At 40.1% G+C, this 72,089-nt stretch overlaps 1 protein-coding gene and 1 pseudogene across 2 annotated transcripts; both read left to right on the forward strand.

The window, feature by feature from the left end:
• Positions 1–18,155: 18,155 nt before the first annotated feature.
• LOC107764972 (uncharacterized) lies at positions 18,156–23,148 on the forward strand. 2 transcript variants are annotated; one of them, XM_016583549.2, is made up of 6 exons: positions 18,156–18,330; positions 19,872–21,027; positions 21,112–21,162; positions 21,244–21,342; positions 21,789–21,953; positions 22,753–23,148. In XM_016583549.2, the coding sequence occupies exons 2-6, from the start codon at positions 19,897–19,899 to the stop codon at positions 22,903–22,905; spliced, it is 1,599 nt and encodes a 532-aa protein (XP_016439035.2). In that variant the 5' UTR covers positions 18,156–18,330; positions 19,872–19,896; the 3' UTR covers positions 22,906–23,148. The 2 variants fall into 2 exon arrangements, with proteins under 2 accessions (XP_016439035.2, XP_016439033.2); XM_016583547.2 differs by lacking the exon at positions 18,156–18,330 and adding an exon at positions 19,087–19,196.
• Positions 23,149–43,721: 20,573 nt separating this feature from the next.
• On the forward strand, positions 43,722–54,045 carry LOC107785018 (beta-1,3-galactosyltransferase 7-like; annotated as a pseudogene).
• The last annotated feature ends 18,044 nt before the right edge of the window (positions 54,046–72,089 follow it).

The following is a 72,089-nucleotide window of genomic DNA, read 5'->3' on the forward strand; positions in this document are numbered from 1 at the left end:
CAAGGCATAGAACTTTATAACCTTTGGGACTGATAGGGTTATCTTGCATCGGATCAATTTCCCTTTCCTGTGGAGTCCGACCACTTTGGACTTGGGTCCGTGATTTATCGACGTTCTGCGGGGAGACCTTCTCGGAACTTGGTCCACGAGTCCTTCACTCGTCATTTTCCACTTTCTTTACGTCACCCTTCCTTCGATGCAATTCGTCCTTTGGTTTTGCGACCGACGCCTTTTGTCTTATTCTCGGTTTTTGGCCTATCCCTTTCGTACTTTGCTTTTGGACCCCTTCAGTCTCTGGTAGTAAACTTTGAAAGATCCTTTTCAAAACAAATTTTTAGAAAGAAAACGAAAACGGTAGGAAAGGAGAAAAATCTTCCTGAACCAAAAAACTTATCTGGATGACATGACTGGTCCTTATGATCAAGGCGTGCACTGTAGATTCCTGACCCAGTCTAGTTGTATCAATCAACTTGCCTGATGACCTTACTTGCTGGGGATAAATGGGTGTCCATTTCTTTGCGAACGCGGACCCTTCCGTTGATCTGTCTTGTCGCCTCATAGTGCCCTTCGAGGGGTTTTCACTAATGAGACTCTCTCTTTTCTCTCGGCTCCCGGCGCCTTATGGTGCATGTAAAGGTTTTCACCGATAAGACTCTCTCATTTATATATCTCATCTTTCGTTGCCTTGTGGTGCCTGCGAAGGTTTTCACCGCCAAGACTCTCTCATTTTATTTCTTCACCGAAGAATTGGAGTGCTGTCGATATGACCCTCTCTTCTGGAGATTCCTTTGGACTATCAATTCACTTCCAGTTTTATGATCCTCCTCTTTGTCGGGAATCAGTGTATCATTCTTGACTTTATTTGCCTGACTTGGCACCTCTTGGAGGTTGATCAGGAGGTCTTTTTTGGACATCGATGTTGGTTTTGGTGTGGGGCTAAAAAGAAAGGCTAAATGAAATAACTTTGATGGGTGATCCGCTACAACTTTTGGAATCAACTTTTGTTGGAATTTTAAAACATAACATCTGCCCCAGTTTTCTTGCTTGGGGGATTTATTTTTTTACTCTATGTTGAGCTATGTGCATTACGCACATTGTGCCTATTATGCACACTTATGGACATTATGCACACTATGACCGAGCCGTGAGGCGCCTACGTATCCTCTTTGAGGAATCAGGTCAAACGTAGTTCCCACCATTTTGTTTTTCTTGTGATTTTATCTTCTTCTTTTTCATTTTCTTTTACAATTTTCTTTTTCCTTCTCTTTTTTTCTTTTTATATTTTTTTTCTTTTTTTTTTCATTAGTGATTCCAAAAGAGGGATATGAAAGAATAACTTAAGGCTCAAAAGGGGGGAAACAAGGGTAAAAAGTGTTTGGATAGAAGAAAGAATTGCCTCCGTCATTTCATTATCCAATAAGTACCAAGTACAAACAAACGAACCAATAATTGCCACAATCAAAGAAATTACGCATAATATCTTTTGACTGCATCCGAATTGATAGACATGTCAACACATCTTCCCTCGATATCCGTCAGACACAAAGCATCGTTGGACAATACTCTGGTCACGATATAAGGCCCTTGCCAATTTGGGGTGAACTTGCCTTTTGCCTCGACCTGATGTGGGAGGAACTTCTTCAATACCTGCTGCCCTATTTCAAACTTCCTGGGGCATACCTTCTTATTATATGTTCTTGCCATTCTCTTCTGATACAGCTGACCATGGCACACCGCTGGCAATCTTTTCTCGTCTATCAAGCTCAACTGTTCCAATCGAGCTTTGACCCATTCATCATCATCAATCTTGGCTTCAGCGACAATCCGGAGGGACGAAATTTCGACCTCCGCCGGTATTACGGCCTCAGTTCCGTACACCAACAAATAAGGAGTTGTACCTATAGAAGTCCGGACGGTAGTGCGGTAACCCAACAAAGCAAAGGGTAATCTCTCGTGCCATTGTCTGGACCCCTCCACCATCTTTCGCAGTATCTTCTTGATGTTCTTATTGGCTGCTTCGACCGCTCCATTCGCCTTGGGACGGTATGGGGTGGAATTGCGGTGTGTAATCTTGAATTGTTGGCATACCTCTCTCATCAGGCTGCTGTTAAGATTCGCACCGTTATCCGTGATGATTACTTTTGGGATCCCAAATCTGCAGATGATATGGGAGTGCAAAAAATCCACCACTGCCTTTTTAGTTACCGACTTGAAGGTTTTAGCCTCAACCCATTTGGTGAAGTAGTCTATGGTTACTAGAATGAACCTATGACTGTTGGATGCTGCCGGCTCGATAGGCCCAATGACATCCATGCCCCATGCAACAAACGGTCAGGGTGCTGACATCGTATGTAACTCTGTTGGCGGAGAATGAATCAGATCTCCATGTATCTGACACTGATGGCATTTCCTCACGAAGGTGATACAGTCATGTTCCATGGTGAGCCAATAATACCCTGCCCTAAGGATCTTCCTTGCCAACACGTATCCGCTCATATGTGGCCCACAAACTCCAGCATGTACCTCTGCCATAACCGTCGTGGCCTGACCGGCATCTATACATCTCAACAATCCCAAATCCGGGGTTCTCTTGTACAACACTCCTCAGCTGAAGAAGAAACCATTTGACAGGCGTCGAAGGGCTCTTTTTTGGTCTCTAGTGGCCTGTTCCGGATATATCCCCATTTTGAGGTACTCCTTGATATCATGAAACCAGGGCTCGCCATCCGCTTCTTCTTCCACCGCGTTGCAATAAGCGTGCTGATCACGAACCTGGACGTGCAGAGGGTCAACATACATTTTGTCAGGGTGGTGCAACATTGATGCTAAGGTGGCCAATGCATCCGCAACCTCGTTATGAACTCTTGGGATATGTTTGAACTTCACCGATCGAAATCACTTGCTCATATCGTGCAAGCATTGTCGATATGGTATGAGTTTCAAATCCCGTGTTTCCCATTCACCCTGAATCTGATGTACCAAGAGGTCCGAGTCTCCCAAGACCAAAACGTCTTGGACATCCATGTCCGCAGCCAATCACAGACCCAAAATGCAAGCTTCGTACTCGGCCATATTATTGGTGCAATAGAAGCATAGTTGAGTCGTAACAGGATAATGGCGCCCTATTTCCAAAATGAGTACCGCTCATATTCCAACCCCTTTCGCGTTCGCAGCTCCATCGAAGAAAAGCTTCCAACCCGGTTCCTCGGGTAACTCCAGCTCGTTTGTATGCATCACCTCTTTGTCGGGAAAATACGTTCTTAACGGCTCGTATTTTTCATCAACGAGATTCTCTGCCAAATGGTCGGCCAACGCCTGGGCTTTCATGGCTGTCTTCGTCACATAGACGATATCAAACTCTGTGAGCAGAATTTGCCATTTGGCCAACCTTCTTGTGGGCATAGGTTTCTGAAAGATATACTTCAATGGGTCCAAACGGGATATGAGATAAGTAGTATACGAGGACAGGTAGTGTTTCAACTTCTGATCTACCCAAGTTAGGGTGCAGCATGTTTTCTCGAGTTGAGTGTATTTGATCTCATATACTGTGAATTTCTTGCTAAGATAGTAGATGGCCTGCTCCTTCCTTCCTATGTCATCGTGTTGCCCCAGTACACAACCAAACGAATTTTCCAGGACCGTCAGATAAAGAATTAAGGGCTTCCCTGGCTTAGGCGGGACCAACACGGGTGGATTAGACAAATACCCTTTGATTTGGTCGAAAGCCTCTTGACATTCTGCCGTCCAACTTACAGCAGCATCCTTTTTCAGCAATCGAAATATGGGCTCACAAATCGCCGTGAGTTGAGCGATAAACCTGCTGATGTAATTGAGTCTACCCAACAAACTCATTACCTCTGTTTTGTTCTTTGGCGGTGGCAAATCTCGGATGGATTCGATCTTGGATGGGTCTAACTCAATCCCCCGCCGACTGACGATGAATCCTAACAGATTTCTTGATGAAACCCCGAATGCGAATTTGGCCGGATTGAGCTTGATATCATACCTTCGGAGTCTTTGGAAAAATCTCCTTAGGTCTGCTACATGGTCTTCTTGACGCCAGGACTTTATGATCACATCATCTACGTACACCTCAATTTCTTTGTGCATCATGTCATGAAACACAGTAGTCATTGCTCGCATGTACGTTGCCCCGACGTTCTTCAATCCGAACGGCATTACCCGATAGCAGTAAGTTCCCCATGGCATAATAAAAGCTGTTTTTTCCGCATCTTCCTCGTCCATTAGGATCTGATGATAACCTGCATAGCAATCCACGATGGATCCAATCTCGCGCTCGGCGCAATTATCGATCAAGATATGGATGTTGGGCAAGGGAAAATTGTCCTTGGGACTTGCTTTGTTGAGGTTGCGGTAGTCGACGCACACCCTGATTTTCCCATCCTTCTTTGGAACTGGTACCACATTGGCCAACCACTCAGGATATCGAGTGACCCGAATGACCTTCGCCTGCAACTGCTTAATCACCTCTTCTTTGATCTTTACACTCATTTCTGTTTTAAATTTCCTTAACTTTTGCTTGATCGGAGGGTATGCCGGGTCAGTGGGCAATTTGTGAACCACTAAATTGGTGCTTAATCCCGGCATATCGTCATATGACCATGCAAAAACATCTTTGAATTCCATGAGGGTTTTGATCAATTCTTCCCTGACACTCGGTTCAATATGGATGCTGATCTTGGTTTCTCGGACATTATCAGCGTCTCCTAGATTCACAACCTCAGTGTCATTTAGGTTAGGTTTGGGTTTTTCTTCAAATTGGCACAGTTCTCAGTTTATCTCTTCGAAGGCTTCATCTTCGTCATATTCAGAGTCATCGTCACAAACGACCTCTTGTATCATTAAGTCGGATTCAAATTGATTGATTAGACTAGGTCGAAGATCCGCTGTGCATGCCATGTCATTAGAACCAGTAAAAAGAGAACTGTCCAGAAAGAAAAGGAACAAAACAAAATTAAAATAAGACAAAAGAAGAGAACTTTATTAAACTTGCGGGATAAAAGGGTTCACACTTTTACAAAACAAAAGTAAAATTTGGATTACACCCTGGAATAATCCGAACAAAATAAAACAAACGAAAGCATAAATCAAAGCCTACTACCAAGACTCCCCTCGGACAGGAAGAGGAGTAACTGTCCAATTGTTGGTTTTGGCCTCAGGCCCCACAAACTGTATCTCTGCTCTGCTGGAACCTTCTCCAGCTTCTACCATACTGACATCAGCGAATAGCCTCTTGAAACTGTGATTCAGGTCCCCATCCATACCAATTAATGGTCCTAGAATCTTTGGGACTGGCGGCCCCTTGGCACTTGCTCTGACGAAAGATCTTGAAAGACGTGGCACGGGTTTGGGAAGATACCAGACTTTCTTTTTCATTTTCCGCGCTTGCCTTACATCTGCTGCGGTTGGTTTGAACCCCAATCCGAAAGTTTCCAGATTTTTAGGCAAGGAGACAGGTTGGACAATCCCCTGAAGATCAACTCCCAGGCCTTTTCCCGGCGCAAACCCGTTGCCCAGCATTTCCGAGACCATCATGATTGTTGCGGAAGCTACCCTAGGGTACTGAAGGATCTTACCCTCAGAAATCTTGTTTGCCGACATTGTATCGAAAATCTGGTAGACCCAAGGACCTTTGTCATCATCGGTCTCTATGAATGGCACAATGGCGCCACCCATGGTGCACGCCGTGTCCTCGCCGTGTAGCACGACCTCTTGTCTTTCCCACTCGAACTTCACCATCTGATGTAAGGTGGAGGGCACTGCTTTGGCTGTATGAATCCATGGTCGTCCTAATAGAAGGTTGTAGGATACTGTGGCATCTAAAACCTGGAACTCCATGGTGAACAGGACTAGACCGATGGTCAATTCAAGTACAACATCCCCTACAGTGGCTGTTCCATTTCCGTCAAATCCTCGGACACAGATGCTATTCTTGTGGATTCTTCCGTGGTCGATCTTTAACTGGTGCAGAGTGGATAATGGGCAGATATTGGCACTTGAACCATTGTCCACCAATACACGAGTGACTACCGAGTTTTCATATTTGACAGTTAGGTAGAGATCTTTATTATGCTCTGTACCTTCCATCGGCAGGTCATCATCTGAGAATGTTACCCTGTTCACCTCGAAAATCTTGTTGGCAATGGTTTCCAGAAATCTCGTTGGGCACATGAGCCTCGTTCAATATCTTCATCAAGGCCCGACGATGCTCCTCAGAATGGATTAGTAATGACAGCAGCGAGATCTGGGCCGGTGTTTTCCTCAGCTGTTCGACCACGGAGTAGTCCTGCACTTTCATCTTTCTCAGGAACTCCTCAGCCTCTTCTTCGGATACAGGTTTCTTGGTTACAGCTGGGTTGGTTCTTCTCAGTTCTACCAGAGCGAAACACCGTCCTGATCGAGTCAGCCCTTGCGCTTCACAACTAACCTCTTCCACTTGTTTTCCTTTGTACATCACCACCGCCTTTTCGTATTTCCAAGGCACATCCTTGATATCAATCATCGGCAGCTGGACTACAGGCTTTATGGTGACCAGCTCTCTGTATACCCCCTTCAACACAACTGTAGGTGTGGGCGGAATCCCTGATATTACCAACTTGTTTGGCTCGGGTTTGCTTGTTATGGCGGAAGGGCTCTTTCCCAATATCACTACTGGCTTGACGCCTTCTTCCTGCGACTGTACCCTCGTTCCCCCACTGGTTGATCCTTCTTTTGGTGTGGCCTGGATCATCATCACTGTCTGTGAAGGTTTTCTCAACTCTCCTCCCTCATACACCAACTCGATCATGTGAGTCTCATGGTGCGCTGGCAGTGAGTTCTGGTTGATGTTAGGAGCATCTGGTGTCTGGACCTCGATCTTATTGGTGTCAATAAGATCCTGTATGGCATGCCTCAATTTCCAACACTTTTCGGTATCATGCCCCAGCATCCCTGAGCAGTATTCACAACTTATTGATCGATCCAAATTCTGGGGTGGGGGATTTGGTTCTCGAGTCTGGACAGGACTGACCAAACCCAGTTGCCCCAATTTGGGGAACAAAGCGGTGTAGGTTTCTCCCAACTCCGTGAAAGTTCTGTGTTTCCGCAGCCTGTCATTCCTAGCATCTGGATTTCCCCGAAAGCCTGCCCCTGGCGGGTTTCTATACACCCTCGGTGGAGGATAGGTGTTTTGTGGTGGTGCATATATGTTCTGGGGAGCCGGCGCGTGCCATTGCGGGCGAACCGGAGGCTGAGTGTATGTCTGGGCCTGGTGTACGGAGCAATGTGGCTCTCGAGGCAGATAGCAGTGCTGTGGCGGGTTGTATGGGTAGTTTGGCCTGTGAGGTCTGGGTTGGTTGTAGTGGGGTTTGCCAGACCTGGACCAGCCGCTTGCCTCAATCGTGGCAATTTCTTCTTTCTTCCTTCTTCCCAGCGCACCTCTCGCGCTGCTCTGAATAGCCTGGGTCGTGGCCTTGAGTGCCGAGTAATTCAGGATTTTGTCAGACCTCAGACCTTCTTCTATCATGACCCCTATCTTCACTACCTCGTTGAAGGATTTTCCAACCGTCGTCACCAAGTGACCAAAGTAGGTTGGATCCAATGTTTGCAAGAAGTAATTTACCATCTCTCCCTCTCTCATGGGAGGATCGACTCTGGCCACTTGCTCTCTCCAGCGGAACCCGTACTAGCGAAAACTTTCCCCGGGCTTCTTCCCGGTCCTCAATAACGTGAGACGGTCAGGGACTATCTCGAGATTGTATTGAAAATGACCTGCGAAAGCTTGCGCCAGATCATCCCAGGTGTACCATCTGCTGGAATCCTGCCTGGTATACCATTCTAGTGCAGATCCGCTCAGACTTTGGCCGAAATAAGCTATCAGCAGCTCATCTTTGCCGCCTGCCCCTCTCATTTTGCTACAGAATCCCCGCAAATGTGCCATGGGATCACCGTGCCCTTCATATAAATCGAACTTAGGCATCTTGAACCCAGCCGGGAGTTGGACGTCCGGGAAAGGGCATAGATCTTTGTAAGCCACGCTGACTTGGTTGCCCAATCCGTGCAGGTTCCTGAAGGACTGCTCCAGGATTTTGAACTTCCTCAATACCTCATCCTGTTCAGGGGCTTTAACCGGCTTTTCAATCTCTGCCGGTACCTCCAAGTGCGGGTTGTAGGTCTGTGGTTCGGGGGCATGGAATGTGGGCTCAGGGGGATAGTATTGCGTATCGTAAGCCTGAAACAATGGCTCACTGGCCGTTCTTTGTAGGGTGACTGATGTGGGTCCCACAAAAGTGGGAATATTTGGTGTTGGGAGAGGTTGATGGGGTGGTGGAGCTTAGGAATCATGTGGGCTTCTTTCCTGATGATAACGGGGATTCGGGAGGCTTGTTGAAGGGCCGAAGTGAGGGTATTCCGGCATGTGCCCCAGTGGCTCAGAGCTCTTTTGTGCTTTGGCTAGAGCCAGCTGCATTGCATTCATCTCTAGTCCCATCCTTTCAATCTTTTCCATCGCTTCTTTTAACAACTGGCTCATCGGCCTTTCTTCCTCGTTAGTATTCTCTGAAGTAGTCATGCTTGTTGCTACTGGTCCTTTGGATCTGGTTTGGTAAGAGTGTGTTGCCAGAATTCTTTAACAACTAACTGTCTGGATTCAGACAACAACAAACTTTGTTAGCGTTAGAGCTTAACAGATTTGATCATAACACATAGAGGATGCAATGCTCCTAGGCAGTTAACCGTTTCTACATGCTTTGCTTCGAACAACATGCGTCATCCCGGCTTGCTCATTTGTCCCTTTTTAAAGTACTTTGGGAAACCCTGTATTTTATTTTATTTTTGTATTTTCTTTTCTTTCTTTATTAAAAGCGGTCGGATCTTATGGGGATTGCCTACGTATCACGTTCCTGCGCGAATCAGACCAGGCGTAGTTCTGCCATAAAGTAAAGAAACACAAAATTCTTTTGGAGTCACTTAATTTCATTATCGAAACTTGCTATTAAACAAAATAGCAACAGTACAGACTCCACAGTTTTTAACTTGATTTGACTAAAAGAAAAGAAAACAACATATGGGAAAGCAACGAAGCCAAATAAACAGGACTCGACCCCAAGATTAATTTTCCAACTTAGGGGCCCACGAGGCATCATTCGGCCCTTTCGTGGCCCTAGGTGTAAGGTCTCTCTGCAAGCTTCTCAATTCATTCATGATCCGGTGGACGCAGCCCATGATGGAAATAAGGAGGGTCTTCCGTGGTATTTGCTCACATGCTAGGCATTTCATGTAGATGTAATGCCCAATTTCGTCGATCCTTCCTCGAATGTTGTCCCTTTCAATGAACAATTGCCCGATTTGTCGGTTCTTTAGTCCCAGTGCCTGAGCATTGTCGGCAAGTTGATCCTGGAACAACTCCATTTGTCTCTCCATGCAGGCCATTGCATCGTAACAACGTCTTCTGTCAGCCTGAGCGTCTCGTGCTTGTTTGATGATCCGATCATGTAGATTGGAGTTCGTTTCCCTTAATATCCCGATGCTCATTTCATAATCCCTTATGACCTGTTGCAGACGCTGCCTCCGGGCCATTGTACCTTTTGCCCATTTTACCTTCATCCTTGCTATGCAAGATTCTGATTGTTCTAATTCTTCTTGGCTTTGGATGACCTGATTTCTCAAACTCGCTATCAATCTTTCGTCGGAGCGACGCTTCTGTCGGTCAATGTTACTCTTACTGGCTTGGCGAAGGAGGGCCTTCAGGGTCTGGTTCTCTTGGGCTAGCTTGTTTCTTTCAGCCTGCTCCGAGGCAACTTGCACGTTGTTTTCAAATACAAGCCTTTCAACTTGTCGCTTTAGCTTCCCGATTTCAGCTCGATAACCTTCCTCTTTTGCGAGTCAGCCCCATTGTTCTTGTGATGACTCAACAAAATCTTGGAGGTGAGGCCATTTGGTTGGCCGCTCTACAATGTTCTTCTTATTATGCCAAGCAAGATAGGCCGGCGAGACTTCACCTCTAGATACATCACCTACCCGAGTATTTGCCGTCAGGTACTGGCATTCACCCCATATGTAACAAACTGTCTTTTCAGGAAATTGACCGTCACTGCTGACCTCGACTGCTTAAGTGCTGAGATCTTCGTCCGGGTGCACCACCTGACACCTCCCAATTGCCTCATCACCCTGTAAGGGGCATAAGGCTGAATACCTCTGAGTCCCATTAAGAGGAAGTGAGGACCAGTGGCCGGCATGTATACAATTTCTTCCACAGGAAGCCAACCCAAAGTCCAATTTATTTGTTCTGTAGTGATGGCACGGAGATAGGATATCCATTCTTCAAACCCTTCTGGTAATCGGAAACCTGAAACCCTCAGGTGATAACCTTCGATGCAGTCTTCGTTTGTAGACATGTAGCGTATACACTGAGGATGGCGACACAAGTGTTCGATCATCCACATCTGTAATAACAAGTTGCACCCTTCGAAGAAATCTGCCCCGGCCTTACAAGCCGTGAGGGCTCGGTATATTTCTGACACTATCATAGGGGCAATGATGCTTTTATCGTTGGTAATCAGGACTTTGACGATTCCTGCCACCTTAAAATCGATATTTCTATCTTTTCGGGGAAACACCACAATGCCCAAGAATGCCACCATGAAAGCGAACCGCCTATGCTTATTCCACTTTGCCAGATTTCCTCTACTGCAGACACCACTTTCCGGATCATTGAATCCTCCTATGTGCCCGTACCTCTGGTATATGAATTTCAGGGTAGAAAAACCTCTATCCAGTTCAGCGTATGGGACTCCCTTGCTTATCTTCAACAGATCCATGAATTTGTGTGAATTCACAGCTCTTGGAGCGATCAGGTATTTGTGTCTCAAACCTTCAGTGACGTCCATGTAACCTGCCACTTCTTCTAAGGTTGGGGTGAGTTCAAAATCCGAAAAGCGGAATACGTTGTGGGCGGGGTCCCAAAATGTAACCAAAGCCTTTATGATATCGCATCGGGGCCTGACATTCAACAGATTAGCCAGACCTCCCAGGTGCAGTTTAATCTTGTCTTGCTTTGACTTTTCCAAATCCTCCCACCATAATCGCACCTCCAGAGGGATTTTGCTCCTAACTGTTACGGACAAACTTGGACTTATGCTCATTCTGCATTTTTTATTGGGGGTGATTAAGCAAAGATCCGGACTTATTTGACTCAAATACCAAATTGACACACCTCTTTCCTAGAAAAACGAAATTTGGTTGTTTCTGAAAGCATGATGTCACCTTGACTATTTCAAAACTTTTGTTCTTTTGGACTGTACCTATTTTTTGAAAAAGTAAGTTGGGCCCGATGGGGGTTGCCTACGTATTTCACACCCTGCGAGAATCAAACTGACGTAGTTCGGGCGGAAAACATAAACCAAATTTTGGAAACCATATTTCTCATGACAAACTATTTTTCCTTTTCTGTTCAAAATAAAACAAAGACTCTTTTTTTTTCCTTGGCTTTTAATAAAACAAATTAATAAGACACATTTTGTTTATTTTCTCAAAATTCCGGAAGAGTTTCAACCGTTTTTTGGGTATTGGTTTTTCCGAAAATAATTAATTCCCTAACCGTTACTTCCTCTCTTTTTTTTCTTCTTTTTCAAAACATTCCCGATATTCAAAAGCCGGTCAGCATGCAAGTCTGAAACAAGTAAATGCATAAAGCAAACAGGATGTAGCAGGATGGTCTTTCATTTTAGGTTGCTAGTCCTAGACGGACCCAACCCCTGTGTTGAGTCCCCTAAGTCAAATGCACATGATGCAAATAAGCGTTCCTACTAGGGATCCGGCATGAGGCTTTGTTATGCTAAGATTAAAACCTGGGTATTTGTTCTAGACCTGGCTTACCCGAGCGGACAACTCGAGCCGAGGATAGGAGCTGTGTACCGGTAACCAAAAGGCCATCCGGTTTTGCAACTCCTCCGAATCCTCGTTCTATTTTGGTATATGACGCTAACAGAAAGAAGCCACGACCAGTGTGCACTCCTCAAGAGAGAGAAGAGAGGGGTTTCGGCACAGTTTATATATACAGTTCAGATAATATCAAAGCGGTAAAAACATCATTTTGCACATTTAGGTTAAAACATATAATAAAATCAGATAATAAATAAAGCCAAATAATAACAATTATTCTAAGCTCGAATTCTTAACCCTGAACCAGTGGTTCTGGGTTTAGAGATCCCCAGCAGAGTCGCTAGAGCTGTCACACCTCCTTTTTCCGCACCCGAGAGGGTACAAGGGAGTTTTTTTCAATTAAAGGACAATCGAAACGGGATTGGTTTATTTATTTCAGAGTCGCCACTTGGGAGATTTAGGGTGTCTCAAGTCACTAATTTTAATCCCGAATCGAGGAAAAGAATGACTCTATATTACAGTCTGCGTACCAGAAATCCGGAGAAGGAATTCTGTTAACCCGGGAGAAGGTGTTAGGCATTCCCGAGTTCCGTAGTTCTAGCACGGTCGCTCAACTGTCATATTCGGCTTGATTATCTGATTTTATACAAATATGAACTTGTGTGCAAATTTTAACTTTCACTGCTTTCATAATTATTATTATTATTTTTACAAGGAATTGCAACATCGTGAAAACATACCTCGAACCATGTTACATCAATGTACACGTGATTATTGACATATCTCGACTCAGTTGAAATTTGGATTTGGGTCACATAAATGTGCACCCGAGTTAAGGAAAATAAATTATTAAAGGCGCGCTTAAAGCAACTAGCGTATTGTTATTTTGGGGAAGGCCATGAAATTCGCTAAAACGGCCTGTCCCGAATTCTAAGTATTTTAATATATATACATTTAGAGGGCCCCGCACTCTGTACATTTTTTGTTTGTCGAGGCTCGTCTCATTCCTTATAAAAAGAATTTGCAACGTCGTGGAAATGCATCTCAGACCACGCCACAATCAATGTACCCGTGATTAGAGACACATTTCGACTCCGTTGAGATTTGGATTTGGGTCCCATAAGTGTGCACCCGAGTTTAAGAAAGTAATTTAATTAAGTCGCGTCTAAAGAGGCTAACGCGTTATTATCTTTGGGGAAGGCAGTGAAATTCACTAAACGATCCATCCCAAAATCTAAGTATTTATTATGACTAGTTATTGAGGGCCCCGCGATTTGCATTTTTATTTGGCAAGGCTCGTCTCGTTTTATTTTAAGGATAAACCTACAGCAACTTCATTTTTCTATTAAGTTCGTCTCTAAAATAAAGAAAACTCTTAATTAATTACATGCTGAAAAACGTAATTTGTTAGTTATTAGTTTATGACTAACGCAAATGAAAACTTGCAGCAGAGTTTGTACAAAATGGATTGCTTTCGTTCTATATTCTATTACTCAAGAAGGCTGAGACATGAGATTGACGCACAATAATATCGAAACAGATTATTCTTAGGCGAAGTATTCAGACGTATTCAACCTTATTCATTTGACGGACATACGTACGAAGTTCAGTTAATTATTTCTTACATGCTTGACATTAAAAAACGGGACAACTGAAACTAACCCTGTCTAACTTAAACGGTATTACCATGTGTTTAGCTATACTATTTTTCTTTTGCTATAATCCAAATTGCCTAATATACCTTCGAAATACCCATTACCTACTGGTGAATTAAGATGACACAAATGTGATCACTGCATTTATTTTAACAGACCTTATGTGAAACCCTTGTTGGCCGAGTATAACTAACTTCTTTTCTGATTTACATACAACGACAGGTTACAGACCAAACTCAATAAGGCTAAAAATTGTTTCGTTACATAGTTTGAAAGCCAAACTTTACATGTTGAACATATAAGTATTCTAAACTACAAAACAGCAGAAAAGTGGTAACTATGCTAGTGTTTGGACTGCAATACTTCTCATGCTCTTATTCAACTCCAAACTTTACCGAATTTAGAATGGGTACCTGGATGTTTGAACAATAAGAAGGAGATGAAGAAAAGTATCAGCAACAGGCAACCAAACAGCAAGCAACACAACAACAATAACCAACCTCAGTGATGAAGCTCACAAGTGGTCGAGCACCAAACAAACCAAACCCAGGAAACAGAGTAGTAAAATGCAGCCGAGAAAACCAGAATGTTCAATGCAGTAGCAGCAGAAATTCAATAACCACAAAAGCTCAGCAAACAACCAACAGCAATCAGCAAAGATAGCTTGACCAACTTCAACTCTTACACAGTTTCAGATGATACTTATTCACAGTATTCTGAAATTTCTTTCTATTTTTTTTCTTTCTCTGAAGACTAAAAGTCCAGCCCCTTTTATGTTCTGAAACAGCTTATTTATAAGCTAATCCAGGTTAGTCAGGCTGCCGGGATCCTGTAAATTGCAATCTGCCCATACCCCTTAGCTTCCCATGCCTAAGCATCTTCTTGATGCAGAACATTTTGTTCCCCACGCCTGGCCTATTGCTCTATTCAAGTGTCATGGGTTTAGTTAAGTATTAAACTCCCATACTCTTATGTTTTGTCCCCACTAATACTAGATTAATAGTATTTCTGATTAAACAATTGATAGCCCATTATTCTTGAATATTTAATCAGTCTTTGCCCCAACCAAAACTATCCCACAGACCCTTGATCATTGCTGTCTTGCCTCACCCTTTCCTTCTATTGTGTCTGCCAGTTACTAGTTCGAATCCCCCCTCCCACAGCTAACAAACCAACCTATAATCAGTCCAACACAAGCCTTCAACAAAATCAGCCAGTAACTGGCTGTGAAACTAACCTAAATCACTCAGTTAGTTCATTTGTTATTTAACACTGTGAAACTAACGTCAAACATGTGTTGAGTCGACTTTGCGAGTTATAACGTATACTAATTAGTCGCTAATCGACTAAACCTAAAACAGAAACAAACTAAGTGTCTCAGGCCTTTTCGGACAACAATGGAACTTTACAACACTTAATTATTTGACGACGTTACTCAGGTCGACTATACGAACTAATATACGTAACAATTAATCGACAAACATCACCGACTAAACAAAGCACCAATTTATTTCCAAACTCGGGGCATTTAACATAGAGTTTATGAAACTGAACTGGTCGACAACATCAGTCGAAGCGAACAAACATCTTATAACACTTAATTAACATTTAAGAAAAGAAATCGACCAAACAAAAGGGTCTTTTGAAGATGGGGGAACTGACAGAAAATAATCAAAAGATTCAAACAAATATACGAACATATGCACAAACAAAAGGAAAGAAAAAAAGATTACACCGGGAACTTACCTCAACACGAAACAGGTTTGGTTTTTTAGGGTTCTTGAACTCAGATTTGGGATTCGACAAGTTCTGCTTGCATTTGACCGGAACCAAAGCTGATTAAGGCCTGAGGGACGTTAGGGGAGTGACTAGGGTGAATATGGGGTGGTTTGGTGTAGATCTAGGTTTGGTCTTGGATCTTCGAATGAAGATTCGAGACGTTCGGGGAAGATTCGAGGTAAGCTGAGTGTAGATTTGGAGAGGGGGGGTCATGGTGGTTCAGGGGTGTAACTATGGTAGCCACCGGCATCCTAGCCGCCGGATTTATGCTGAAAGGACACCAGGGCGGCTGCTAGGGTTTCGGGGGTTTGGGGTCCCTTTTGAGAGAGACGAAGGAACGGGGGTGGGTGTTTGGATAGGGGGCGGGGTAAAAGGGTTAGGTTTATATATGCATTGAGGGTTTAGATCCTGGCCGTTGGATCAAGTGAGATCTATGGCCAGGATCTATTCACTTGGGAAGAACGATGTCGTTTTAGGCATGTGGTGGGTTGGACCGGGTAAGGAAATGGGTCGGACCAGATTAACGGGTCTAGGGGATGTGATCCTGGCCGTTGATTCGTTTGAGATCAACGGCCCAGCTTAGACGGGACAGAACGATGCCGTTTGGACCATGTCCGGGCAGCCTGTGTTTGGGATGTTTCTGGGTCCTGGTCTTGGGCCTATTTTTTGTTTCATTTTTCGGCCCAAACCGATTTTCATCACTCTTTCTTTTGTTTTTCTAGTTTTAAACTAAATGAACTAAATAAATAAATAAAAAAAAATGAAATTAAAACAACCAATATTGTAACACTTTAACACAATTATCACACACCTATAAAAATATTTAAGTAGGTTAAATCACAACCCGGAATAAACGATGTATATATATTTTGAATTTTCTTTTTATGACCGAATTATGGTTTAATTAACATGACATACATATTTTGTATTTTGTTTGATAAGATAAAAAATGAAAAAAATGGACAGAACCACAAATGACTACCAGCACATGTCACGTAAAAATTAAAAAAAATTGTACAGCGAGGTGTCAATGATTGTATTTTGGAGTGATTGTCCGTGGAGCAAAAATCACGTGCTTACAGCATTTAGTTCCCTTATAAATCGCATAAGTTTGGTTTTAAAGGGATAATTCTCATTGTTGTTACCGGATCCACTACCATTCCTCCCGACCCTATCAAAGCCGACTTTGCCCCTCGAGGTGTTGTCGTCGACCCTCTGCATCGTTTGATTAGGGGAGCACCGGGAGGAACTGGAACTCGTCCATTCGCGTTGTTGGAAGCACTCGACAACGCCTGCCTCAACTCTGTCATGACCTAGTCCTACTGTGAAAGATGACCCATAATAGCCTTTTGTTACTCTCTCAGGATCCTCACTGTTTAAGCGACGTACAGCATCATCAGGAGTTGCCTCCCCAACATGACACAAATACTGCCCGCCATGGACCGGTGTGGCCTCATCCCCCTCGTTGTGGGTATCACTGATTGAATCTTCGTGTTAAGGCTGATTTCCTTAGGTCTCAATATTATGTGTGACGTTGACATCGTTATGTACCATTTTCTATGTTTTTTGCTGAGAATAAAGAATCAAACAGGTTAGTAATAAATGTAAAGATCAACTCAATTACACAACTGTCTAAGCCCCATAGTGGGCGCCAAACTATTTACCCGCAAAACCGTATAGTTGAATTTGTACGTGGTTTATAGACAAGTAAATTAATTTGATCCCAAATTAATAAATAAATTAAACAAGAATGTTAGACTTAACATTGAAATCGAGATAAGATAGTAGATTTCTTGATTCCGGGAGCAGAGCTTTCAGAGGCAGTAGTAACAATATTAATAAGCAAGAAGATGAAATATTATTGAGCTTTTGGACAAAGTATAGTATCACCTTGTCAGAAAATTCGTGTGTCTTGCCATGGCAGTTGAGCTCTCTATTTATAATGGTGCCTAGGGAACAAGGTCCTAGGATCAAGCCCCTATTAAATGATAATTGTGAGGGCCATTGAAGAATGTGTAACGGTAGACAATAAATGTCATATTCTCTGTAACAGACTACATACTTAATGCTATAGATTATTCTCCATTAAATCTTATTGAGTGGCAGACATTTATCTCGTCTTTACGAACATCATTTCCTTCGGAGATAAATGAGATTGTCGCCTTCAGACCTGGTTACCTTCTGCCTTCGGCTGCACGTATCGCTATAATATGGGAGCATTTAATATGAACATATTTTACCCTATACAATTTTCTTATATTCCCTTATTAATTCTCTTTCGTTTGAAGCAACGCTGTCTATTTTGTATTTATATGGGAAAAGCCTAATTTTTTTAATTGTTAAGTGCTAATATATAATAATGTTTATCATTAATTAATACTTAAAATCCTGAGACTAATTATTATAGTAAGAATTGTTCCCAATTTATTTGACGGAAACATAGAGTGACGGAGTCGTACTATATATACAAGTTGTTTCTTAATTAAAATATATTTTAGTTTATTTGAAGTGTAATTAGCACTCCTAACTAGAAATTCAATATCAAAAGAGGAGTTATATTTATAATTGAATTTAAGTTATATGTACTAACAGTGTAAATAATTTTTTACACTATTAGTATATTTTGTATTTAATATGAAATTAGACTTCAAAATTCAAAATTCAAAAGTTGGAATATGAATTTTACAAGTTTTCTATATTTTTATTAGTTTGGTTGAGGGAAAATAATTATACTTATTAGTTTGGTGTTTTAGTTTAGTAGGGGACCAAAGTAAGAACAAGTCAAGCAGCTATTGAAACGTGATGTATAAATGCTGGAGAGCCGTCGATTTTTAACTTTCCAAACAAAATTAGATCCAACGACTGATAATTCTTCCCAAGACTCAATTGGCAGTACGGCAATTCAGCATTTGTTTGTTGAGTTTTCTCTCTCTATATTTGATCCTACACACTCTCATTTCTCTCATTTTCTTCTCCATTTTATTTTCCACAAGAACAACAACAGAAGAGGAGAAAGGTAGCTGATTATTATGATACTATAATTCACTTCCTTGTTAGTTTTTGTATTTGGTTTGGAAGTAGAGAGGCCAAAAAGAATTTTCAGTTGTTTTTCTCGGTATTCTTTTCGGCTGATTTTGGTGCTATAATTCAGTTTTTTCTTTTAATTGCTTCAAAAAGAAATTTGAAATGTTTTTTTGCTCAATTTTCTTTTGGCTGATTATGGTGCTATAATCACTTTCTTGAAGTTAGACTGGGAAAATTGATTTTCAACCATTTTTTTTTTTGCAATTCTTTTGATGTTATTTTATTTTTAAAATTTTTATTTGGATGTTCTCTTGCTAGCCTGGTTGACTTCCTTTAGTGACTTTTCATTTCCTTTTTTTTCCTTCCCACTTTGATTGTTTTCTTGTTGATCAGTTATATTTGGATTATATGTTTTTGTCTGTGTTTAGTATTTTTTTATTGATTGACAAACTTTACGTGTCTCTGATGATAATTTTGGTATCTACTTTGTTGTTTGAAGCTTCGTGATAGCTTTTGTTTCAAGTTATTTATGGGTTAGTGTTCAAATTTCATGAGTTAATATTGGCCGTTTTACTATGCTGCTATCTTATTTGTCCCTTCTGTATTCTTGTTAATTCTTTTGGATGATTCTTTTAGGTTATTATTTATGTTACTTTCTTGGATTTCATTAATTTCTTTCATTTTGAGCCAAGTATCCTCATATCAGATATTCTTAAAAGGAACTGGTGAACATAAGCTTCCATCACTAGTGGGCTTTAGTAAAATGATTCTTGTCATTTTTATTGTTTTAGCTATGGGGTTTTCGTTCTTGAGCCAAGGGTTTATCGGAAACAGCCTTTCTGACTTAACAAGATACGGGTAAGGTCTGCGTACACATTACCCTCCCCAGACTTGGGATTACAGTGGGTTTTTTGTTGTTGTTGTTGTTGTTGTTGTTGTTTTAGCTATGGGGTCTTCCTACAATTTAGGTCATATGTTGATATAAAGATGTGTGAATTACCAATATGATTTGCTTAAATGCAAAAAGATGTACAAAAAAAGAAAGATGAATTGGCTTTTGGTTGTGTTAGTACTATTAGTTACCCTCTTAAGAAGGTTCATAAGTTCTGAAAGAGAACTCCTAAGGAAAGGTGTTTTGATGATATTATGAGTCAGAGAGAGTGTCAGTCATCTAAATTCATAACTGCTATGAATAAAAACAAACTGCTATAATTCAGATTTATACATGCTTGAAGCATTTTCTTGTTGATCACACAGCCAGATGTCTACTTGACATCAGGTGAAGTTTCTCTTAGTTAATTCCTAACAATACTTTGAACAATTGAACTCGATCATTCGTGAAATTTTAAAGATTACTTTAGTAGTTTGTTGTGATAACTTGATCACCTAAAACCCCAGAAGTCTATTTTGTTGATCACCTGTTCTCTTGTGAGAGTTGTCGTAGCTGCAAAAGAAATGTCTTCAAGCATATATAAACTTCCTATTCTTAGGCCTTTTCGGTAATACTAATTTTAGACTATATGGTTTACACAGAAATAAATGGTGCTTCGTGTAAGACATGGATGAATATTCTGCTAAAAAAACTGCTAATGGCCTTATTGCCCGGGGAAGAGGTTTGAGGCAGACTGCTGACAACAAAGATAAAAATGTTCAGTATTGCACTCGAGTTGGATGTACTGGCCGAGTCAACTATATGAAGAGTTCCAGAGTTGGAGGCATGGAGAAAGCCAGACAGTTAAGGCCTGCTTTCGGTTCTTCAAATGGGAAGGAAGTCGTTGGCAGTTCATCTATCACATCTTCTACAATGACTAGTGCGGGAAGGTCATGCAAAGAATCTCATAGAAAATCGTTGTCCAACATTGAGAATAAGCAATCAGATACCAGTTCCTTACATGAAGAGCCAGTAGTTTTCAAACAGACGCAGTCATCAGCAAAAGATACTGGATCCAGCAAAGTTACATTAGCAGAAATTGGGTCCTCTAGTGGAACATCAAGCAGTAGACCTCGAAAAATATTTGGTCACAGGCATGGTTCTTTCAACCAAAAGAGTCCAATGGATTCCTCTGTTTCTTCATCATCTAAATCCATTAGTGCTGGGACAAGGGGCGGCAGTAGTAGTGGAGAGGGATATAGGTTGAGAAATCTGAATTGCAATTCTGTATCAGATGTCCTCCCATATAGTTGTTCACCATCAGAATCAAGTATTAGTAGAAGGGACACAGTAAAAAGGAGAAATGCTGAAGGTGAAAGCAGTTCATCATCTAAAGGGAAGAAAATGAGTGGCGCATCACCAAATGAAGGACGTGCCGTTCGTCCTGCTACTGGAATCTCCATATCTGATTCAAGGAGTAATAGAAGTTCGGATTTTGGTGCGGGTAATCGTGCTCTATCAGTTAGGACCCGCAGGTCAATGAATGTGAATACTAGGTTGCGGGGTTCTTTACAGGAGTCATTGCAGACTAAGTCTTCTGGCTTAAGCCAAAATTTACCTCAGCCTGAAACTCCAATTCTAGATAATCCTAGTTCGTCATCAAGTGAATTTAGTGCTTATAGTTTACCTAGAAACGACGATGACGATGATGATGATGAGTTACCTGGTGTAGTGCCTTTCACTTCTGCTGATGTCGGCATTAACAGATTTATGAACCGTGATGCATTGCAACGATATAACATGGATGGAGTAGCGCAGGTACTTTCCTGGAGGAATTCAGATTTAATCTACTTCCCAAAGCTTACTGATATTTATATATATTGGTCTTGCTTTACTTTGCAGGTATTGGTGGCACTTGAGAGAATTGAACAAGATGAAGAGTTATCATATGAGGTAGTCAGTGTTGATTTATTTCTCTTCACCTGGGAATTTCCTATTTGGGTTTGTGAATAGGCTCTTGTTTTCTATATACAGAGACTGCTTGCGTTGGAGACCAATTTGTTCCTCAGTGGCCTTAACTTCTATGACCAGCACAGAGGGATGAGATTAGATATCGATGACATGTCCTATGAGGTCGGTATTTTGTTTCTATTTCTTCTCACAACTTATAAGACACTATTACTATTTAAAGAGTGATACAACAGTTTCTTCGACTATGACTTCCTCAAAACACTTGATAATCTTATTAATTTCTATAGTACTCGTTAATAGTTTTTAAATATATCTTCAAAATATGAAAAATCCATATCCTAAATCAAATCAAGATTTTAGAAACTTAGTCCTCGTGAATCCCATGGAGAGAATGGAAAATAGTTTATGACTAAATGTTCAACAGTATACTTTTTGCTAGAATGATCGGGGGTTATCATCTGAAGTTTTCTTAGCTGAAAGTACCTCAATTAAAATTTTCCTTGGGCAAAGAAACAATAGCTTTCCAGGTTTTGGAGAAGATAGTTCCAACTTGTCTAGCATGATATCTTCCACATTGTCTGAAAAATGATTTATTACTTGTTTAACAGGAATTATTAGCTCTTGAGGAGAGGATTGGCTCTGTTAGTACAGCTCTGCCCGAGGAAGCACTATCAAAGTGCCTCCGGAAAAGCATTTATCAGGGTATGGATTCAAAAACAGAAACATATGAAGCTGATGGGGATGGAGATGACATCAAGTGCAGTATTTGTCAGGTCTTCTTCCTACTTTAAACATGTTTGCTATTTAGTTCATTATTCGAACTTATTCATTTTCGAGATCTATGGGATTGCATATTCTTTGCCTATGACATATCTTTTCAAGTGGAGTGAGGACGAGTTATTAGATAACACGCGTCTATCTTTTTTGGTTAGGCAGGTTTAGTCAAGTAAGATTCTATGTTACCTTATCAAATTCCTTCTAAAACAACCACAACAAACCTAGTGATCCCACAAGCGGGGTTTGGAAAATTGAGATGCTCTTGTTTTTGATCCTATCCCTAAAACTGTGCCAGTGAATTTTTTGCTTTTGATCTCTATTTAAAAAGACTAGTTGCCTATTCTAATTCTTGCTTAACTTTTCTTGTGCTTACTAGTTTATTCTTTTTTTTTTCTTGTAATAAACCGTGGTGTCCGAGCCAGCTTGCACGTTCCTCGACTAACTTACGTAGTTTATTCTTTGAGGACCTTATTAAAGCTTTAAAGCTGGTGGTTTTCTCCTGAAGAATCCTATCATTGATCTCCAAGACATGTCATAGAACTTCGTATTGGCGTTTCTCGTTTGAAAGATCGAATCTCAAACTCTTGTTAATGCTTCTGATCTTTCAATGTTGGGGTCCATTGACTTTTTGAGAGCGTAATTTAGGCAGCTCTAACCATTGTGTCGACAGTTCCAAGCTTGTAGCATCATATATCCTGTGTGAGACATAACTGATATATGAATCCTCTCACCATGTTGCTCTATTTAAGCTCATCTCAGTCCAAATGAACACTCTGACAATCATATGTTCTGCAGGAGGAGTATGTGATTGGAGATGAAATAGGGAAGTTGGGATGTGAGCACGGGTATCATTTGGAGTGCATAACACAGTGGTTTAGGCTCAAGAACTGGTGCCCGATCTGTAAGGCTACAGCAGCTCCGTCAGAGTCGTCGAAAAAGCCATCTTAGTTTCAGAATTTTAGATATCCAACCTAGATTTGGGAAGCTGAAAAACTTCCCCGTGTACAAATTCATCTGGGGTTGGTTTGTGGATTCCTGCAATTCATTTTTCCTGTTCTCTTTTTCTCTATTCTTGAACTTTTTTCTTAATTGCTCTTGCCATATGAACCAATAAACCCAGGCCATTTTCTGGCTTTGTGGTGAATGCTTTCATATTCATTTCTTTAAAGCTTTTCTAAAGTGTTTCAATAAGTAGCTTGTTCTAATCGTGTTTAGAATACCTACAAGTAAACTCTAATCGTGTTTAGAATACCTACAAGTAAACTTTTTGAATGATTGAGAAGAAGAAAAAGTTATCAACCAATGTTTGCTAGTAAGAGAGGCTGTCTAGTACATAATTTTGTACGTTTACGGATCGTTTGGTTGGCTCTACAAGAACAAATGGTCCTAAAAAACGAAATTTTGTATAACTAATACTAGTATAATGTTTAGTACTTCCATTTGCACCATAAAACTTCGCATTACTGGAAATAGTCTACCAGACATTCAGTTTGAAATTAGAAAACAAAAACTAATCAACAAAAATGTAAGAACCGGTACATAAAGAATCTCACTATTGCCAAAGTTTGCTATTAGCCAAAATACCATTATTTTAGGTGGCATAAGAAAAATACAAACTACAACCACTACCTTGATACGTTTGTTTCAGATCAAAGGAAATAATTAATATTAGTTTCATGCAACCTTAGGCGTGGAATTAAATCGAATTTGATATGTCAAAAACTGGGCAAAACTTTTTCGGTCATTCTAGTATATGTACTTTTTTTGTTTTTGGTTTCCCACCTGGGTCCGTTTTATTTATTGCAAATAAATACAAGTGGTTCTATAACCTTGATTATATATTAACATGAAATGCTGAAAATATGTAAAATTTAGAATACTTTGGGCATTTCAAATCTTTTGATCAAGGACCTTATTTAACATCACGATTTAGTAATGTTGTTTATTCTATATTGTATACGGGTAAAATCGGGGATAACGCACACCTCGATTTCCCAGTGAATAGAGCTGAATGGGGGCATGAATATACGAGATCGGAATCGAAGCTAGGAACTTTTTGTATCGAGGCCCGTGAAAAGTGAATGACGTGCTCGCCATCGGGCATGATAAAAACGACGCATTCCGGACTCGGAACGAGTTTTACGACCTCGAAAAGCACAATGAACGGCTATACACGACAGATAGAGGGTCGTGATATTCGCAACTAACTGGATATCTCAGCGGGAATCTCGCTCGATGTCGGTTACAGATTAGTAATTAGTGAGAAAGCAAGATTTTTACCTTTTTTAGGATTTGTACTAGGGATGAAACCCTCCTACTATATAAGGGGACGCTTTTCTTTGATAAAGGGAGGGTAACACGCAAATCAAGGCAATACAAATTCATTTTCTGCTTTCTAACTATTGAAAAAGTTCTTACTTAACATTTTGTTCTTCATTCGCAATTGGCTTTGAACCAAGGGTCCGATCGAGGGTAAAACTACTGTTCAATTCGGGCTCGGGCTCGGGCTCGGGCCGGGCTGTAACATTACGATTGGTTTCATCATTCATTTTGTCTTTAACTCGTTTGTCTAGTATTCCTGATTATTTGTGTTGAATAAATCTACATATCTTTAAAATCACGTATAAATTTAATTGTTATCCAATTTTAGGATAAACAGTTTGGCGTACACCGTGGGGCTAAGGATAATAGTGGTGATTTGATACAAATATCCATAACATACTCTATTTTACGCTTGCTCTTTAAAGTCTTAATTTCAGGTTAGCTTAAAAATGTCGAATACTCAGTATACCCATTTGAACGTTGACACTGAGTCTGGCCATCATGGCGAAAATAACAATTTGGTGCCTAGCAACATGGTGCCTCCTGCCAATCCCAACGGTGTTCCAGGTGTCGATCCGGTCGATGCTAACTCACAGGTGTCCATCAACGTCAATCTGCCAACAAATCCCGAAAACAGTGTTCGCGGAGGACCCCGACCAACAACTTGAGAAGTGCCCGAAGAGGAAGGTGATGGGGTAAGCTTGCGGCTAATCTTCGAAATGTTGCAGGCTCAACAGGTGGCAATCGCACAGCTATAAAATCAAGGCCACTCCCCCAACAGGGTCAAACCCGAACAATCCCGGGAAAGCTCCCGAAGAAACGAACGAGTCACCGAGAGACCGGGTGAAGTTGAGCTCAGGGTCAACCTTGAGATAATAAAAATGCTTGAAGCATTAATTAAGCGGGTGGAGTCAGGTGATAAGAAATTGAGGCTAATGACAAAAAGGTGAAAACATACAATTCTAGGGTCGATCAAGTCCCGAGAGCACCCTTGATACTGAAGGGGCCGAATTCCAAGAAGTTTATCCAGAAACCTTTTCTCCAAGGGCAAGACCAAATTTGATCCCGAAGAGGTTTCGTATGCCTAATATCCCCAAGTATAACAGAACCACGGATCCAAACGAGCATGTGACCTCCTATACATGCACGATCAAGAGGAACGACTTGGAAGATGATGAAATCGAGCCAGTGTTAAAAGAAGTTTGGGGAGACTTTATCCAAAGGAGCGATGATATAGTACCACAACTTACCCCCAAGTTCTATTGATCCATTTGCTATGCTTACAGATGCTTTCGTGAAGGCCCATGCCGGGGCCATCAAGGTCGAGACCAGAAAGTCGGACCTTTTCAAGGTTAAACAAAGAGATAATGAGATGCTCAAGGAGTTCGTATCGAGATTCCAGATGGAACGAATGGACCTGCCACCAGTTATCCTTAGGGCATGCTTAACATGCCTAACATCGATCGGATGATCGGCGCAATGGCTAGGCATGAGAGACTCAGCTTTCTCGATGCCTATTCCAGGTATAACCAAATTCGGATGGACCCAGGCGATCAGGAAAAGACTTCTTTCATCACTAAATTTGGCACCTACTGCTATAATGTGATGTCGTTTGGGTTAAAGAATGATGTTGCTACCCATCAACGCCTAGTAAACTGGATGTTCGAAGAGCATATAGAAAAATTAATGGAAGTTTATATTGACTATATATTAGTCAAATTCCTGAGCAGAGGACCATTTGAAGCATTTGCAGGAAACCTTCGATATACAGAAGAAATACAATATGAAGCTGAACCCGGATAAGTGCGCATTCAGGGTAGGATTGGGAAAATTCCTAGAGTTCATGGTATCCAATCGAGGGATCGAGATCAACCCTAACAAAATCAAAGCCATAGAAGACATCACCATGGTGGACAACATCAAGGTCGTTCAAAGACTGATCGGGCGAATAGCCACCTTGGGCCAATTATCTTGAGGTCCTCAGACAAAAGCCATCGAGTTTTCTCACTTTTAAAGAAGAAGAAGAATTTTTCCTGGACCTCGGAATGCCAACAAGCTTTGGAAGAACTCAAACAGTACCTATCTAGTCTACCCCTGTTGCACACTCCAAAGGAAGACGAACAACTGTACCTCTACTTGGTGGTTTCTGAGGTAGTGGTAAGTGGAGTCTTAGTTTGGAAAGAAGAGGGTATGCAATTCCCTATTTACTATGTCAGTATAACTCTAAGCGAGGTCGAATCAAGGTATCCTTACCTGAAAAGATTGGCACTCACTTTGCTAAGCGCCTCCAAGAAGCTAAAATCGTACTTTCAATTCCACCCCATATGTGTCGTTACCTCTTGCATGCTAAGGAACATCATGCACAAACCTGAGCTCTCGGTCCAGTTGGCCAAATGGGTCGTGGAAATTAGTAGGTACGATATCAAGTATCGACCTCGAACCACCATAAAATATTAGATTTTGGCAGACTTCGTGGCTGATTTTATATCAGATTTAATACCCGAAGTTGAAACGGAATTACTATTAACCTCGGGGACCACTTCGGGAATTTGGACGCTTTTCACGTATGGTTCCTCAAATGCGAAAGTGTCCAGGCTTGACATTGTATTGAAACCGCTTACACGAAACGTAATTAGGCAATTTATTAATACTATGAAATTGACTAACAACGAGGCTGAGTATGAGTCCTTGATTGCAGGTTTCTAGAAATGGCTAAAAGCCTTGGGACCGAGGTGATCGAAGCTAAGTGTGACTCCCTCCTTATGGTAAATCAAGTTAACGGGATATTCAAAGTAAAAAAAAAAAAGAACAAATGCGTAGGTACTTGGACGAATTGTAGGTAACCCTGTATCAATTTGGGGAATTGACCCTGCAGCATGTACCCTGAGATAAGAACAGCAAGGCCGATGCACTGGCTAACTTGGGATCGTCGATCGATGCCGATGAATTCAATTCGGGAATGGTAGAGCAGCTAATGAAGTTGGTGATAGAAGAGGGCCACGCTGAAGTAAACTCAATAAGTTTAACTTGGGATTGGAGGAACAAATACATAGACAGCTTGAAGACTGAAAAATTACCTTCACATCCTAAAGAGTCAAGAGTCTTACACACCAAGGCTACCACATTTAGCTTGGCTAAAAGGTCATTGTTCAGGAGAACCTTCGACGACCCGCTAGCTCGATGCTTGGGATTGGGAAAGACCAAATACGCCGTAAGAGATTGCCAAATGGACCAAAATGGAGAAAGATGGAAAGGACTTCATATGGAAATGCAACGATTGCCAAAGACACGCTCCAATGATCCCTCAACTAGGAGAAATGCTCCACTCGGTTTTGTCCCCGTGGCCATTTACAAGTGGGGAATGGACATCGTCGGTCCCTTTCCATGGGCACCCGGTAAAGTTTAATTCATAAAATTCATGACCGATTATTTTACCAAATGGGTTGAGAATCAAGCATTCGAAAAGTTTCGGGAGAATGAAGTCATTAACTTCATCTAAGACCACATAATATGTCGATTTGGGATACCGGCCGAGATCGTTTGCGACAATGGGAAGCAATTTATCTGCAGCAAGGTGAATAAATTTTTTGAAGATCACTAGATCAATAAGATTTTATCAACGCCTTATCACCCTAGTGGGAACGGGCAAGCAGAATCAACAAACAAGACCATACTTCAAAACCTGAAAAAGAGGTTGACCGGTGCGAAAGGGAAATGGAAAGAGATCCTGCCCGAAGTCCTGTGGGCATACCGTACGACTTCGAAATCTAGCACCGGGGCCACCCCATTTTCCTTAGTCTATGGAGTCAAAGCCTTGATACCAGTCGAGGTGGGAGTTCCGAGCCTCATGTTCCAGTATGCGACTGAAGATCCAAACGGCGAGGCCATGATCACGTGCCTGGAACTATTGGATGAAAGGCTGAGTCCGCCATGGTCTGATTGGCCGCCATAAACAACGAATAGAAAGGTATTAAAACTAAAGAACCAGCCTCCGACACTTTCAAATCGGGGACTTGGTGTTGAAGAAAGTAACATCACACACCAAGAACCCGAACGAAGGGAAGCTGGGACCAAACTGGGAAGGACCGTATCGAGTTGTCAGTATAACCAGAAAAGGTTCGTATAAACTCGAAGCAGGAAATGGTGTACAACTATCGAACAATTGGAACGTGACACACTTAAAGTGGTACTACTGATAAGGTACAAACTCAGTTAATTTTTAATCATGTTATAAATCAGACTAATATATGTAGGTAATCGAACAAGGACAGATGTGGCTATTAGGTCTGAAAGCACGTATTGCACTCTTTTTCCCTTGAACCCGTTTCGTCCCGAAGTGGATTTTTTGGCAAGGTTTTTAACGAGAAAACAGTAGCATGTGCTAACTTAGATTTGAAGGCTGTCTTCAAATCAGACTCAATGATCGTTTGCTTTAGGTCAATAGTATTCGATCCCTTACGAGTTCGACCTCGAATATTGGGGACCATTATCCTCAAATTAAGGTCTTTAGAAAGGGAAAAAGAAAACTTTATGTGCAAAGAGCTAAAACTTAGTGGTTAGGATTCATTTTAAGGGCCAAACGGTCATATGAACCGTGCCCACATAGTCCACTCTATCCATGACACAAGTTTTTATGCACTTTCGATCATGTACCTTGCATACCAAGAGATGAAATAAATTTCCACTTCCCTTACACTTTGTCACTACATGTTTTTTCTTTTTTGATCCCGAATCCTAAGAGCCCATGGGCTACCCCTATTTGGGGACTATCGAGCCTACGAGCTACCCTTAATCGGGGACTATGTCCCGATAAAAGTTCGGATGACCCGTGCTACCGAATCTTGGAGGCACCAAACCTATTAGGCGGTGCCCAAATATAAAAGGCTACGACCACCCTAAAAATAGCTCTGAGATATCCGAAGTCTTAAGCCAAAATGTAAGGCCCTTACGAAAATTTGAAACCTACTGAAAGGTTATCCTAGGCAAAAACATCATCTAAAAACACCTAAGCATCTTGAAAACTTTCAATCTCACTGAGGGTTCGAAGCCACAAGAAAACGAAATTGCACCGAAGTCAGGCTTCGTTCGAACCTCCAAAAAATGAATGCCCCATAATTACATCTGATTCTATGCTAAGGCATCAAAAATAATACACAAATAGAAATTGCAAAAAGATGCTGGAAAAATAAAGACATGTTATTGCAAGAAAGGGAAAAATTTTATATCTTCCAAAATATATTTACAAAGGTCCGATAGAACGTCCTCGAAATAAACAAAAACAAAATATACATAAGAAAAAAACATCTATGCCTAGTCTTCACCGGTGCCTGACTCATCTCCAGAACCATCGAAGCCCTCGTAACCCCCAAAACCTTCGGGACACTCAGGCTCGTAGAGTTCCTTTGCCTCAGCCGATTGGTCAAAACATCGGGCATGAATCTCTTCGAGGGTCTCTCTCTCTAGGATATCTGCTTTATGTATTAATGAATTCGTCCTTAATAAGATCTCGGCTACCTCCGCATCGGCAGTGTATTGGGCCACCATTTCCTCGGCATCAGATGAGGTTGGATCCAACTGGGACCTTAGTGCCGCATATTCTCTTTCGAGAGCATCCTGTTCCATGATGGCTGCGCTCAGTTGTGCCCGAAGATCATCATTCATCTAAGACCACTTATCAGCTTTGTCCTTCTCCACCCGAAGTTGGTTCTCCACCGATGCCAGCTCCGCCTTTGTTGCTTCCTTCTCCGAAGCCAGCAGATACATCCTGCCCTTCCACACTTTGGTCGTGGCCTTGACCTCGACCATCTCAGCCCGTAGCTGGTCGATCAGGTCTATCTTCTGTTGGACCTGCAAAGTTGTGTTACTAGTCGCCACAACTAGCTGCTCATTTTTAGCTTCAAAGACCTTTACCTTCATAACCAGGCCGGCGTGTTCCCGTTTTAGGGTTGAAGCCTCCTTATGAGCTTTCTCCAGCTCGGCCTGGAGAATCGGGAGGTCTTTTAAAAAAGCCTCATCTTGTTGCTCACTAAGAGTCATGTACATGTTCTTTTTCCGCACCTGCTCTTTGAGCTCGAACTCGAGATGGCTAATCTCCAAGCGGTACCAGAGGAAGCTTTCATGGTGAAGCACTGAAGCCTATAAAATAATGAAATTAGTAGGAAACATAAAAAACCTAAGGGGGATTCACGAAGGGGTACAAAAGGGTTAACGTTTTACCCGGTTCAGCGCCTGTTGTACCTCATTGAAGAGACTTGATTTTCTCACCTCTTTTATATTTCCCTGGTGCTCCATGGTCACCAGGCATTAGAGGTAGCTGTCTACACCGACCAGAGTAGACAGGACCGAGGCATCCTCCAAGATTGTGAGAACAACCGTTCTCTTGTGCTCGAGGACCACGCTCGGAGTGGGAAACTATTTCACTAGCTTTGGACTCGCACTCGGCTCACCAGACCCAAGGGAATGTCCTTCTTTGGAACCTCCAAGTGACTAGGCCCAGAAAATTCCTCCAGTGCGGCCATGCCAATGCCGTCAAAAAATGTGTTAAGGGCATCATCTGGACCCTGCGCTCCCTCACTTGACTTTTCTTTGCCCGCTTGGGTCTCTTCAAGCATGGACTCGGTATAGGAGGGTGTCTCCACGATGTCAATAACACTGGTCGCCTCCTTCGAAATAGAAGCGGCATCTTGGGAGATCACAACCTCCATCTCCCCCTTGGGTTCCCGAGTAAAGGGGGATCGACCTCATGGTCCTCTTTCTCGGTCGTCGCTTACAACTTCTCATTAAGGGTCGACCTATGAGTGACGAAGAGGTCATCTTCTTCAAACTCGTCCCTGAGCCGGTAGAGAGTGTCAGGGTCCGGTACCCTGGACTTGGTGCTCTTCTTGGGTTTCCAGACCTGGGTGGCCGCTCCCTTCTTTCTCTTCACCTCGGGATCTGGGGAACTCCAGGTCTTTCTCTTTCTATCCTTCTCCTCCTTCGCGGCAGCCCTGGGCTATCTCAAAATGGAGACGTATCCTCATCCTCATCCAGCGTCCTAAGTTCGGCGGTCTTAGGCAGACCTATAAAAGAAGAGAAAAGGTTAGCTTTGTGTAAGTTGGGAGTGTAGTGGTAACTATTTAGGGAAGAACCTCACTTTGAGAATGGGCCTACCATTTTCCCTTCGAAAGTTTGTGCCATGCGCGCTCGGAGTACGGCATCTTCTTATAGATCCCTTCGATCCACTCCTTGAACCGGGGGATTTCATTAGGGACTTGGGCAATGGCTGCACGACCGCAAATACAGGTAATGAGGAAAGGAGTAAAAAGAAGTTAGTACTTAAGAAAGACAACACTTATGAGATGTGTTCCACTTCTCGGGGAACGCCGAAAGCTCGAGAGGGATCAGGTCTTCGGTTTTCACCCGAATGAACCTCCTCTGCTAGCCTTGGTCTCGGCCCTTGTCGATGCTCGAGAAAGGAGCCTTACTTGCTCGGCGGACAAACTTGATCAGCCCCCTCGAAAAATTCGGGGCTATATAGGTGGAGTAGATGGTTGAGGGTGAACCGAGGATTGTCAGTATTGTGCACAAAATGATGTAGGAGGATCACGATCCTCTAAAAAGATGGGGATTTGCCCAAGGCACACCTCGTACCTTTTGCAAAAAGCAAGGACTACAGAATCTACCGGGGCCAGCGTAAAAGGGTAAGTATAAATACTTGAATACCCCTCCACGTGGATAGTGATATAGTCATTAGGCTCGGGACGACCACGTCCTTACCTTCCCATTTACAATCCTCTCAGACTATGGGTAGGGTATCTTCAGTGACAAATGCGAGTCCGGAATCGAAATGTGGTTCTTTTGGACTCAAAACACTTTTTTAAGTGTAAAAAAAGTTACATTTCTATGTAAAATGCAGTTATGAACCGCATTTTACTTTAACGGTCATTTGGACCGTTAAGGTAAAATGCGGTTTATAACGCGTTTTATATATAACTCTATTTGATACCCCGTTTTACCTTTAGGTGATATGACTACATAAAATGCGGTTAATTAAAGCGTTTTATATAAAATGCAGTAATAAACTCGTTTTACATATTTTGTTGGCCCACCAATAACTCTTCTGCGCTTAACTGACATAGCAATAATTCAAATATATAAAACGCCCTTTTAAACTGCGTTTTACTTCCAAAAATTTGACCCCCCCTGATTGGGCATTGCCTTATATAAAGGCGTTAAGGGTTTTGAGAATTATCATTCAGAAATACTCCAACTTTGTGGTAATTTTTTGTTGTTGTTAAATTCTCAAGATTTTTTCATAATGTCCGAAGAGCGAAAAGTAAGAGTTTCATTATATTGGGGTGAGGGGTAAGGTTGTGGTGGCGAATAACTCAGTAAGCTATAGTTTATCTCCACAGAGTCATGTTAAGTTTTCACTTGCAATGGACTATGATAGACTGGTATCGTTGTTATGCAGTAAAATGAGATTGAGCAAACGTTCGGTGAATCTTAAAATAACCAGAAGATATTCGTATTTTGTGACTCCGCAAGGGTTTTCTTGTTATGCTGAGTTTAACATCGAAGACGATGAAAGTCTGAGAGATTTTTTGGGGACTCCGGATGTATACAGGAAATTTATTGGAAATGTACGTCAAGGCTGAAGGCGTTCGCAATAATGAGGCTGCACAAAGCAGGGATAACCCTCAATCATCGAGTGGTTATTCTGGAGCAGTTTTAGCCCAACAGCTTCTGGCTGAAAGAGTTTGGTCGGATTTAAACTTATCTCCGCGGACGAACGAGGAGCGAGGAAATAATTTCTCTCATACTTTACATAATCCACAAGACGACTGGTAAAATTCAGTTTTCCTTTGTGTTACGATGTTTATTTTTTATTGAATTGAATTTGTATTAACACTTATATATTCCACAGGGGGTACCGTCTGAATATAAATTTTACAAGTTATGACCCCACGCCTAGTTGGAATATGAGTATTTTTGGCGTGTTGGATCACGGTGGTCCATCCGGGAGTCATCACCAACAGGAAAATGTCCATCATGGAATGTCAAAACAATACGAATTGTAAGTGAAGTGATATAGCTATATGTAAAGTATTTATCAATTTGAGTAGCTTATTATTTTATTGTTTGTGCAGTGAAAACGAGCAACTTGATGGTCCTAACCTCACTCAGTTACCCGTAGACGATGTATTTACTTAGGATTTGGCAGATGCGCAAAGTCAGGAAGATAATAGTGATTATGACAACAATGCCAATGAGTCTGGAGTTGACACACCCTTCGCTGACGAGGGTGATGATGAGGAGGAAGTGAATATTGAACATGAGCTGATGAGGGAGCATGCTCCTCCACCTCCTGTTAGACCAAGAGTGTACGAGTCCCACATGCCGTTTCATTCAAGGCATATTCCCTACCTCGATAATTTGCCAAGTATGCCGGATATGGATGCCCTCACAAAGGATGTTGACAAAATTCGGTCAGCAATGTGGGATGAGTCTAGACCAATGGTGATGGCAAAGGGCATGTATTTTCTCGATAAAGCTCGCCCATCCAAGGCTTGTAAAATGTACAACGTAAGAGAGTGTCGTGAGATGACAGTATGGGATTCAATTTCGAAGGTATACAAGGTCGTACTTCATAGATACTTTATGGGTTGTAACTGGATGTTGTGTGCGAGCAAGAAAGAAACAAGGTTGTGGAAAGTGTTTAAATATATTAGCACCCACGTTTGTGAAATTGACACATTCAATGAGAATCACTTCAACTTGGATGTTGACTTGATTTCTCTTGTCTTGATTCCACACTTGGAAGTGTCCATTAGGTACAAGATTAAATAGTGTATTACCTCCATTCACCAAGAATATAGGTGTACTATTACTAAAAGAAAGGCATATCTCGGGTGCAAACGTGCAATTTAAAATTATTTATGGTGACTGGGATAAGTCATTTTTATCTATACCCAGGTACATAGCCGCACTGAAACAATTTAACCCCGGGACTATTGTTGAATAGAAGCATGAACGGAGTCCAGGAATACCGAAATATATATTCAGATACATGCTCTGGGTATTCAAACCAGTAATTGATGGTTTTGGGCATTTCCATCCTGTAATTTCCATAGACGGTACTCATGTCTATGGAAAGTATGATATTAAGCTGTTGATCGTTGTTGCAGTAGATGCCAATAGATAAATATTTCCACTAGCTTTTGCCATTTGTGCCAATGAAAGCAAAGAGACATGGATGCTATTTTTGCACCACTTGAAGCAACATGTTATCGAGCAACGTTTAGGTATTTGTCTAATATCTGATCGACATGGTGCTATTTTAAGTTCTGTACAACATTTGCCTGAATGGTAGGAACCCTATGCATACCACCATTACTGTGTGAGGCACGTGAAGGCCAATTTCCAGAAGAAATATCCCAACAAGGACTTGCATGATTTAATGTGGATGGCTACAACTGATCACCAGCATTGCAAATTCAGGAGGCACATGGAATCGATCCGGTAGTTAGACGAAAGAGCCTATAGTTGGTTGAGGCGACATGAGCTTCACAAGTGGACATTGCATGCTGATGGTGGCAGACGATGGGAAGCCCTGACTACAAATGTGTTGGAGTCATTCAACGGGTTATTGAAGTCTGCACGTAGATTGCCTGTCACTGCCATGGTCCGGATGACATTCAAACAGATGGTAGAGAGGTTTGTTGAAAGGCATAAAGGTGCATCAGAATTGATGGACATGGGTGTTGAATTTATGCCAATACCGATGAGAAGATTTGAGAAATATAGAAGGCGAGCACATTGGCATTCATATTTATAGTATGATCACAACCGGGGTATTTTTGAAGTTTGCACCGATATCTATCAACACCGAGGGAATAATGTACACACCGTAAATGAAGCCAGCAGGTTGTGTTCATGTGGGAAATGGACCATCTACCACATGCCGTGCTCACATTCCATGAAGTGCTTTCAACAAGTTGGTTTAGGGGCAACCAACTATGTTCATAGGCAATATAGTGTTGCTGCATACGTAAACACATATAGTGGGCAGTTGCAGTCATTGGGTGCTAAGCATTATTGGATGCCGGAACCATTTAAAATACTATGTAACAAGGACTATTTGCGCAAGCTGCAAATGCAAAAGAGAACGTGTATACGAAACCAAATGGATATTGGTGATATCATTTATGCATGTAAATATGACATATGCTCACAAACAGGATACGATCATCGTAAATGTCCTTCAGTTGGTTTGGGTGGCGGCGGTAATCTAGCTCCTGATGCAAGTTCGTCTAATGTAGCCAACTATCAAACAATATAATATATTATAATAAGTAGTTGTTTTGTTTATGTTGCAAGATGTATCAAATAAAATTATGTTTGTTAAGTATGATTTGAACAGATTGGAACATGACCTTTTGAATTGGGATGATGATATGATAGTTCCAACATTCAACTTATTGTTGTTAGTAAAGAAGACCAATATGAAGATTGAAATTCCATAACATAATACTTCAAGAGAAAAAAATAAAACCACCATAACTAAAGCAACATACATGAAAATAAAATATAATAAAAAGATAAATCAACACAAACACATCCTAGTAAAAAGTAAAAAACGAATTAGTACAAATAGGATATCCGTCTCCCTTCACTTGAACATTGAAGATAGCACCCAGCGGTAAAACATCAACCAACATAAACTTGACGAGAAAACCTCGCCTGATAAAATTCTCCAACACAAAATGTCTCCAACCTACCTTGAACCTTCTTTGATCACCAACCCTCATATTTACATACCACTCTTTGCCACGATGGTGAAGAAATGCGTGTTATAGTGTTGGAGGAAGATACTTGTAGACTTTTCTTGGAATATACTTTTAAACAAAAGTATTACTATTAAGTTTCGGAAAATATGAAACTGAATAAAGATATACAATACTGATGTATATATATTTTCTGAAGTTAAGGTATAAGAAACAAAAGTATTTTATGTTAAAGAAATAAAGTTTAATGGACATAATAATTTATCAGATCGTTGTAGTCGATGCATGAATCAGTCATAATCACTTCAAATATTAGAGGATTCTCTTCTTCATTATCACTTCTAGTAGAAGAGTAAGATAGGACATTACTGCTAGTAGAAGAGTAAGATAGGGCTCCTTTGGTAGAGGAAGAGGCATCCATAGTTTAGGGTTTGAGTATGTGAGTGTGTTTTATGTCTTTAGGGTTTGAGTATGTGAGTGTGTTTTATGTTTTGAGTATGTGACTGTATATATAGGGGCATGCATAACATAGCGCGGTTAAATACTATGTTATGTGTATTGTCTTATCGATTTGAAAAAGCTGCCCGCCTGAGAAAAAGCTATTTTGTATCCGACGGAATCTTTAACACGCATAGCACAACGCAGTTAAATGCTACAGTTTGTGTGGATATATATAGTGTGGTTGAATACTACAGTTTGTGTATTGTCTTGTCGTTCTGAAAAGCTGCACGACTACGAAAAAGCTATTTTGTATCAGAAAGAATCTTTAACACACCAAGCATAGCGCGTTAAATACTACGTCTGCATGAATATATATAGCACGGTTAAATACTACGTTTTGTGTGTTGCCTTGCCTATAAATAACGGGCACATTCTAGTTATTTTCTGCTCTTAACAATAACCAATAGCAAAACTTTCCGTAAAAGCAAGTTTTTTTTACGCTTTAATAAATGTCTGAACGCCTTTATGTACCAAGGTGCGAGTGCGGCAAAAAAATATTATTAAAGACTATTGGGATGATGGTGAAGTTGGACGCCGCTACTGGATGTGTGTGAACAAGTTTTATAGGGTTCCCGACGAACCTTTTTGCAATTTTGAGGTATGGATTGATGAACCCTATCACCAGGAATGCTACAAATAATCTTTGCAGTTTCTTCATGATTTGACCAAAAAACAGTGGGAATATGAACAAGAATACAAATGAGAAGTTGCGGAGTTGACGGAGAAACTCAAAGAGGTTGAAGAAGAAGAAAATAATCTGGAAGAAAAATTTAAGTGATTGGAGCAGAGAATACTAGGCGGCGGTGACTAATGTATGACATGTATGTGTTGAGTGTAGTACTTTATCTGTATGTTTCCCGTATCATGTGATTTCATTAGTTGTACTGCATTTAAATTATGTTAAGTTTCTATGTTTGTGTTAATGTTGTAGTGTTAAAATAAAGAAGAAACGGGGAAATTAAAACATAATGCGCATATTATGTAAGCATAAAAAATTGTTGTTATTATTTACATAAAATATTATTTACATAGTGTAAATAAAAAAGACAAAAACAGAAAATCAATGTGTCACACAACCTGTGGGCGTCAATGCAGCCGCTGTTGAGGCGCATCCCTTCCCGCCTGGATACGCTATCAGGATCATCCTCATCACGTCGCCTATTTATATGAGGATGCGTTGTAGCATGATCATCAGTAGTGTTGGCAGGATCGGTAGAAGGGGCCGTCGGTCCATCAACAACCTACAAAATAATAAGTCAGCTTAGTATATGAAAATATATATTAGTAATGTACGTGTTAAGTCAAAAAAATTTCTTACCATGGTCTCATCGGGCTTCTGAATATAAGCATCCGTGGTCCCCTCAGCATCGCACAAAGTGGCCTCCGTGACGGGCTGAGATGAAGCCTTAATAAGAAATTTATAAAGTTATTTATGGAGAATCAATGACATAGAAATAAATTTAAGTTTAATAGTAATACAAACATACCTACGCCTGTGAAAGATCCACAACACCCGTCGACGATGAGCCAAAACTCAGCCGGCGCCCACCATCCATATCTCGGGTCGGCCGATCCTCAACAGCGGTCGATGGGCCTAAAAAGAACTGCTCCCAATCTTTGGTACTGCTCGTGCCGTGATCAACAATGGATCTGATGGGGTTACTTGCAATGCTGGTAGCGCCAGCTAAAGGCTTTACAACGGCATGCTGCTGGTATGCTCGTCTGGCTGAGGGAGGTAACCCGGCAGATCAGCTCCAACATCCTCATCAGGTGGCTCAACAAGTGCCTCAACACCCCCTTGCTGGGGACTACCTCCTCGCCATCTCCCACGACCCCGTGGGGCACCCCTGCCTCATGGGACAATGCTGCCTTGTGCTTGTCCCCTCGTACGTGGGACATGCCTAACCCGATGGTAGTTCTATGGCACCACATAAGCAGGGACGTGCTCTAAGCACTCATCCTTTCTTGCTCGCTATGGTGTCCGGGTAGCCAGCTCTACAAACTGCCGGTCATACTCCTACAAAGAAACCACAGGATTGCCGGCATGCTGCTGCATCTGCAGTCCCAACTGGTGGACTAAATGTAGACCAATAGCCTGCACAATATGTAAAATATAAATTACATAACGCTATATCACAGTTATAAGTAAGAATACCAAATAACATACCAGTGCCTCGTGCCTCCCGGCGTATGGAACGTACTGAGCGCCAGCTCGGTAAATGGGGTTCCTCACTAAAAGTTGGGTAACCCCACGGTACCAGGGCATATAATCATGCTTAGTATCCTCCCGAGTCGGTAGAGGGGGGAGGCAGAATCAGCTTTAATCGTTGGTCCCAAGTAAATATCTGATCCTGTAGCCATGCCAAATATGCGTCGTCCACCCTGGTACGATCACCCCGCTGGTAATATATGGCCTCCCAGGTGGGCACTGTCGGTACGAGCTGCGGCCTGCCAAACTGGCAAACTACCCACTTGGTGGCATGATGCTCCACAATATTAATGCATAATAATGGGATGGAAGAGCCCCACATATCACGGCCGACCGAGCAACAATCGGGCAAGCCATCTATCAGCACGCCGCTGTATGGCGTCCAGATGAACTATTAAGGAAGAACACAAAAAGTCAGTATACGCAACTTCTGTTTGAAGCAATGACAAGTAAACTTAGATATACATATACCTGTGCGCCATCTAGCAAATCCAATATATCCATGCACAAGGAGAGATTATGCCGAGCCTCTTACTCGCATGTATGTCCCCGCCGGAGTACCCACCTACTAGCTAGAGAGACCAACTCCGGTGGTACATCCAGATCTAATGGTGGTAGAGGTGGCTGCAACTGCAGGAACCGCCCCCGGCCCAAACCTAACATAGAAAGTTGACGTAAAAGTTAAGATATATTTTTACTAGGTATGTTAAAATGAATAGAGTATTCGAATATGTTGTCATCTGTAGTAGCGGCGAAAATCCAGCAAGCTCACGCTGGGTGCCCATGCTCGCCCGACACATGCATCTGTATAAGTAGGCGAGAACAGTAGAGCCCGAGCTGTACTAGGGTAAATCATCTAGTCGCTCAAGATGATGAAGAAATCTCAAGCTGACTAGGTTCCCCGAAGTGTTTGAGAACAAGACCCCTCCAAACAACAGGAGTAGCAGCAGCCTCGTATACTAGTCAACATGATCATCCGGTGTAGCGCGATCGATCTGAGGATGCAATACCTCCAACCACAGTCGAATAGTCGTCAATGGAAAATGACTGGTCCCATGCAGTACAGTCTCATCCTTTGGCCGGAAACCAGTGAGCCGCTGCAGCATGTCCAGGTACTGCACACGTGTCATCTCTCTCATGCCATCCAGTAGAGCAATAGGCAGTCCATCAACGGGCAGCCTATATAAAACCTCTATGCCCTATAGTGTGACGGTGGCCTCGCCAATGGGCAGGTGGAATGTGTACATCTCCGGTCGCCACCACTCTATCAAGATCATGACCAAAGACCAATCGAGCTGCAGCCGCCCGATCTCAATCATCCTGTAGAAACCCGTGTCCTGTAGGCGCACGACTACACAGTCATGGAGATCTCTGGCATGCAGAAAGTCCCACATATCGTCCACTCTCCTGGTGCGGAGAGTCTGGTCAGTAACTCACCCTCCCATATGTGGGCAGACCTATGATCACCCTGTAATGAGAGTAGCGCATCGCTGGAAGGTCCGGGATGAATAGGCGGCACCTCCATGTCGTCTACTGTAAATTAAACAACATTAATTACATGTTAGTTTTATAATTTAATATGTTAGTTTGTAAATTAAATAATTATTTTTTATAATTATAAAATATTTAATTATAATGTATACACATAAGGATTCCAGGCTAGATATTTGAGGCCCAGTAGCACCAAGATATCCTAAATTCTTCCATGTGTTAGTTTTATTATAATTTTATATGTTAGTTTGTAAATTAAATAATTAATTTTTATAATTAAATATTCACATATGGGTTTCGGGCTCGATATTTGGAGCCCAGTAGCACCAATTTATTCTATGTGTTAGTTTTATTATTTTACATGTTAGTTTTATAATTTTATATGTTTGTTTGTAAATTAAATAATTAATTTTTATAATTATACAATATTTAATTATTAAAGATTCATATATAGGTTCTGGGATCGATATTTGTGGCCCAATAATACCTAGATATCCTAAATTCTTCCACGTGTTAGTTTTATTATAATTTTATATGTTAGTTTATAAATTAAATAATTAATTTTTATAAATAAAGATTTATATATGGGTTCCAGGCTCGATATTTGCAGCCCAGTAGCACCAAGATATCCTAAATTCTTCCATGTGTTAGTTTTATTATAATTTTATATGTTAGTTTGTAAATTAAATAATTAATTTTTATAATTAAATATTCACATATGTGTTCGAGTCTCGGTATTTGGAGCCCAGTAGCACCAGTTTATTCTATGTGTTAGTTTTATTATTTTATATGTTAGTTTTATAATTTTATATGTTTGTTTGTAAATTAAATAATTAATTTTTATAATTATATAATATTTAATTATGATGTATTCACATAAGGGTTCCAGGCTAGATATTTGAGGTCCAGTAGCACCAAAATATATGTTGACTATAATTGGTTAGTTCGTGTTTGATCTATCAGTTTTTGACGTATTTTTGAGTATAAGAGATACTTAAACTACAGGGAAACTACGCTAAAAGGCACTACATTTTACTATGCTAAAAGGCACTACATTATACTACGCTAAAAGACACTACATTTTACTACCCTAAAAGGCATTCTGATTTACTAGTCTTTAAGCAAAAAAAATAATTTAAACCAGAAAAACACAATAAATATATTGTAATCATAAAAATACATATAAAATAGTAATAGTAATTTATTAACATTTTTATTAACAAATAATAACGATTTCACAATTTTTACATATTTTTTTACAACATTAATATCTTAGTCTGAATAAAAATAACATACCAATTTAATCGCAAAAAAAGTACAAAACAACATACAACACATTCAAAAATAACTAATATACATTATTTATACGAGTTTGGACATAAACTAAATCGGAATACCTCGAATTATGTTTTTCATAAAGTTGAAGATTTAAATATTTGATTCCAAAACAAGCAACCCACAACAATAGAAGGCTTGGCTAGGATGTGGGACCAGCAATATTTTTTTTTACGGTACGGGTGGGGTCCACACGAGTTTTTTTTGGACGTTAATGGAGGGGGGACTGCTATTTTTTTAAAAATGAAGGGGAAGGGGATGGGGATCTGGGCAGAAACGTGGGAGAAAGAGAAGGGTTCTATTATATAAAACGCGGTTCATTACCGCGTTTTATATAAAGTGTGGTAATGGACCGCATTTTATATAGAAGTCTTATTGGCTACTATATAAAACACGGTCTGTTAGAGTGTTTTATGTAAAATGCAATTATGAACCGCGTTTTACCTTAACGTCCCAAACGGCCGTTAAAGTAAAATACGGTTCATAACCACGTTTTATATAAAATGTAATTTTTTTACACTTAAAAAAGTATTTTGAGTCCAAAAGAATCACATTTAGGATTCGGACTCTATGTATCTCCATGCTCCCTCGCCTCAGTCTTGTTGACTAGAGGCCTTCTCGGCTTTAAAGTCATCCCCGATAGAGAAGCCCTCGAGTATGAAGCTCTTCATGGGGGGCTCGGGAGCGGCCACCTCGACACCCGTGGTCATATTGGAAGACGAGGGAGCTACTTGTTGCGGTACAGACATGGAAGTTTTAGCCATCGCGATTTGGGAAAATATGAAGTTTTGAAGGAGAATATGATGATTCGAAGGAAAAATATGAAGATTTAAAGGAGATATGAAGATTCGAAGGAAGAATATGATTTGAAGAAAGAATATGACGGTTTGAAGGTTGGAGATGAAGATATGAATGTTCAAGAAAGAGGGTATGAAGATTCAAAAAAGTTAAAAGCCGTTGGAAAATTCAAAAGTAAAAGCTAGGATCGGAAAGTGAAAGAAGTGGAAAAAGTCAAGTTTTATAGGGGAAAACAGTAATGCGCGGGTTTTACATACGACGCAGCCAACCAGTATCTGGCACGTGTTCAAAGTCAGAACGATGCGACTGACGGGACATTTATGCTTATTCGTCACCTCAGCTGTAATGTACAAAGGAAGGAACTAGGGTCCATCTATTGTTTTCCATCGTTTCGGCAAACCTACTCTTCGGAAAACGAGGGGACTATCTGTATACGGGTAAAATCGGGGATAAAGCGGAATGAGGACATGGACATACGAGATTAGAATCGAGGCTGGGAACTCTTTGTATCGAGGCCCGTGTAAAGTGAACGGAGTACTCGCCATCAGACCTGATAAAACGACGCACCCCGGACTCGGGACGAGTTCTAAGACCTCGAAAAGCACAATGAACGGTTATACACGACGGATAGAAGGCTGTGATATTCGCCACCAACTGATATCATGGCACGGATCTCGGTCGATGTCGGTTATAGATCAGTAATTAATGTGATTTTAGATTTGTACTAGGGATGAAACTCTCCAACTATATAAGGGGGAAGCTTTTCTTTGATAAGGAAAAGGGTAACACACAAATCAAGGCAATACAAATTCATTTTCTGCTTTCTAGCTATTAAAAAGTTCTTACTTAACTGTTTTTTCTTCATTCACAATTGGGTTTGAACCAAGGATCCGATCGAGGGCAAAACTACTGTTCAATCCTGGCTCGGGCTGGGCTGTAACATTACAACTAATTTGATCATTTATTTTGTCTTTAATTCGTTTGTCTAGTATTCCTCATTATTTGTGTTGAATCAATCCACATATCTTTAAAACCGTGTATAAATTTAGTTGTTATCCGATTTTAGGGTAAACATATTTATAATAAAAAGAGAAATCAATTCTCGACTAAAACAACCAAAGGATCCCAAATGTTTGGCTTTGATTTCTCATTTTATGATATTTGGCCAATTGTGGTACACTAGTATTAACAATCAACCTTACAATTACTATAATCTAAATACGTGTGCAATAAATAAGAGGAAAAGAAAATTAAAGGCAGAGTAGAGAAAATTGAAAAAGGAGCTTTCCTGTTTCATACGTACAAAAGAAATTATTCTCAAAAGATCAGTAGAGCAAAAACTTATGAAAAACCGAAGCAAAGGAAAAGTTTCACCTAAATGGATTGTTATCTTATGCATCTTTAGCTTCGCTCTTGGCATGCTTTTCTCTAAGAGGTACAAAATCTTTTTCTTTTCATTTGACATTTTGTAGAAAAATTCTGGAGATGGGGTAATTTTTAATGCATAACTTCTCAAGAAATGGCTTTTAAATTTGGTTGAGTTTATAATTAATTTTTTGAATTTGTTGAAGAAACTTGGTGAGTTTAATTTCTGAATTTAGATACTTGCATGTAGGGGTGTTCAAACCGAACCGGAAAATCGCACCAAACCGAAAAATCAAACCAAACCGATTAAAAAACCCGACTAAGTTTGGTTTGACTTGGTTTGGTATTGAGTAAAAAAAATCCGAACCAAACCAACATATAAATATATAAATTTTATTTATATTTTTAAGACTTTATAGTGATTTTTCTTTAGAAAATGTAGTAATATTTGGGATCCTCTCATGTATTAACTTTGAAAGCATAAATTAACGAAAAATTATTGTTAGACGACTAAGAAAATAACTATCATGCGTTACTAAAAAAATTCTCCCATTAGAATATTTTAATAGATCATATATTTGTCAATTTTTTCCATATTTACTAAACATATATTCACTTATCAAAGCTTTATTTATAATTTTAACAAAGTAAGATTGAAATAATATTCATGTAACAAAAAAAAACCCGAAAACCCGAAAAACCCGACAAAACCGAACCAATCCAAACCGATATAGTTGATTTTGTTTGGTTTTGATTAAAACCGAACTAACCCGGTACATGTACACCCCTACTTGCATGCATGCAGTGGCGGGGGGCCACATGTACATGCAATGATTCTGAATCCCCTCCGTTAGGGTAAAAACCTATTTTCTTAATACAATTTTGAATCACTTTGACATAAGAGAGAGAGATAGGTTTAAATCTCAGGTGTAGCATTTTGGATTTTTTTTTTTGTTAATTTGTTATTCAGTTAATTTGTCAATGTTCAATTTGACAATTTTTACGTGTAAATCTTTGTATATATGCAATTGCAACTAGAGTTTGGGCTCCTCCTGATCATACTGTATCAGATGGACGGGCCACGTTTCCAAGGCTGTACAATCAAGAGCAGAAGTTGAATTCTGTTCCTGATGATTGTGAAAACAAAAAGAACCAGGTCCAACACTCTCTCAGCCCCTATCTCTAGCAAAATTCTATATAACAACACAAGAAAATATAATCATCATTAATTCAGTATCGCATGTATACGTATGTATGTATGTATGTATGCATGTATGTATGTATGTATGTATGTATGTATGTTTGTATGTATGTATGTATGTATGTATGTATGTATGTATGTATGTATGTATGTATGTATGTATGTATTCACACATAGCACATTTTATGCATGTATGGATGTATGTTTGTATGTGTGTATCTTATTTTATTATCTTGATTATTTCTCAAGCATTCCTTTTAACCATTTTTAACAGGTAAAATTGATACTCCATATATCATGAGGAAAACTTAGGACAAGCATTTGATTACAACATAATGTTAAAAACAGTAACAGATCGTGAAAACGAAATCAAGAAGGGCTTTGAGGCGTGAAATCGACTTTACTTAAAGAGATATAGCTCGTATACAGTTTGGGGAAAATACAAGAAATTCTCTTCAAGATATAAATTTAACTTTTTTCGCTAGGATTTCACTTAATTTGGTAATTAGGTTATAATTACTTGGATGAGACTATCCAAAAGTTCAGAGGCCAGCTTACTCATAGACATTTCACTTATCTTATGTGAATGAGCTTTTCTTTTGCTTTTTTACCAGGAGGATGATATGATGGGTGAGTTTAACAAAGCCCATGAAGCTATTAGGTGAGTTTCGTATACGTAAATGATAAATTTATAACTTCATTCCTTATGTTCTTTTACAAAATTTCAGACAATTAACATGGTATATATAGAAATATGTTTAGATCATAACCTTAACTGCACGTGCTGAAGAAAAGAAAAAAAACAGAAGAGAAGTTTTCCAAATGTATGTTGTTTCTCTATTGTATGCTTGTTCTCACGGTCTTTCTCTTTGTCATTAGTTCGTTAGATAATTCGATTGCTAAGATTCGAATTGAGCTACCTTCAACTAAGACTTTCCTCGGTACGAGGAAAATGGAGAACTTACCTACCATGAACAGGACAAATTCTGGGATAAGAAGGAAGCCTTTTATGGTAATTGGAATAAACACTGCCTTCAGTGGCAGAAGAAGACGTGATTCCATTAGAGAAACCTGGATGCCCCAAGGTATAATAATAGTAATAAGAACGTATAGTATCATGTTTTGCATTTTCTTTTTCCTGTTTTCCTCCCCTTTCACTTATAAATTCCATGTGAATTAGGTGAAAAGCTACTCCGATTAGAGCACGAAAAGGGGATCATTGTCCGTTTCATGATTGGCCACAGGTGAAATATATTGCTCCATGCATTACACCTTATGTATTATTATTATTATTATTTTCATCTAATTATGGACCATTCTAAAGTCATGTGAATATTTCTGCTTGAACACTTGTAGTATTTCTTGCCAATGTTGTATTCACTTTGAAAAGATATGAAACATTGTCTTTCATTACCAATCTGTCGTTTTACAGCACGAAGTTACCTAATGTTTGCTACTACTAATATGTTGGAATCGAAGGGTCTGTTGGAATCAAAGGGTTTGAGGCAGAAGGGTTTTGATTTGGGTATGTTTGGTATTTGGACGGGTTTGAGGTGACAATAGATTTGGGTGTGTTTGTGTTTGGTATGCTGGCATTGGGCCTAATTGGGTTTGATATTTTGGGCCTAATTGTGGTCTACACAATTAGGCCTGGTCAACCGGCCCACTTGTGGCATTGCCTTGTTCAGAAAATTAGTGTACAGCACATGCTACACTCTATTTTAGGTAGTTTTCCCATACCCTTTGTATTTAATTATTTGCTTCATCTTTGTATTTCTTTTATGTACAACTTTACCCTAGCAAATAGGACTTGGCCACTTGCCAATGTAGGAGGTTACCCAAAAAAACATTTCTGTATATAAGTTTGGATTTGTACACTTGAGAATACACAATTTTCTTTCCATTCATCAAATACACAAGCAGAAAAATTACAGTTCGTTATTTTTTCATGGTATCAGAGCAGGTTTAATTCTGGTATTTTTCTGCTTTCTCAGTCACAAATCAGCTCATTTCTTTTCTTCTTCTTTCATCTTCATCTTATCTGATATGGGTACTTCACCAAAGTCAGCTGATACTCTAGCTTCTGCTTCTGCTGGCACCACTAATGCTCCTGCACCTGCAGTGACCTTTGCTTCAGGAGTAATTGACTCCACTCACCCTTATTACCTTCATCCTTCTGACTATCCAGGGATGAACCTTGTATCCTCAGCTTTTGATGGCAAAGGATATGGAGGTTGGAGAAGGGCAGTCATCATTGCCTTGTCTGCAAAGAACAAGCTGAGATTCATCGATGGTACTCTTATTATCCCTAAGACTGATTTTGCAGTCCAGCAGGCTTGGGGTAGATGTAATGATATGGTACTTTCATGGCTTCTCAACTCCTTGTCCAAAGAGATAGCTGAAAGTGTGCTCTATTCACAGAGTGCAAAGGATTTGTGGAGTGACCTGGAAGACAGATTTGGACAGGCAAATGGAGCAAAGTTGTTCTAATTACAAAAGGAATTAAGTTCAGTAGTGCAAGGTAATTCAAGTGTATCAACTTACTTCACCAAAATCAAAAGCCTATGGGATGAACTAGATGCACTCAATACATTTTCTGCTTGTGTATGTGAGTGTAAGTGTGGTGCAAAAGTCAAAAGCTTGAAAGCACACCAAGATGAGAGACTATTTCAGTTCCTAATGGGACTAAATGATATATTTATTGGGGTAAGGAGTAACATTCTATTGTCATCACTTTTACCCTCCATTGGACAGGCATACTCTCTTGTGATTCAAGATGAAAAGCAAAGGGAGATACATGCTACCCCTGCATACTCAGGAGAATCTGCCTCATTCATTGCTACCAACCAACAAGGAAATTTCAGAAGATTTAATGAGAACAGGGTGCAGAAAACAAGTTTTGAATCTAAGAAATATTTAGGAATTTGCTCCTATTGCAAAAAACCTGGACATAGCATCCAGAAATGCTATAGCATTCATGGGTTTCCAGCTGATTTCAAGTTCACAAGGGAGAAAAGATTTCAAGGAGGTGCCCAGGCAAACAAAGCTTCCTTCTCAAATGAAGAAAATGAACAGGGAAGTGCATCAGGAGTTCAGAATCTCACCAAGGAAAATGTGGCTGAGCTGCTGCAGCTTCTTCAACAAGTGAGAGTGGGACATTCCAGTGCAGATACCCCTGATGTTGCAGCAAATGTGAGCCATACTGGTATGACCAATTTATCTGAAGATTTAGCCTGTTTAATTCAAATCAATGATGAGTCTTGGATATTGGATAGTGGAGCAACAGAACATATGTCTTTCAACAAAGATTTTTTTATAGAATTAAAAACTTTGGCTAAACCTCTCATGGTAAAACTCCCAAACTCTTACAGAGTTCAGGTCACTCATTCAAGAACTATTTCTCTTTTGCCTAATCTGATTCTTCGAAATGTTCTTTACATTCCATCCTTCAAATATAATCTGTTGTCTGTGCACAAGTTATGCAGACAACTCAAGCAATATGTTTTATTCACACATTTTTCATGTTTTCTTCTATAGGGCCCTTCAGTGAAGAGCCCACTGGATATTGGTAAAGAGGAAGGGGGCCTCTACATTCTCAGATCCAGACATACAACACCAGTGTCTAAGAGTCCACTCAAATTTAGAAGTGTTTTTATTCCAAGAAGGAATTCTGTTTCCAATCTTAATTTGCATTCATGTTTTAGTTTTTATGATTCAACTGTAAAAGAGAAACTATGGCACTACAGATTAGGCCATATGCCCCTTAGCAATATGAAAAATGTTTCATCAGTTTCTATATCTAAGTGTTCCAAATTCTCCAGTCCATGTCTTATTTGTCCTATGGCAAGACAGTCCAAACTTCCATTTCCCTCTAGTTCTATTTCTACTAAGAAAGTGTTTGAATTAATTCATGTGGATACCTGGGGACCATACAATAGTGCTACATATGATGGTTTTAAATACTTCCTTACAATTGTTGATGATTTCAGTAGAGGCACATGGACCTACCTACTAACCAACAAATCCAATGCATTCACTATTCTACGAGGTTTTATAGCTATGGTAGAAAGACAGTTTAATAGCAAGGTGAAAATCATAAGGTCGGATAATGCTTTTGAATTGGGAAGTGGTAAAATTCAATCAGAATTTTTTGAGTCACTAGGTATTATTCATCAAACCACTTGTGTGTTCACACCACAACAAAATGGAGTGGTGGAGAGAAAGCACATGCATCTTTTAGAGACATCTAGAGCCTTGTTATACCAATCACACCTGCCTACATCATACTGGGGTGACTGCCTTCTTACAGCAACCTATTTGATCAACAGATTTCCTTCAAGTGTCTTAAAGCTTAAGACTCCTTATGAAGTCCTTTTTTCAAGAAAGCCAAATTACTCTAACCTTAGATGCTTTGGGTGTTTGTGTTTTGCTTCTACTGTCTCAAATCAAAGAACTAAGTTTGAACCTAGAGCTATACCTTGTGTGTTCTTAGGTTATCCTCATGGAAAGAAGGGTTACAAAGTCTTGAACCTCAAGAATCTGAAGCCTTTCATTTCTAGAGATGTTATATTTCATGAAGAATTCTTTCCTTTTGCTTCTATTAAGTCTAATTCTTCTTTTGAGATTTCTTTACCCACTGCTCCATTTTCTGCAAATCATCAGACTCCTGAGCCTCTATCTTTTCCTATCAGACCACACACTAAAGCCTCCAAAGAGGCTACTGCATCAAGTGATTGCTGTTCTTCCCCCATTTATTCCAGCCATCCTCGTTCACCTATTCCCTGTATCTCTCCTTCTAGTTTCTCTCCAGATTCTCCAGTTACATCTAATCAACCACATACATCTACACCAGTTTTTCCATCTTTGGATTCTGATTCTATGATGGATGTTCTTATTAGGAAGTCTACCAGAACACACAACTCCATCTTATCTCAAAGATTTTATCTGTAATGCACTCCAACTCACGTATGTTAGCAACTCTTGCTTTCTCACACCAGTTAAACCTACTTATATATCTTTCAGTGGACTATCTTCTACCAATCAACATATGCTAAACACATTGTCCAATATACAAGAACCTACTGACTATTTACAGGCAACACACCACCCAGGGTGGCAAGAAGCAATGAATAAAGAGATTGAGGCATTTGAACTTAATATGACTTGGGAAGTGGTTGAATTACCACCCGGGAGGAAAGCTTTACCATGCAAATGGGTCTATAAGGTTAAACACCATTCAGATGGGAGTGTGGAAAGACTAAAGGCAAGATTGATCATTAGAGGAGACATACAAAAAGAGGGAATAAACTTCAATGAAACTTTTTCACCGGTGGTGAAGATGACCACAATCAGATGCATACTAGCCACTGCCGTAAAGAAAGGATGAGGTCTATACCAGCTAGATGTGAATAACGCTTTCCTACATGGAGATCTAAATGAAGAAGTGTACATGAAATTCCCACCTGGAGTTATACCTACTTCACCTAATCATGCATGCAAGCTAAAGAAATCAATTTATGGGCTACGACAAGCATCTCGTCAGTGGTATGCTAAACTTACAACTGCTTTGAATTTTAAGGGATTCACTCACTCATTCAACGATTATTCTTTGTTCTTTAAAAGGTCAGATTCTTCCGTTTCTATAGTGGCTGTCTACGTGGATGATATACTCTTGACAGGTAATGACACCAACGAACTACATGCTTTGAAAGAATTTCTCAATCAAGAGTTCAAAATTAAAGATCTCGGGGACTTATATTTTTTTCTAGGCATGGAAGTTGTCCGAGAAACAGATGGACTTCTCCTTTCTCAGCGCAGATTCACTTTAGACCTTCTCCGAGAATTTGACTCTCTGCACTTGTCCCCTGTTTCTTCTCCACTCGATTCGTCTACTCGTTTGTCTACTCACATAGGGGAACCAGTGAAAGATCCCACCTTGTATCGTCATCTCCTTGGCAAACTTAACTACCTCACTCACACCCGCCCAGACTTATCCTTCACTGTCCAGCACCTCAGTCAGTACATGCAGCACCCTCGACAACCCCACCTAGATGCAGCACTCCGTGTTCTTCGCTATCTGCTCAAAGATCCTGGGCTAGGGCTTTTTATGTCTGCTTCCTCCTCCTTCAATCTCCTAGCTTTTTGTGACTCTGATTGGGCCACTTGCCCGGATTCGAGGAAGTCGGTCAGTGGTTTTTATATTTCTCTTGGTACCTCTCCGATCTCTTGGAAGTCCAAAAAGCAAACTTCCATCTCGCTCAGTTCCGCCGAAGAAGAATACAGATCTATGCGGCGAGTAGTTGCAGAGCTCACATGGTTGGTCCGTCTTTTTGAGGATTTGTCAATTCCTATCTCTCTTCCAGTCCCTCTTCACTCTGATAGCCAAGCAACAATTCACATAGCAAAAAACCCTGTTTTTCACGAACGGACGAAGCACGTTGAAATCGATTGTCATTTTGTACGCGACCAATACCTAGCTGGGCTGATTTCGTTAAACTTTGTTCGATCTCCTGCCCAGTTGGCAGATCTCTTCACCAAACCACTCGCCGGACCTCTTCATCGTGATCATTTGGGCAAGCTGGGTGTGTTATCTACCCCCTCCAGCTTGAAGGGGGGTGTTGGAATCGAAGGGTCTGTTGGAATCAAAGGGTTTGAGGCAGGAGGGTTTTGATTTGGGTATGTTTGGTATTTGGACGGGTTTGAGGTGATGACAATAGATTTGGGTGTGTTTGTGTTTGGTATGCTGGCATTGGGCCTAATTGGGTTTGATATTTTGGGCCTAATTGTGGTCTACACAATTAGGCCTGGTCAACCGGCCCACTTGTGGCATTGCCTTGTTCAGAAAATTAGTGTACAACACATGCTACACTCTATTTTAGGTAGTTTTCCCATACCCTTTGTATTTAATTATTTGCTCCATCTTTGTATTTCTTTTATGTACAACTTTACCCTAGCAAATAGGACTTGGCCACTTGCCAATGTAGGAGGTTACCCAAAACATTTCTGTATATAAGTTTGGATTTTACACTTGAGAATACACAATTTTCTTTCCATTCATCAAATACACAAGCAGAAAAATTACATTTCGTTATTTTTTCATAATAAGGGCAGAGAGATGTTAATATTTCGCTATTAGTAAGCAATCCCCTAGTTTTGACCTAATGAGCTTTCTTTACGTTGAGTTAATTAACCCGGCGTGTTCGCCTAGATGCCTAGTAAAGAACGAGCTGGTGGGAAAGAGCTGGAGAATTCGCTCTCAGATTCAGTGTCTTTTTTTCTTTCTTCATTTTGCTTTTTCTGTTGATTCTTTGGTGGTGGTATCTGAAGTGACCATTAGTAATTAGCTTTAAGGGAAAGGAATGACATATTGAACATACAATTTGGGCATATTCTTTATCTATCAACTTGCAGTGAGGGTCTTTGTGCTCTTCAGGTTTACATCAGACTGAAACAATTCTTGTGCTATTTTATACAGTGCTACATCCAATAGCATTTTAGATCGAGCCGTTGATCTTGAAGATGCTCAGCACAAAGACATTCTTCGCCTAGTAAGTGCAAATTACAATTTGATTTGCATTTGATGTGATTGATTTGTGCTTGTACTTTCATCTCCCATCGCTATTTTACAGGATCACATAGAAGGATACCATGAGTTATCTGCAAAGACACAAGCTTTCTTTACCACTGCAGTTGCAAAATGGGATGCCGAGTTCTATGTAAAGGTTGATGATGATGTTCACGTTAATTTGGGTATATCCACTCTCCTTTTAACCTATCATGTTTTTTTTAACTACTCAAGATCTCCAAATACACTGGTTTTCTTCCTTGATTTTGTATGGTTTTAACTTATATACATTGATCGTGTAAAGAATTTTAACACCATCATAGTAATTTCACCAGTTGTATTTAATGAGCAATTATCTGTAATTACATTTTAAGTGACATGATAATGTAAGTTCTTTTAAACTGTCAGTATATAAAAGTTAAACTCTTTGGAAATTTACACCTGATTGCCATTATGTTGTAGGTACTCTTGCTGCAACTCTAGCCAGGAATCGGTTGAAATCCATGGTGTATATAGGATGCATGAAATCTGGGCCAGTTCTTTATCACAAGTAATTTTGTTGGAAACTTCCTTGCTGGAAACATAACTCATTCCCTGTTTCAGTCCCATTGCAGGATATCAACTGGTAAAAGTCACATGTATCTTATTTTCTTTCATTCGTAGGAATGTTAAGTACCATGAACCTGAGTTCTGGAAATTTGGAGAGGCGGGAAATAAGTACTTCCGGCATGCAACTGGACAGATATATGCCATTTCAAAAGACCTTGCAACATATATCGCTAATAATCGGTAAGATAATTTGCTGATGTCTGTTTCCTTGAAGTCCGGACCTAGTGTTACATCTTGCTGTAATGCTCTACATATGTTGATTGATTTCTGATTGTTCTGTTTTGAAGTTGTAATGCACAATCAGTTTCTAGTCTAATCTAAATAAGCAGGAATGAATCTTATATTTGATTGTCCTATGTTAAATAATATGGTGATTTCAGGCCCATTCTGCATAAGTATGCAAATGAGGATGTGTCACTTGGTGCATGGCTAATTGGTCTTGAAGTTGAGCACATTGATGAACGTAGCATGTGCTGTGGAACTCCACCTGGTATTTTTAAGCAACTTCTATTTCCACTTGTTACATATCTTTGAATAAAGGTATCTGCAACTTTTCGTGTTGCTGCAGAATGCGAATGGAAAGCGCAAGCAGGTAATGTATGCGTAGCGTCATTTGAATGGAGCTGCAGTGGAATTTGTAGATCAGTCGAGAGAATCAAGCACGTACACGCCAAGTGTGGCGAAACTGCTGCTACTCTTTGGGGTGCTCTCTTGTAGTTGGCATTATTTATCATTCTCATAAGGTATTCTCATGGAGGAGATATGTTTGAAACAGATCTTTGACAGAGTTCAACTGAAATATTAGCAATAGTATCATTTTGAAAAGAACATATTGCTGATGGAACCTGCAAAAGAAAGGAGGAGCATACAAATTGTTGGAATAGTTTTAGTTTTTATTAGAAATTACAAATTTTTGTAGTTCTAAATTTTGATACCACATTGTATATTGTGATATAAGATTCAGTGGAACTCTTGGTCAGATTTGGCGTAAATTTCACAGATGGTCATATAACTATGATATTTTTTCACTAAAGTCATATAATTTTGTTTTCTCACACAAAAGTCATAAAACTTTCACTACTTTATTCAAAAAGTCATAGTTAACCGGCAAAGACAATTCTCCGGTAATTTTTTCGTATTTTACCATTTTTTTATTTTTTAAATTCAATCTAATAAATTATGACTCAATTAAAATAGGAAATTTTACCTCCTATAGCAAAGACATACACTCTATTCAGAGGCGGATCAGGGATTTGATTCTTATGAGTTCCTACCGTAATTTCAAATTTATATGCAATAATAACTGGGTTCACAGTTAGTTATTTAATTATAAAAGGGGTAGAGAGGCTGTTTCAGAAACACTCTCGGCTCAACATAATAAAAGGACAAAAGGAGAGAATATTAGTTTCGCCACAAAGTATATTAGGACTTCTAATATAATTCAAATAATTAAGGAAAAATTTAATAATCAAAATTTTAGTTGATTTTATATCCTAAATATTAGAAAAATAATTAAATCATAACCTTGTCTAGTATGTAATCCTTTTATAAAGGGTAAAAAAAGGTGAACACTATTTAGCGTGCTTTGCGCGTGTACCTCGTCCGAATAAGTAAATTTTCTTTATAAATCTTATATTTATAACATTAAAAATTGTATGAGACTGATAGATAGGAGTACGTAAAAGTAAAAAGTATATATTTCTAAAATTTATCATTGTTAATTTATTTATTTAACTCAATGAAGGAAGAAATTTCCATATAAAAAGCCTAAATATTATGAAACTGATTAAATTTATAATTTTTTCTAATATAAAATTTATATTTAAAATATATGATAGAAAGACTTTTATTGAATCAAATTTTCTAGCTAAAAATGTAAATTATCAGTGAAGTTCTTACTGAAGTATTTACGAATTAAATTTTATGAATAACGAAATATACTTCTAAACCTAGTAGTAAATATACTTCTACTTCTTATAGTTTTTATTTATTAGATTGAATTTAAAAAATAAAAAAAGGTAGAATACGAAAAAAATTTATCTTTGCCGGTTAACTATAACTTTTTGAGTAAAGTAGTGAAAGTTTTATGAATTTTGTGTGAGAAAATAAAATTATATGACTTTAGTGAAAAAATATTATAGTTATATGACCATTTGTGAAATTTACCCGTCAGATTTGCTATTTCTTTTCATCTCAGTGGGACTCTTGGTTAGATTTGCTATTTCTTTTTATTTTTGCAGGTTTTATATCTTCATGTATGATGAGTCTAAAATTGTGATGTACAAACAGAGAGCTTGGTTTGAAATAATTAGTACAGTATACTAAAATGAATTGAAGTGAATCTGCAATTTGAACTACAAAACCTATAGCAAAGGATTTCGATCAATTGATTAGGTAAGCTAGATTTAGATTTCAATTATATAATTTTTTCTTCTTCGTTTGGGACCAAACATCCGTTAACCGTTAAGTCACGCATACTTGTAGGTTGAACAAAAAAACTCTGCCATCTCTTAAACACGATAGGTTTAAGTTTAAGTTTCAATGATGATAATATTATCTTTTGTTATATTTTCAGGACAAACAAAAAGGAAAGAATAAAGATACTTAGCAAGATTGCTACTGGATTTAAAATAAGGGAAAAATGAAGATTCAGTTACTGCATTAATGATCAATCAAGAAGCACATTGACTCGTCCTCAATCAAGGAAAGAATGAATATTCAGTTACTGCATTAATGATCAATCAAGAAGCACATTGACTCGTCCTCAATCAAGGAAAGAATGAATATTCAGTTACAACATTAATGATCAATCAAGAAGCATATTGACTCAATCAAAGTAACTCAGGTTACCAATCATGGTCACTTCAGTTTTGAAAATCGCGCTTACGAATTAATCTCTCCTTGAATTCAGTTGTGACAAGGAAGGTCACATTCAAATCTAGGCCAGTCAAAGAACAAGATTTAAAGAGGCACCCCTTGGGTCAAATCCTTTAATTAAAGATCTTGTGCCACCAATTTCGAAAAGGACTCAATGGCTCTTTTCTCTTCTATAAGAAGGCTGCTCTCTCAAGAAGAAGATCACGCAACTACACAAAGTGTATTCCAAATCTGTCTACTTCTTAATTCAAACACTGTAATTCTGAGTTATCAGTGTCTCAAAAGATAGAGACATCTAGAGTACAAAAGAAAGTTATGTCAACTGAATAGAACTCAAGTGCTGATTCTGTACGTCGGTGGTAAACGCAAAAACCATCAATATTGTAACTTTATTCAAAGATCTTAAGGGAACCCTTGTGACCTAAGGAAAAATGGATATAAGTACCACAACGGTACCGACCAGTATAAATCATGTGTGTCTTACTATTTTTCTTTACTGCTTTTTCTCTTTCTGTCTTGTGGTTAGTCAACTAATACTTATATTAGTCGACCAAATTTTAACTAGGTAACAATTCACCCCCCTCTTGTACTTTTAATTGGTATCAGAGCAAGGCTCACAATCTGTGCTTTACCGCTAGTGAGAAAAAGATCAATGTGATCCAACATTATTGCTGGTGCTCTCTTTCAAGAAGAAACCTCTCAGGTTCGACCTCCTTACTTCAATGGTCAGCATTTTTCTCATTGGAAAGTTCGCATGAAAACATATACCATGTCATATGACATCAAAGTATGGTGTGTGATAAAAAAAGAAAATCTTCCAATTCCTCCCACGACGGATGCAAATGGTGAAGTCATCACATCAACTGATCCTCTAGATTTGGACGATTACACTGATGAACAAGCTGTTATTATCACTGTACAAAAGCAAAAAATCTATTGTACAATGCTATCAGTGGAGAAGAATATGAAAAAATATCCAGTTATGAGACTGCAAAAGAAATGTGGGATAAACTGGAAGTCACTTATGAAAGAACCAACAAAGTGAAAGAGACTAGAATAAATCTCCTGGTTAGGGAACATGAATTATTTCAAATGAAGATGGAGAATCTGTTGAAGAAATGTTTTCTAGATTCAACAAAATCCTTGGAGACCTCAAATCATTTGGAAGATCTATTAAAAGTGGCGAACAGGTTAGAAAGATCCTCAGAAGTCTACCTACAATCTGGCAACCAAAAGTCATCTCTTTAGAATGTCAAGATCTGGAAAAATCTCCTATGATGAACTCAGAGGTGACTTGATTGCTTTTGAGAAAACTCATCTTGACAGACAAATTCAAGAGAAAAAGAAAACTGTTACTTTCAAGGCAACTATGGCTGAACCTGAAAATGAAGATGAAGTAGAAGGAGGAGAACAAGATGAAAACATTGCAATGCTCTTGCAAGTTGTGACCAACATGATGAGAAGAAACAAAAACTACAGAAGAGGTAAGTTTAATTTCAGAAAAGGAAGGGCGAGCAATGAAACAGATAAGAATGATGGAAGATGTTACGAATGTGGAAAGCTCGGACACATTCAAGATGATTGTCTTGAATTAAAAAGGAAGCTTAGCAGAAACATGCAAAAGAAGAAAGCTTTTGGAGCATGGAGTGATAGGAGGAATCTGATCATGAGGAAATTGCCAACATGTGCTTTATGGCTCTTAGCGACAATGAAGAATCAAAGAAACTTGGACTAATGGCAAATAGCAATGATGAAGAAGATGATTCAAGAAGACCTTGTTCACCATTGGATGAAGGAACTAGTGAGGTACGTACTCCTTTATGTCCAAATTGTTATGAACTTCAATAATTTGTTGATATTGCCCTTGCAGACATAGAAAGAGTACTTAATGAACTCAGAAAAGCCAAGAGAGAAGAAGGATTGGGCCCTGAAACTAGAAGTATGCGAAATTGAACGTGATATACTTCAAGAAGAATTAAACGAACTCAGGCTTCAATTGAATGGTCTACAAAGAACCTCAAGTTTTAGTTCAGTCAAAACTTGTGATGACTAGAAAGGTCATCACTTGTTTTAGAAATAAATTCAGTGTTCCGATGCCATAAAACCTCCTTTTTACCTTACCTCAATTTGCGTGCGTGGTCTAGACATATATCTGGAAAGCTTTTATGTGAAAATATGAGAAATATAAATTTCTAGAGTTAAAATTTGATTATGGTTGACTTTGGTCAATATTTTGAGCAAACGGACCCGGATCTGTGTTCCAAAGATCCTGGGAGGTCTGCAGTAATATATGAGACTTGGGCGTATGCCCGAAAATGAATTCCAAGGTCCTAAGCCTTAGAAATTAATTTTTGAAAGAAATTGTTTTGCTGAATTATTTATGAAATAAAGAAAAGAATTAATGTTTGAAACCATTGGTATCGAGCTCGTATTTTGGTTTTGAAGCCCGATACAAACTTGTTAAAGTATTTAAATGATAGCCGTAAAATTTGGTGAAAATGGAGTTTATTTGACGTGAACTTCGGTTGAAGAGTTATGAACTTTAAGTGTTCTTGATGAAAATGATGAGTTTTGAGGTTTAATTCATAGTTTTACATGTTATTTTCATGATTTGATTACACGAGCAAGTCTGTATGATGTTTTTGGGTTAGTGTACATATTTGGTTTGGAGACCCGAGGGCTCGGGTGAGTTTTGGATAGGCCTCAGAGTGAAATTTGGACTTAGGAAGTTGCAGGATTTTAGCTGGTATGTTGCAGGTCTGCAGGCTTTGCATTTGCGAAGCCTGGCTTGCAATTGCGAGATCACAACTGCGAATAACCATCGCAAATGCGAGAGAAGGCTTGGGCAGGGCTGATCACAAATGCGATCATTTCATTGCAAATGCGAAGAGGCCCAGAAATCCCTCTTGGTCGCAAATGCGACCCCCCCATCACAAATGCGAGTTCGCAATTACTAACAATGGTTGCAAATGCGAGTGTAGCAAGTCCTGAAGGGTTCACAATTGCAAACCCAGGTCGAAATTGCGACATTTGCGACCTGCAGATTCATAACTTAGCCGAAAATCTTTCATTTTTCAAACCCTTCAAAACCAAAACACTTTTGAGCGATTTTTCAAAGACAAGTACTCTTCCAAATCAGTTGTAACTCATATCTAACTTGTTTTTATTAATATTTAACATCTTTTCTCATGATTTCAACTCAAAATCAAAGGTTTTCATGGGAAAATTGGGTGTTTTGGATAGAACCTAGGTATTTCAAATTTTGGAGATTTGGACCTCGATTTGAGGTTCGCTTTCAAAACAAATTATATATTTGGATTCGTGGGGGAATGGGTGATCAGGTTTTGGTTCGAACCTCGGGTTTTGACCATGTGGGCCTGGGAGCATTTTTTGACTTTTTAGGAAAAACTTTAGAAAACCTATTTTTATGCATTGGAATTGATTCATTTAGCACTTATTGATATAGTTAAGTAACTTGTGGCTAGATACGAGCGAATTGGTGGTGGAATCAAGAGGTAAAGTGATAGTTGAGGCTTCAATTGTGTTCGTGGCATCGAGGTAAGTGTTTGGTCTAATCTTAGCTTGAGGGATTGAGAGTTATGTCTTATTTGCTACGTGTTAACTGTGGAGTATGACATATAGGTATGATGATAAGTATCTATACGTCGGTGTCAAGCATGCTCGTGAGTCTTGTATTGTAATTTTTAGACTCTGTTGTGGTTTATTCGTTCTTCATATAAGAATTATATTATTGTTGCCTTGCTAGGATGTGTTGTTATACTATTGTTCCCTTGCGGGGATCTTTTATGATTGATGTTGATAAACAAAATGGGAGTGGGTTGCACGCGTGCACTGACAATATATGAAATGGGAGAGGGTTGCACACCTGCAACAGTAATATATGAAATGGGAGCGAGCTGCACGCCTGCAACGGTAATATATAAAATGGGAGCGGGTTGCACGCCTGCAATGGTAATATATGAAATGGGAGCAGGTTGCACGCCTGCAACGGTAATATATGAAATGGGAGCAGGTTGCACGCCTGCAATGGTACTATATAAAATGGGAGTGGGTTGCACGCCTGCAACGATACTATATGAAATGGGATCAGGTTGCCCGTATGCAACAATATTATATGTGTACTTGTTTTTCTTAATTCCTTATCTTTTGCTGGTAATTGATTTATGGCGTTCCTTACATTTCTCTACTGTTATTCTGTTGTTATTTGTTACTCCTCGCAGCATGTTTCCCCCGCCCAACTTTAGTTGTAATTATCTGCCTTTATTTCCGTTGTATATGATTTAACTGCATATGTTTATTTGGTACTCTGGTCCTAGCCTCGTCACTATTTCGCCGAGGTTAGTCTAGACACTTACTAGCATATGGGGTCGGTTGTGCTGATACTATACTCTGCACTGTGTTTAGATACTGATACCGGAGCGTTTGGACCGCAGTGAGGGTGCTGTCTTCAGTCCACTCAGGCGACCCGAGGTAGTCCTGCAGAAGTTTGTGGGCCTTGGCGTCTCCTTCTATCACTTCTCTTTTTGTTTTTACTTATTCAGAGACAGATTTGTGTAATTTCATTCAGACCTTATTTGTAGTATTCTTAGATAGTCCGTGACTTGTGACACCAAATTCTGGGTAGTATTGTACTTCAAATTATGTAGCAGTGTTTGGTTGAATTATTAAGTTTTCGTCTTCCGCATTTCCGGTTATCTAATTTATTCCGTTGTTTAATCACTTATTATTTTAAATTGTTGAACATGTTTAATAAAACGGGTAATTATTTTATAATATTCGGGTTGCCTAGCTTCCACGTATAGGCGCCATCACGACTCCCGAGGGTAGAAAATCCGGGTCGTGACAAGTTGGTATTAGAGCTCTAGGTTACATAGGTCTCTCAAATCACGGACAGGCTTAGTAGAGTCTGATGGATTGGTACGGAGACGTCTGTATTTATCCCCCAGAGGCTACAGAGTTAGGAAAAACTTCACATCTATTCTTTCCTGTCGTGCGATTTGGTTTCTCAATGCTAATTGAATTTCTACTCTGTTCTTTTGCAGATGGCGAGAACACGCGCTTCCTCATCCACTGATCAGCAGCCCGAGCCCCCAGTAACAGCTCCTACGAGAGTGCATGGTCGTGCTAGAGGCCAAGGTAGTGGCAGAGCTCAGCCTAGAGCAGCAGCACCAATGGCGAAGCCTCAGGTTGAGATTGATGATGAGGCTCTGGCCTAGGCAGTTTCAGTGGGCCCAGCTCAAGTCCCAGAGGGGTTCATTGCTACCCCAGTACTCTAGGATGCTTTGGTTTGTCTAGTGGGCCTTATGGAGAGTGTCACCAGGGCAAGCTTGCTTCCTGTAGCACCAACCATCTCTTAGTCTAGAGGAGGACCCCAGACTCCTACTATTCGCACTCCGGAGAAGATGGCTCCCCAGTTTTAGACTCCAATAGCTTAGTCAGTTGGAGCAGATCAACCGGGTGTGGTAGCTTAGGCAGGTGATGGAGCAGCCATGTCTGCTGATGCCTTGTGAAGATTGGACAGGTTCACCAAGCTCTTCACTAACCACTTTTAGTGGTGCATCTTCTGAGGATCCCCAGGATTATTTAGATAATTGTCATGACGTTCTTAGGAATATGGGGATAGTGGAGACCAATGGGGTCGACTTTGCTACTTTTCGCTTATCTGGATCCGCCAAGACTTGGTGGAGGGATTATTGTTTGGCTAGACCAGTTGGGTCACTAGCTTTGACTTGGGATCAGTTTTCTTAGCTATATTTGGAGAAGTTTCTTCCTATCACTCAGAGGGAGATCTATCGGAGGCAGTTTGAGCGTCTTCAACAGGGTTCTATGACTGTTACTCAGTACGAGACCAAGTTTATTGATTTGGCCCGTCATGCTCTACTTATACTTTCCACTGAAAGAGAGAGTGGGGAGGTTCATTGAGGGGCTCATTCAGCCTATTCGACTTCAGATGGCTAAGGAGATGGGGAGTGAGATTTCTTTCCAGGAGGTGGCCAATGTGGCTAGGAGAGTTGAGATGGTTCTATCATAGGGAGGTGGTCAGGGGTCTGACAAGAGGCCTCGTCATTTAGGCAGATTCAGTGGCGCCTCGTCTAGAGGCAGGGATTGTATGGTAGAGGCCATCCTCCTAGGCCTTTTCAGTCAACACTTCAGGTTTCTCATGGTGCTTCAGGTGGTCGTGGTTCTCAAATGAAGTATTCTGATCAACAGTCCTACAGTGCACCACCAGCTCCTATCAGTGCACCGCCGCTTCAAAGTTTTCAGGGTCGTCAGCCCCAGTAGCCGAGGGCTTGTCTTACTTTTGGTGAAACGAGGCACATTGCTAGATGTTACCCTCGAGCACCGAGCAGTTCTCAACACCAGGTTTCCCGTGCTATGGTTCAGGCATCGAGTGTTCCACCACCCGCCCAGCTAGCTAAAGGTGGGGGTAGATGTACTAGAGGTGGAGGTAGATGTATTAGAGGCAGAGCTCAAGCCATTAGAGATGGAGGCCATCCAGCAGCAGGCCATCCCAGAGATGTAGTTCAGAGTGGTGGGGCCCAGCCCCGATGTTATGCTCTTCCAACCAGACCTGAGGCTGAGGCTTCTGATGTAGTTATCATATGTACTATTTTGGTTTGTAATAGAGATGCTTCAGTTCTTTTTGAACCAGGATCTACATACTCCTATGCGTTATCTTATTTTGCACCATATCTGGTCATGCCTAGTAATTCCTTGAGTGCTCATGTATATGTGTCTACACTAGTGGGTGATTCTATTGTGGTAGATCGTGTCCATTGTTCATGTATAGTTATGATTGGGGGTCTGGAGACTCGTGTAGATTTGTTACTTTTGGACATGGTTGATTTTGATGTCATATTGGGGATGGATTGGTTATTACCATACCACGCTATCTTGGACTGTCATGCCAAGACTGTGACCTTAGCCTTGCCGGTTTTGCCTCGTTTAGAGTGGAGAGGGACTCCTGGTTATTCTACCCGTAGTGTTATCTCATATATGAAGGCTCGACGTATGGTCGACGTATGGTCGAGAAGGGGACTCCTGGTTATTCTACCTGTAGTGTTATCTCATATAACCTGTTGTTCGTGAGTTTCCTGAGGTATTCCTTTAGACCTGCTGGGTATTCCACCCGACAGGGATACTAACTTCTGCATTGATTTAGCTCCGGGCACTCAGCCCATTTCTATTCCGCCGTATCGTATGGCCCCGCCTGAGTTGAAAGAATTGAAGGAGCAATTGCAAGACTTGCTTGAGAAGGGCTTTATTAGACCTAGTGTCTCGCCTTGGGGCGCGCCGGTGTTGTTTGTTAAGAAGAAGGATGGATCGATGTGAATGTGTATAGATTACCGGCAATTGAACAAGGTTAAAATCAAGAATAAGTATCCATTGCCGAGGATTGATGATTTGTTTGATCAGCTTCAGGGTGCCAAGGTATTTTCGAAGATTGACTTGAGATCTGGCTACCATCAGTTGAGGATTAGGGCATCCGATGTCCCTAAGATAGCTTTCTACACTCGGTACGGGCATTATGAGTTCTTGGTGATGTCATTTGGGTTGACAAATGCCCCAACAACATTTATGGATTTGATGAACCGAGTGTTCAGGCATTACTTGGATTCGTTCGTGACAGTCTTCATTGATGATATTTTGATCTATTCCCACAGCTGGGAGGAGCATGAGCAGCATCTGAGAGTGGTCCTCCAGACTTTGAGAGATAGTTAGTTGTATGCAAAGTTTTCGAAGTGTGAGTTCTGGTTGAGTTCAGTTGCTTTCTTGGGTCATGTTGTATCAGCAGAGGGTATTCAGGTAGATCCGAAGAAGATAGAGGTAGTCAAGACCTGGCCTAGACCAGCATCAGCTATAGAGATCCGGAGTTTCTTGGGTTTGGCAGGCTATTATCATTGGTTTGTGGAGGGATTTTCGTCTATTGCAGCCCCGATGAACAGGTTCACCCAGAAGGGTGCCCAGTTTAGGTGGTCAGACGAGTGTGAGGCGAGCTTTCAGAAGCTCAAGATAGCTTTAACTACGGGGCCAGTGTTGGTTTTGCCCACAGGTTCTAGGCCATATACAATTTATTGTGATGCATCTCGTATTGCACTTGGTGCGGTGTTGATGCAGGATGACAATGTTATTGCATATGCTTCGCATCAGTTGAAGATTCATGAGAAGAACTATCCGGTCCATGATTTGGAGTTAGCAGCCATTGTTCATACGTTGAAGATTTGGAGGCATTATCTGTATGGCGTGGCATGTGAGGTGTTCACGGATCACAAGAGTTTTCAGTATTTGTTCAAGCAGAAGAAGCTAAATTTGAGGCATAGAAGGAGGTTGGAGCTATTAAAGGACTATGATATCACCATCTTATATCATTCGGGAAAAGGTCAATGTGGTGGCCGATGCTTTGAGTTGGAAGTCAGCCAGTATTGGCAGTGTTGCGTATATTCTAGTCGATGAGAGACCATTTGCTTTGGATGTTCAGGCTTTGGCCAATCAGTTCTTGAGGTTGGATATTTCTGAGCCCAACCGTGTGTTAGCTTGCACATTATTTCGTTCTTCATTATTGGAACATATCCGAGATCGGCAATATGATGATCCTTATTTGTGCGTCCTTAGAGACACAGTACAACATGGAGGTGCCAAGCAGGTGACATTAGGAGATGATGGAGTTTTGAGGCTGTAGGGTCAAGTTTGTGTGCCTAATGTGGATGGGCTCCAGGAGTTGATTTTAGAGGAGGCCCATAGTTCCTGGTACTCTATTCACCCGGGCGCTGCTAAGATGTATCAAGATTTGTGACATCATTATTGGTGGAGGAGAATGAAGAAGGGCATTGTTGCATATATGGCCCGGTGTTTGAATTGTCAGCAGGTTAAGTACGAGCATTAGAGGCCTAGTGGTTTGTTCTAGAAGATTGAGATTCCTGAGTGGAAGTGGGAGCGTATCACTACGGACTTCATTGTTGGACTCCCACGGACTCTGAGGAAGTTTGATGCAGTGTGGGTTATTGTTGATAGGCTGACCAAGTCAGCACATTTCATTCCGATAGCAATCTCTTATTCTTCTGAAAGGTTAGCTGAGATCTATATCCGGGAGATTGTTCGTCTTCATGGTGTGCCTGTGTCTATCATTTCGGACCGAGATATGCAATTTACTTAACATTTCTGGAGAGTAGTTCAGCAGGAGTTGGGCACACGGGTTGAGTTGAGCACAATATTTCATCCTCAGACGGACGGGCAGTCCGAGCGCACTATTCAGATTTTAGAGGATATGCTCCGAGCTTGTGTCGTTGACTTTGGAGGCTCGTGGGATCAATTTTTGCCTCTAGCAGAGTTTGCCTACAACAACAGCTACCAGTTGAGTATCCAGATAGCTCCTTATGAGGCTTCATACGGTAGGCGGTATCGGTCGCCGGTTGGATGGTTCGAGTCGGGAGAGGCTCAGTTGTTGGGTACAGATCTAGTACAGGATGCCTTGGACAAGGTGAGGATCATTCAGGATAGGCTTCGTACAGCTCAGTCCAGGCAAAAGAGTTATGCCGACCGTAAGGTTCGTGATTTGGCATTCATGGTCAGTGAGCGGGTATTGCTTCGAGTTTCACCTATGAAGGGCGTGATGAGATTTGGAATAAAGGGCAAGCTTAGCCCTAGGTTCATTGGCCCATTTGAGATTCTTGATCGAGTGGGAGAGGTGGCTTACAGACTTGCATTGGCACTGATCTTATCAGTCGTGCATCCAATGTTTCATGTGTCCATGCATCGGAAGTATCGCGGCGATCCATCCCACGTGTTAGATTTCAGCACTGTCCAGTTGGACGAAGACTTGTCCTTTGAGGAGTAGCCGGTAGCTATTCTAGATCGGCAGTTTCGTCAGTTGAGATCGAAGAGTATTCCTTCTGTTCGTGTTCAGTGGAGAGGTCAGCCTGCTGAGGCATCGACCTAAGAGTCCGAGTCCGATATGCGGAGCAGTTATCCCCATTTTTTCCCCGACTCAGGTACTTCCTTCTTATGTCCGTTCGAGGACGAATGATTGTTTTATAGGTGAAGGATGTGATGACCCGAAAGGTCATCACTTGTTTTAGAAACAAACTCAGTGTTCCGAGGCCTTAAAACCTCTTTTTTACCTCACCTCGATTTGTGTGCGCGGTCTGGATGTATATCTGGAAAGCTTTAATGTGAAAATATGAGAAATAGAAATTTCTAGAGTTAAAATTTGATTATGGTTGACTTTGGTTAATATTTTGAGTAAACGAACCCGGATTTGTGTTCCGACCATCCCGAGAGGTCCGCAGTAAAATATGAGACTTGGGCGTATGCCCGGAAATGAATTCCGAGGTCCCAAGCCTTAGAAATCAATTTTTGAAAGAAATTATTTTGTTGAATTATTTATGAAATAAAGAAAATAATTAATGTTTGAAACCATTGGTATCGGACCCGTATTTTGGTTCCGGAGCCTGGTACAAAATTGTTAAAGTATTTAATTGATAACTATGAAATTTGGTGAAAAATGGAGTTTATCTGTCGTGATTTGGACCTCCGATTGAAGAGTTATGAACTTTAAGTGTTCTTTATGAAAATGATGAGTTTTGAGGTTTAATTCATAGTTTTACATATTATTTTCATGATTTGATTGCACGAGCAAGTCTGTAGGATGTTTTTGGGTTAGTGTACATGTTTGGTTTGGTCCAGAGGGCTCGGGTGAGTTTTGGATAGGCCTTAGTGTGAAATTTGGACTTAAGAAGTAAAAATCAGGATTTTAGCTAGTATGTTGCAGGTCTGCAAGCTTCACATTTGCGAAGCCTGGCTCGCAAATGCGAAAGAAGGCCTGGGCAGGGCTGATCGCAAATGTGATCATTTCTTCGCAAGTGCAAAGAGGCCCAGAAATTCCCCTTGGTCGCAAATGCGGCTCCCCCGTCGCAAATGCGAGTGTAGCAGGTCCTGAAGGGTTCGCAGTTGCAAACCCTGGTCGCAATTGCGATATCTACGACCTACAAATTCATAACTTAGCTGAAAATCTTTCATTTTTCAAACCCTTTCAAAACCAAAACACTCTTGGGCGATTTTTCAAAGACAAGTACTCTTCCAAATCAATTGTAAGTCATTTCTAACTTATTTTTATTCATCTTTAACATCTTTTCTCATGATTTCAACTCAAAATCAAAAGTTTTCATGGGGGAAATTAGGTGTTTTGGGTAGAACCTAGGTTTTTACAATTTTTGGGATTTGGACCTTGATTTGAGGTCCGATTTCAAAAGGAACCTATTTTCATGCATTGGAATTGATTCATTTAGCACTTATTGATATAGTTAAGTAACTTGTGGCTAGATACGAGCGAATTGGTGGTGGAATCAAAAGGTAAAGCGATTGAGGCTTGAATTGTGTTCGTGGCATCGAGGTAAGTGTTTGGTCTAACCTTAGCTTGAGGGATTAGGAGTTGTGTCTTATTTGCTACGTGTTAACTGTAGAGTATGACGTATAGGAATGGTGACGAGTATCTATACGCCAGTGTCAAGCATGCCCGTGAGTCATGTATTGTAATTTTATGACTCCGTTGTGGTTTATTCATGTTTCATATAAGAATTATATTATTATTCCCTTGCCGGGATATGGTTGTTATACTATTGTTCCCTTATCGAGATTCTTTTATGATTGGTGTTGATAAATAAAATAGGAGCGGGTTGCACGCGTGCAACAGTAATATATGAAATGGGAACGGGTTGCACGCCTGCAACGTTAATATATAAAATGGGAGTGGGTTGCATGCCTGCAACAGTAATATATGAAATATGAGTGGGTTTCACGCCTGCAACGGTAATATATGAAATGGGAGGGTTGCACGCCTGCAATAGTACTATATGAAATGGCAGCGGGTTGCACACCTGCAACAGTACTATATGAAATGGGATCGGGTTGTACGCCTGCAACGGTATTATATGTGTACTTGTTTTTCTTAATTCCTTATCTTTTGCTGGTAATTGATTTATGGCGCTCCTTACATTTCTCTACTGTTATTCTGTTGTTATCTGTTACTCCCCGCAGCATGTTTCCCCCGCCCAACTTTAGCTGTAATTATCTGCCTTTATTTCGACTGTATATGATTTAACTGCACAGGTTTATTTGGTAGTGTGGTCCTAGCCTCGTCACTACTTCGCCGAGGTTAGGCTAGGCACTTACCAGCACATGGGGTCGATTGTGCTGATACTACATTCTGCACTGTGTGTAGATACTAATACCGGAGCATTTGGACCGCAATGAGGGTGCTGTCTTCAGTCCACTCAGGCGACCTGAGGTAGTCCTGTAGAAGTTTGTGGGCCTTGGCGTCTCCTCCTATTACTTCTCTTTCTGTTTTTATGTATTCAGAGACAGATTTGTGAAATTTCATTCAAACCTTATTTGTAGTATTCTTAGATAGTCCGTGACTTATGATACCAAATTCTAGGTAGTATTGTACTTCAAATTATGTAGCAGTGTTTGGTTGAATTATTAACTTTTCGTCTTCCGCATTTCCGGTTATCTAATTTATTCCGTTGTTTAATCACTTATTATTTTAAATTGTTGAACATCTTTAATAAAAAGGGTAATGATTTTATAATATTCGGCTTGCCTAGCTTCCACGAGTATGCGCCATCACAACTCTCGAGGGAGAAAAATCCGGGTCATGACAAAACTGATCAGAACGTCCATATTAGAAAGAAAATAGCGTGTTCCTTTTGTGGTAAAAATGGTCAGAGCACTAACAATTGCAGGAACAGAATTAGAGCTGAAAATAATTCTAGCAACTTCAATAGCTTCTTTTGCACCTACTGTGGTAAAAGAGGTCACACCTCAAATCATGGCAGGTTCTTAAACAATAGGAGGTGGATTTGGAGACCAAAATCTTCAAATCAAACTGACTCTCAAAAATCTAACCATTCAGGACTCAAGCAGGCTTGGGTACCTAAAAATAAGTAATTTTTCTTTGAAGGACCATCGCAAGATGAATCGAAAATATAAATGGTATCTTGAGAGCGCGTGTTCCAAACATATCACGGGTGACAAACAATTATTCACATCAGTCACCAAGCTAGATGGAGGAACAGTTACTTTTGGTGACAAATCCAAAGGAAATGCCATTGGTGTTGGAAAGGTTCCTTTAAGCTCTACATATGATGTGGATGAAATTTACTTAGTAGATGAACTCGGGTACAATCTTCTTAGCATCAGTCAACTATGTGACAATGATTATGAGGTTTGTTTTAAGAAACATGGCTGGTTCATAAGAGACGAATCAGGTAACATCATTCTCTCTGGTAATAGGGACAGAAATGTCTATATTATATAAAACTTAAAAAACTTTGGGGATCAAATTTGTCTTTCTTCTATAATTGAAGATCCCTGCGTTTGGCATAGAAAACTTGGGCATGCAATCATGCACACCATTCAAAGACTTTCAAAACATGACCTTGTTGTTGGTCTTCCAAAACTGAATTTTTCAAAAGATCATATCTGTGATGCATGTTAATTAGGAAAACAAACTCGATCCCCTTTCAAAGTCAAAAACATTGTTTCAACCTCTAAACCTCTTTAACTACTGCATATGGATTTATTTGGCCCCATTAGAACTGCTAGTATTGGAGGTAAGAAATATGCTTTTGTTATTGTAGATGATTTCTCCAGATTTACATGGGTTATATCTTTTAGTCATAAAGATGATGCCTTAAAGAGTTTTGAAGTTTTTTGTAAGAAGGTTCAACGTGAGAAGGGTTACTACATCTCTACCATCAGGAGTGATCATAGAGGAGAGTTTGAAAGCAGAGCGTTTGAAAATATCTGCAATGATCAAGGAATCTCCCATAATTTCTCGTCACCTAGATCTCTTCAGCAGAATGGCGTAGTAGAGCGGAAAAACAGAACCTTGCAGGATATGGCAAGAACCATGATAGTGAAAAACTCTTTACCTCATCATTTCTGGGCAGAAGCTGTAAGTACAACATGTCATATTATTAACAGATGTCTCATTCGTCTTATTCTCAAAAAGACTCCTTATGAACTGTGGAATGGTAAAAAACCGAACATCAACTACTTCCACCCTTTCGGATGCAAATGCTTTGTTCATAACAATGGAAAGGATAATCTGGGTAAGTTTGATCCAAAGAGTGATGAAGTATATTTCTTGGTTACTCTCCCTCAAGCAGAGCTTACAGAGTTTATAATAAGAGAACCTTATGCATTGAAGAATCTATTCATGTTGGTTTTATTGATACTAACCCTCGCCCCAGGAATGAACATGTTCCTGCAGATGAGGAAATTTCGTGTGCTCCAAAATTTGTTATTGTAGGTAAAGATCATCAAAGTGAGTCAGCTAATCAACAGACTCAACCAGCTGAAGCTCCTCCAGAAGATCATGACTTATCTCAACTAGATCAGTCGACTAACATAGAAAAGATCTCTTCAGTAGATACTCCAAATGAATGGAAGAACGAACCAGGATACCCTCACAAATATATTTTAGGAGATCTACAAGAAGGAATAACTACAAGGAGATCACAAAAGAACAAGTCTCATGTAGCTCTCATTTCTCAAATTGAGCCCAAGAAGGTTGATGAAGCTCTAAAGGATTCTCATTGGATCAACGCTATGAAAGAAGAATTAGATCAGTTTGAGAAAAACAAAGTCTGGGAATTTGTTACAAAACCTTAAAACTCCTCTGTTGTTGGGACTAAATGGGTTTTCAGAAATAAATTGGATGATTCAGGCCAAAATGTTCGAAAGAAAGCAAGACTGGTGGCTTAAGGTTACTCTCAACAAGAAGGAATCGACTATGATGAGACCTTTTCACCTGTGGCAAGACTTGAATCCATTCGAATCTTACTTGCTTTTGCCGGTCACAAAGGATTCAAACTGTATCAGATGGATGTCAAAAGTACGTTCCTAAATGGTTATATATCTGAAGAAGTATACGTGAAGCAACCTCCTGGGTTTGCAAATGCCACTTTTTCAAACCATGTATACAAGCTGACTAAGGCCATGTACGGTCTCAAACAAGCTCCGCGAGCATGGTATGAAAGTTTAAGTTCTTTTCTTTTAAATCAAGGTTTCAAACGAGGTAACATAGATACGATATTTTTTATCAAGCAATCAAATTCTGGTAATCTCATTACGCAAATTTACGTTGATACATTATCTTTAGTAGCCCTAACACAACTCTTTGTAAAGAATTTATTCTTTCCATGAAAAGTGAATTTGAAATGAGCATGATGGGAAAACTAACCTTCTTTCTTGGACTTCAAATCAAGCAGTCTCCTAAAGGAATTTTCATTAGCCAAACTAAGTACACCAAGGAGCTTATCAAAAAGTTTGGAATGGAAAATGCTAAGGCTATTGGCACTCCTATGAGTCCAACTACTGTGCTAGATAATGACAACAATGGAAAAAATGGTTGATGAAACCATGTATAGAGGAATGATTGGATATCTACTTTATTTAACTGCTAGTCGACTAGATATTATGTTTAGTGTATGTAAATGTGCTAGATTTCAGTCAGCTCCTAAGGAATCCCATTTGATTGTTGTTAAACACATTATTAGATATTTAATTGGTACTACTGAATTCGGCCTATGGTATGATCATTCTAACAATTTCTCCTTAAGAGGCTTTTCAGATGCTGATTTTGTAGGAGACAAAATTGATAGGAAAAGTACTGATAAGTTGGTATATTTCCAACTTATCTTGCCTTTAAGCCTATATTTTTGCTATGTTTGAGTGATAAATCACGTGTTTAATGCCATTTACTTCTATATTATAGGTTCTATGTGATTTAGAAGTGATTTTAAAGAAACCAAATGAAACGAGTCAAAAAGAATTTAAAAAGAAGAAAATCTGGGAAGGGGCCTCAGTTGTCGCAATTACGACATATTTATGGGAAATGCGAACAAAGCAGTGAAGGGACTTGCGAGTGGACCTTCACAAATGCGAAGGAAGACAAATCAGGCAGTCTTCGCAAATGCTAAGTCAACCAGGACAGTCAACCTTCGCAAATGCGAAAGTAAGTAGTATAGGCATAGTTTGCAATTGCGAACTTATGTTCACAAATGCAAAAAT

The sequence above is a fragment of the Nicotiana tabacum genome, chromosome 20, assembly GCF_000715075.1.
Source record: "Nicotiana tabacum cultivar K326 chromosome 20, ASM71507v2, whole genome shotgun sequence".
Taxonomy (NCBI): domain Eukaryota; kingdom Viridiplantae; phylum Streptophyta; class Magnoliopsida; order Solanales; family Solanaceae; genus Nicotiana; species Nicotiana tabacum.

Bases quoted from the DNA above. Each gene is read 5' to 3' on its own strand.
- LOC107764972 (XM_016583549.2), top strand. From the start codon at position 19,897: ATGGATGAATATTCTGCTAAAAAAACTGCTAATGGCCTTATTGCCCGG. The intron at 21,343-21,788 runs GTCGGTATTTTG...CTTGTTTAACAG, and splicing joins TCGATGACATGTCCTATGAG to GAATTATTAGCTCTTGAGGA. The intron at 21,954-22,752 runs GTCTTCTTCCTA...TATGTTCTGCAG, and splicing joins TCAAGTGCAGTATTTGTCAG to GAGGAGTATGTGATTGGAGA.